We start from the raw sequence: 72,089 nt of genomic DNA, 5'->3' as shown, positions 1-72,089 counted from the left end.
TCAGTATTGGAGTGGAGTAAAGGGAATTACAGAGCTGCGAGAGAGGAGTTGGCCAGAATTCATTGGAAAAGAACACCGGCAGGGTTGATGGCAGAACAACAATGGCTGGAATTTCTGGAAGCAATTCAGAAGGCACAGGGTGTACATCAGAAATAGGAAGAAGTATTCTAAAGGAAAGATGACACAATTGTGGCTAACAGGAGAAGTCAAAGCCAACATTAGAAACAAAGATGCACAGGTTGAGATGCAAGCAAGGCAGCCATTGTTGGGAGTAAGTCAGTAGTGAGAGTAGGAGTGTCAGGCTTTGGCTCAAATGAGGCATCGACTTGAAAGACTCACTGGCTCTGGCTAAGCTTCTGGAAAGGTTCCCTTTTATTTCTATCATGGCTGATCCTTTTTTTTTAAATCTCCTCCTCAACCCCAGTTCCCAGTCTTCTCCCTGTAACCTTTGATGCCATGTCCAATAAAGAACCTATCAATCTCTGCCTTAAATACACCCAATGACCTGGCCTCCACAACGGCATGTGGCAACAAATTCAACACCTTTTGGCTAAATAAACTTCTCTGCATCTGATTTGAAAGGGCACCCCTCTATCCTGAGGCTGTGCCCTCTTGTCCTAGACTCTCCCACCATGGGAAACATCCTTTCCACATCTACTCTGTTTAGGCCTTTCAACATTCGAAAGGTTTCAATGAGATCTCCCCTCGCACCCCCCCCCACCCCCCGCTCAACCTTCTGAATTCCAGCGAGTACAGACCCAGAGCCATCAAATTTTCTTCGTATGATAAACCTTTCATTCCTGGAATCATCGTTGTGAACTGCCTCTGGGCCCTTTCCAATGCCAGCACATCTTTTCTAAGATGAGGGGCCCAAAACTGTTCACAATACTCAAGGTGAGACCTTACCAGTGGCTTAAAGCCTCAGCATCACGTTTCTGCTCCTGCATTTGAGATCTCTTGAAATGAATGCTAACCTGCATTTGCCTTCCTCACCACCAACTCAACCTGCAAGTTAACTTTGGGGAGCTCTGCACAAGGACTCCCAAGTCCATGGGCATCTTAGATTCCTGGATTTTTTCCCTGTTTAGAAAATAGTCCATGCATTTATGTCTACTACCAAAGTGCATCACCATGTATTTTCCAACATTTTATTTCATTTTATTTCAGAATCAGAATCGGATTTATTATAACTGGCATGTGATGTGAAATTTGTTAATTTAGCAGCAGCAACTCAATGCAATACATAATTGGCAAGTTTGCAGACGACACAAAGGTTGGTGGTGTTGTAGATAGTGTACAGGATTGTCAAAGATTGCAGAGAGACATTGATAGGATGCAGAAGTGGGCTGAGAAGTGGCAGATGGAGTTCAACCTGGAGAAGTGTGAGGCGGTATACTTCGAAAGGACAAACTCCAAGGAGAGTACAAAGTAAATGGCAGGATACTTGGTAGCGTGGAAGAGCAGAGGGATCTGGCGGTACATGTACACAGATCCCTGAAAATTGCCTCACAGGTGGATAGGGTAGTTAAGAAAGCTTATGGGATGTTAGCTTTCATAAGTCGAGGGATAGAGTTTAAGAGTCGCGATGTAATGAGGCAGCTCTATAAAACTCTGGTTAGGCCACAATTGGAGTACTGTGTCCAGTTCTGGTCACCTCACTATAGGAAGGATGTGGAAACATTGGAAAGGGTACAGAGGAGATTTACCAGGATGCTGCCTGGTTTAGAGAGTATGCATTATGATCAGAGATTAAGGGAGCTAGGGCTTTACTCTTTGGAGAGAAGGAGGATGACAGGAGAAATGATAGAGGTGTACAAGATAATAAGAGGAATAGATAGAGTGGATAGCCAGCGCCTCTTCCCCAGGACACCACTGCTCAATAGAAGAGGACATGGCTTTAAGCTAAGGGGGGTGGGAAGTTCAAGGGGGATATCAGAGAACCGTAGAACCATACCATAGAAACTACAGCACAGAAACAGGCCCTTTGGCGCTTCTTGGCTGTGCCGAACCACTTTCTGCCTAGTCCCACTGACCTGCACATGGACCATATCCCTCCATACACCTCCCATCCATGTATCTGTCCAACTTATTCTTAAATGTTAAAAAAGAACCCACATTTACCACCTCGTCTGGCAGCTCATTCTATGCTCCCACCACTCTCTGTGTGAAGAAGCCCCCACTAATGTTCCCTTTAAACTTTTCCCCCCTCACCCTTAACCCATGTCCTCTGGTTTTTTTCTCCCCTTGCCTCAGTGGAAAAAGCCTGCTTGCATTCACTCTATCTATACCCATCATAATTTTATATACCTCTATCAAATCTCCCCTCATTCTTCTACGCTCCAGGGAATAAAGTCCTAACCTATTCAACCTTTCTCTGTAACTGAGTTTCTCAAGTCCCAGCAACATCCTTGTAAACCTTCTCTGCACTCTTTCAACCTTATTTATATCCTTCCTGTAATTTGGTGACCAAAACTGAACACAATACTCCAGATTCGGCCTCACCAATGCCTTATACAACCTCAACATAACATTCCAGTTCTTATACTCAATATTTTGATTAATAAAGGCCAATGTACCAAAAGCTCTCTTTACGACCCTACCTACCTGACGACACTTTTAGGGAATTTTGTATCTGTATTCCCAGATCCCTCTGTTCCACTGCACTCCTCAGTGCCTTACCATTAACCCTGTATGTTCTACGTTGGTTTGTCCTTCCAACGTGCAATACCTCACACTTGTCAGTATTAAACTCCATCTGCCATTTTTCAGCCCATTTTTCCAGCTGGTCCAAGTCCCTCTGCAGGCTCTGAAAACCTTCCTCACTGTCTACTACACCTCCAATCTTTGTATCATCAGCAAACTTGCTGATCCAATTTACCACATTATCATCCAGATCATTGATATAGATGACAAATAACAATGGACCCAGCACTGATCCCTGTGGCACACCACTAGTCACAGACCTCCACTCTGAGAAGCAATTCTCTATCACCACTCTCTGGCTTCTTCCATTGAGCCAATGTCTAATCCAATTTACCACCTCTCCATGTATACCTAGCGACTGAATTTTCCTAACTAACCTCCCATGCGGGACCTTGTCAGAGGCCTTACTGAAATCCATGTAGACAATATCCACTGCCTTCCCTTCATCCACTTTCCTGGTAACCTCCTCGAAAAACTCCAACAGATTGGTCAAACATGACCTACCACGCACAAAGCCATGTTGACTCTCCCTAATAAGTCCCTGTCTATCCAAATGCTTGTAGATTCTGTCTCTTAGTACTCCCTCCAATAACTTACCTACTACTGATGTTAAACTCACCGCCCTATAATTTCCCGGATTACTTTTCGATCCTTTTTTAAACAATGGAACAACATGAGCCACTCTCCAATCCTCCGGCACTTCACCCGTAGACAGCGACATTTTAATTATTTCTGCCAGGGCCCCCGCAATTTCAACACTAGTCTCCTTCAAGGTCCGAGGGAACACTCTGTCAGGTCCCGGGGATTTATCCACTTTAATTTTCCTCAAGACAGCAAGCACCTCCTCCTTTTCAATCTGTACAGTTTCCATCTGTCTCACTACTTGATTCCCTCAATTCCATAGATTTCATGCCAGCTTCCTTAGTAAATACAGACGCAAAAAACCTATTTAAGATCTGCCCCATTTCCTTTGGTTCCGCACAAAGCTGACCACTCTGATCTTCAAGAGGACCAATTTTATCCCTTATAATCCTTTTGCTCTTAATATACTTGTAAAAGCTCTTTGGATTATCCTTCACTTTGGCTGCCAAGGCAACCTCATGTCTTCTTTTTGCCCTCCTGATTTCTTTCTTAAGTATTTTCTTGCACTTCTTATACTCCTCAAGCACCTGATTTACCCCCTGTTTCCTATACATTTCATACAACTTTCTCTTCTTCTTTATCAGAGTTGCAATATCCCTTGAGAACCGAGGTTCCTTATTCCTATTCAATTTGCCTTTAATCCTGACAGGAACATACAAACTCTGCACTCTCAAAATTTCCCCTTTGAAGGCTTCCCACCCACCAATCACATCTTTGCCAGAGAACAACCTGTCCCAATCCACGCTTTTTAGATCCTTTCTCATTTCTTCAAATTTGGCCTTCTTCCAGTTCAGAACCTCAACCCTAGGACCAGATCTATCCTTGTCCAATATCAAATTGAAACTAATGGTGTTATGATCACTGGAACCAAAGTGCTCCCCTACACAGACTTCTGTCACTTGCCCTAATTCGATTCCTAACAGGAGATCCAATATTGCATCCCCTCTAGTTGGTCCCTCTATAGAAAACTTTCCTGAACACATTTTACAAACTCTAAACCATCTAGACCCCTAACAGTATGGGAGTCCCAATCAATGTATGGAAAATTAAAATCCCCTACCACCACAACTTTATGTTTCCTGCAGAGGAAGGATTTTTACTCAGAGAGTGGTTGGTGCGTGGAATGCACTGCCTGAGTCAGTGGTGGAGGCAGATACACCAGTGAAGTTTAAGAGACTGCTAGACAGGTATATGGAGGAATTTATGGTGGGGGATTATATGGGAGGCAGGGTTTGAGGGTTGGCACAACATTGTGGGCCAAGGGACCTGTAATGTGCTGTACTATTCTATGTTCTAATCTAGCAGAAAGAAAAAAATAAATAAATAAAAGATAAAAGTGCAAAAACAAAAATACTATATATTCTTACTGTATATTTCTTGCCCGTTCTCCTAATCTGACTGTTCTTCTGCATTCTACCTGTCTTGTCAACACTACCTGTCCCTCCACCAATCTTTGTATCATCTGCAAACTTGGCAACAAAGCCATCTATTCCATTATCTAAATCATTTATATACAGCATAAAAAGAAGTGGTCCCAATACTGACCCCTGCGGAAAATCACTAGTTACTGGCAGCTAACTATAAAAGGATCCCCTTATTCCCACTCACTGCCTCCAAACGATCAGCCAATGCTTTAACCTTGTTAATAACTTCCCAGTAATACCATGGGCTCTTAACTTGGTAAGCAGCCTCATGTGTTCCACATTGGCAAGAACCTTCTGAAAGTCCAAATATGCAACATCCACTGCATCTCCTTTATCTATCCTACTTGTAATCTCTTCAAAGAATTCCAACAGGTTCGTCAGGCAGGATCTTCCCTGAAGGAAACCATGCTGACTTTGTCCTATCTTGTCCTGAGTCGCCAAGTACTCCATCGCCTCAGCCTGAACAATTGACACATCTTCCCAACCACTGAGGTCAGGCCACTGGTCTATAATTTCCTTTCTGCTGTCTTCCTCCTTTCTTCAGGACTTTTCAATTTTCCAGTCCTCTGGCACCATGCCAGTCCTATGATTTTTGAAAGATCATTTCTAATGCCACTACAATCTCAAATGTTACCTCCTTCAGAACCCTAGGGTGCAGTTCATCTAGTCCAGGTGACTTATGTACCTTTAGATCTTTCAGTTTTTTGAGCACCTTCTCTCTTGTAACAGTAACTGCACTTACTTCTCTTCCTTCACACACTACAATATCGGGCATACTGCTAGTGTCTTCCATAGTGAAGTCTGATGCAAAATACTCATTTATTTCATCTGCCATCTCCTTGTCCCCTGTTTTTATTATTTCTCCTGCCTCATTTTCTAGCAGTCCTGTATCCACTCTGATTTCACTTTTATTTTTGACATACTTGAAAAAATTTTACTATCCACTTTGATATTATTTGCTAACTTTTCATCTTTTCCCTTCTAATGATTCTTTTAGTTGCTTGCTGTAGGTTTTTAAGTTTCCCAATCCTCTGTCTTCCCATTAATTTTTGCTTTATTGTATGCCCTTCTTTTGCCTTTACAATAGCTTTGATTCCCTTGTCAGCCGCGGTTGTACTATTTTACCATTTAAGTATTTCTTCATTTTTGGAATACACATGTCCTGCACCTTCCTCATTTTTCCCAGAAACACACATTATTGCTGCTCTGCTGACATCCCTGCCAGCAACTCCTTCCAATTTACTTTGGCCAACTCCTCTCTCATACCACTGTAATTTCCCTTACTCCACTGAAATACTGCTATGTAACTTTACTTTCTCCCTATCGAATTTCCAGTTGAACTCAATCATATTTTGATCACTGGTTCCTAAGGGTTCTTTTACCTTAAGCTCCCTAATCAACTCCGGTTCATTACATAACACCCAATCCAGTATAACTGATCCCCTAGTAGACTCAACAACGAACTGCTCTAAAAAACCATCTCTTTGGCATTCAACAAACTCACTCTCTTAAGATGCATTACCAACCTGATTTTCCCAATCGACCTGCATGTTAAAATTTCCCATAACTAGCATAATATTACTCTTTGACTCGCCTTGTCTATTTCCTGTTGTAAGCTGCAGTTCACCTTGCAAACACTGTTGGGAGGCCTGTATATAACTGCCATCAAAATCCTTTAACCCTTGCAGCTTCTAAACTAATCTCATGAGAGATTTCATCATGCAGGTTGATTTGGTAAATCAGGTTGGAAATGGATGTCAAAAGAGTGAGTTTGTTGAATGCCGACGAGATGGCTTTTTAGAGCAGTTTGTCGTTGAGCCTACAAAGGGATCAGTGATAAAGCATTGTGTGTTATGTAATGAACTGGATGTGATTAGGAAGCTGAATGGCAAAGAACCCTTAAAAAGTAGTGATCACAATATGACTAAGTTCAACTTGAAATTTGATAGGGAGAAAGAGATGTCTAACATAGCAGTATTTCAGTGGAGTAAAGGAAATTACAGTGGTATTAGAGAGGAGTTGGCCAAGGTAAATTGGAAGGAGATGCTGGCAGGGATGACAGCAGAGCAGCAATGGCTTGAGTTTCTGGGAAGGCGCAGGATAGACGTATTACAAAAACAAAGAAATATTCTACTCAAATGGCAAAATAGTACAAATGTGCCTGACAAGGGAAGCCAAAGGTAATGTAAAAGCAAAAGAGGGCATAGAATAAAGCAAAAATTAGTGGGAAGACAAAAGGACTGGGAAACTTTTAAAATCCTACAGAGAGCAACTAAAAGAATCATTAGAATGGAAAAAATGAAATATGAAAGCAAGCTAGCAAATAATATCAAAGTGGATAGTAAAAGTTTTTTTCAAGTATGTTTTTTTAAAAAAAGAGATGAGACTGGACATAGTATTGCTAGAAAATGATACCAGAGAAATAATAACTTCATTCTGTGGTTCTGAAAGAGGTAGCTGTAGAGAATATGGAGGCACTAGTAATGATCTTTCAAAAAAAATCATTGGATTTTGGCATGGTGCCAAAGGACTGGAAATTTGCAAATGTCCTCAATGGAAGGGAAGAAATTGGAGTCAATTGTTAAGGATGAGGTTATGGGGTACTTGGAGACACAGGACAAAATAGGACAAAGTCATCATGGCTTCCTTCAGGGAAAATCTTACCTTACGAACCTGTTGGAATTCTTTGAGGAGATAGCATGTGGGATAGGTAAAAGGATACAGTGGATGTTGTATATTTGGATTTTGACAAGGTGCCACACATGAGGCTGTCTACTAACTTAAGAGGACTTGGCATTACAGGAAAGTTACTGGCATGGTTAGAGCCTTGGCTGATTGGTAGGAGGCAGTGAGTGGGAATTAAAGGATCCTTTTTTAGTTGGTTGCCAGCGACTAATGGTTTACTGCAGGGGTCAGTGTCAGGACCTCTTCTTTTTGAGTTGTATATCAATGATTTAGATGGTGGAATGAATGGTATTATTGCCCAGTTTGCAGATGATACGAAGATTAGTGGAAGGACAGGTAGTGTTGAGGAAACAGGTGGGATGCAGAAGGACAGACAGGTTAGGAGAATGGGCAGGAAAGTGGCAAATGAATGCATATTCAAGCATTTTGTTAATAGAAATAAATGTGCAGACGCTTTTATAAACAGGGAGAAAATCCAAAAATCTGAGCTGCAAAGGAGCTTGGGAGTCCTTGTGCAGAATACCCTGAAGGTTAACTTGCAAGTAGAGCTGGTGGTGAGGAAGGCAAATCCAATGTTTGCATTCATTTCAAGAGGTCTAGAATACAGGAGCGGGGATGCAATGCTGAGGTTTTATAAGGCACTGGGCAGGCATCCCCTTGAGTACTGTAAACAGTTTTGGGATCCTCTAAGAAAAGATGTGCTGATATTGGAGAGCATTCAGAGAAGGTTCACAAGGATGATTCCTGCAATGATGGGTTATCATATGAGGAACGTTTGATAGCTCTGCATCTATACTTACTGGAATGTAGAAGGATAAGAGGGGAATCTCATTGAAACCTATTGAATGTTGAAAGGGTGTTTCCCATAGTGGATAAGAGGGCACAGCCCCAGGATAGAGATGTGTTCATTTCACACAGATGTGGGGAAATTTCTATAGCCAGAGAGTGGTAAATTTGTGGAATTTGTTACCACAGGCAGCTGTAGAGGCCAGGCCACTGGGTGTATTTAAGGCTGAGATTGATATGTTCTTGACTGGACATGGCATCAAAGGTTACGGGAAGAAGGGTGGGATGTGGGACTGAGGAGGGGAGAAAAGGATCAGCCATGATTGAATGGCGGAGCAGACTCACTGGGTCAAATTCTGCTTATGGTCTGATAATAGAGCAAAAACTAGTGGGATGTTAGAGGATTGGGAAACTTAAGCCAACAGAAGACAACTAAAAAGTCATAAAGCAGCTGAAGATGGAATACAAAAGTAAGTTACCCAGCAATATTGAAGAGGATACCAAAAATTTCTTCAGATACCTAAGGTGTAAAAGGGCGATGAAAGTGGATATCAGACCATTGGAAAACGATGCTGGACAGGTAGTAATGGGAGACAAGGAAATGGAGGAAGAATTGAATAGGCACTTTGCATCAGTTTTCGCTGTGGAAGACACTAGCAGTATGGTGGAAGTTCTAGGTGTCAGGGTTCATGAAGTGCGTGAAGTTATCATTACTGGAGATGGTATACACCCCAGAGAGGCGGCTGAAGAGATTGTGGAGATTGAAAGAGGTAGCGGTAGGGATTCTGGAGACATTAATAATGATCATTCAACAATTACTAGATTCTGGAATTGTTCCAGAAGACTGGAAAATTGCAAAGGTTACTCCACTCTTTGTGAAAAAGGAAACACTGATGGTAGTTTGCCTCCCAGGTGCCAGGGTCCGCAATGTTTCTGAATGTGTCCACAATATCCGAAAAAGGGAGGGTGAGCAGTCGGAGGTTATGGTACATATTGGTACCAACAACATAGGTAGAAAAAGGGAGGAAGTCCTGAAAGCAAAATACAAGGAACCAGGAAGGAAGCTGAGAAGCAGGACCCCAAGAGTAGTAATTTAACTCTTTGCTCTCTTTGAGTAGTAATCTCGGGATTGCTGCCTGGGCTATGCAATAATGAGGATAGGAATAGAATGAAGTGGCAGATCAATGTGTGGATGAGGAACTGGAGCTGGGGGAAGGGATTCTGATTTCTGGATCATGGGAACAACTTCTGGAGCAGGTGGGACCTGTACAAAAGGAATGGGTTACACCTGAATCCAAGCGGAACCAATATTCTTGCAGGCAGGTATACTGGAGCTGTTGGGAGTGGTTTAAGCTAATATGGCAGGGGGATGGGAACCAGTATGATAGAGCTGAGGATGACCCAGCAGGTTTACAAGTAGATGTTTGGTGCAACATGAATGTAAGGAAGGACAAGCCAATGATTGGGTACGAATGCAGACAGAACAAATAGTTAAATTGTACCACAGAAGCAAAATTTAAAAGGGTAAAGAATGCAGGTGCAGTATTTAAATGTGCATACATTTGGAATAAGATGGATAAACCTGTGGCGCAATCAGACAGTATGACGTTGTGGGCATCACTGAGTCGTGGCTGAAAGAAGGCCATAGTTGGGAGCTTAATATCAAAGGATATACTTTGTATCAAAAAGACAGGTAGGAAGGTATAGATGGTGGTGTGGCTCTGTTGGTAAGAGATGGAATTACATCTTTCTGTTGAAGTATGAAATGGTATTTTAGGACATCTTCAGCTTGACCCTGCTCAGGAAAAGGCTATCTAAAATCGGGCACTGTGTAATAACCCAGATCTTATTACTGAGCTGAGCGTAATGTGATTGAATTCGGCTATACTTCATAGGGAGTTTGAAGAGATTTGTAATGTCAAAAACTTCAGTGGTTGGAACTTGGAGAGCATTCTGACAGGCTGCATCACTGTCTGGTGTGGAGGGGCTACTGCACAGGACCGAAAGAAGCTACAGCGGGTTGTAAATCTAGTCAGCCCCATCTTGGGTACTAGCCTACAAAGTACCTAGGACATCTTTAGGGAGCAGTGTCTCAGAAAGACAGCGTCCATTACTAACGAGCTCCAGCACCCAGGGCATGATCTTTTCTCAGACAGGAGGTGCAGAAGCCTGAAGGCACACACTCAGTGATTCAGGAACAGCTTCTTCCCCTCTGCCATCCGATTCCTAAATAGACATTGAAGCTTTGGACACTACCTCACTTTTTTAATATACAGTATTTCTGTTTTTTGCATTATTTTTAATCTATTCAATGTTCTGTATTTGATTTACTTATTTATTATTATTTCTTTGTTTTGTGTTTTATTGCTTCTATATTATGTATTGCACTGAACTACTGCTGCTGCTAAGTTAACAAATTTCCCACAGAGTCATATCTGCCAGAAGTGCATACGGCTGGGCGATCTGGAAGACCGTGTAAGGAAGCTGGAGCAGCAGCTGGATGACCTTCGACTCATAAGGGAGAATAAGGCAGTCATAGATGAGAGCTACAGGGAGGTAGTCACACCTAGGCTGTCGGAAGCAGGTCGTTCGGTGACAGTCAGAGGGGGGAAAGCGAAGGTGAGTAGACAGGTAGTGCAGAGCACCCCTGTAGCCATTCCCCCGAATAATTTTACCATCCTGGATATTGTTGGCGGGAACGACCGACCAGGTGTGAGCCACGGTGGCAGGGCCTCCGGCACTGAGTCTGACCCTGTGGTGCAGAAGGGTGGGACGGAGAAGGGGAGAGTTGTCGTCATTGGAGACTCTATAGTCAGGGGAGCAGACAGGAGATTTTGTGGACGTGAGGACACCCGCATGGTTTGTTGCCTCCCGGGTGCCAGGGTCCGGGATATCTCTGACCGGGTGCACGACATCCTGGTATGAGAGGGAAAGCAACCAGAAGTCGTGATACATGTTGGGACCAACGACATAGGCAGGAAGAGGGATGAGGTCCTGAAGTGTGAATTTTGGGAATTAGGCAGAAGGCTGAAGAACAGGACCTCAAGGGTGGCGTTCTCAGGATTGCTGCCAGTGCTATGTGACAGTGATGATAAGAACTGGAGGAGATGGCAGTTGAATGTGTGGCTGAGGAGTTGGTGCAGGGAGCAGGGTTTTAGATTTTTGGATCATTGGGATCTCTTCTGGGGAAGGTGGGACCTGTACAGATCGGATGGGTTGCACCTGAACTCAAGGGGGAGCAATATCCTTGCAGGTAGGTTTGCTAGCATGGTTCGGGAGGGTTTAAACTAATTTGAAAGGGGGATGGGACCCGGAGCGATAGAGCAGTGAAAGAAGTGCATGGAGTAAAGCCAGAACTAACATATAGAGAGGCTTTGAGGAAAAAGAAGCAGAATAAACAGTGTATAGACAGTAAGGTAGAAGGGCTGAAATGTGTGTACCTCAATGCAAGAAGCATCAGGAACAAAGGTGATGAACCAAGAGCTTGGATACATACATGGGATTATGATGTGGTGGCCATTACAGAGACTTGGCTGGCACCAGGGCAGGAATGGATTCTCAACATTCCTAGATTTCAGTGCTTTAAAAGGGATAGAGAGGGGTGAAAAGGGGAGGAGTGGTGGCATTACTGGTCAGGGATACTGTTACAGCTACAGAAAGGGTGGGTAATGTAGCAGAGTCCTCTTTTGAGTCAGTATGGGTGGAAGTCAGGAACAGGAAGGGAGCAGTTACTCTACTTGGGGTGTTCTATAGGCCCCCTGGTAGCAGCAGAGACACAGAGGAGCAGATTGGGAGGCAGGTTTTGGAAAGGCTCAAAAATAACAGTGTTGTTATCATGGGTGACTTTAACATCCTCAATATTGATTGACACCTGATTAGTTCCAAGGGTTTGGACAGGGCAGAGTTTAGGTGTGTCCAGGACAGATTTCTGTTATAGTATGTTGACAGGCCGACTAGGGGGAATGCCATACTTGATCTAGTATTAGGTAACAAACCGGGTCAGTTCACAGATTTCTCAGTGGGTGAGCATCTGGGGAACGCAGACCAATGCTCCCTGGCCTTTACCATTATCATGGAAAAGGATAGAATCAGAGAGGACAGGAAAATTTTTAATTGGGGAAGGGCAAATTATGAGGCTATAAGGCTAGAATTTGCAAGCGTGAATTGGGATGATGTTTTTGCAGGGAAATATACTAAGGACATGTGGTCGATGTTTAGGGATCTCTTGCAGGATGTTGCGGATAAATTTATCCTGGTGAGGAAGATAAAGAATGGTAGGGTGAAGAAACCATGGGTGACAAGTGAGGTGGAAAATCTAGTCAGGTGGAAGAAGGCTGCATACATGAGGTTTAGGAAGCAAGGATCAGATGGGTCTATTGAGGAATACAGGGTAGCAAGAAAAGAGCTTAAGGAGGGGCTGAGAAGAGCAAGAAGGGGGCATGAGAAGGCCTTGGCGAGTAGGATAAAGGAAAACCCCAAGGTATTCTTCAATTATGTGAAGAACAAAAGGATGACAGGAGTGAAGGTAGGACCGATTAGGGATAAAGGTGGGAAGATGTGCCTGGAGGCTGTGGAAGTGAGCGAGGTCCTCAATGAATACTTCTCTTCCGTATTGACCAATGAGAGGGAACTTGATGATGGTGAGGACAATGTTGATGTTCTGGAGCATGTTGATATTAAGGGAGAAGAGGTGTTGGAGTTGTTAAAATACGTTGAGATGGATAAGTCTGCGGGGCCTGATGGAATATTCCCCAGGCTGCTCCACGAGGCGAGGGAAAAGATTGCTGAGCCTCTGGCTAGGATCTTTATGTCCTCATTGTCTACGGGAATGGTACCAGAGGATTGGAGGGAGGTGAATGTTGTCCCCTTGTTCAAAAAAGGTAGTAGGGATAGTCCAGGTAATTATAGACCAGTTAGCCTTGCATCTGTGGTGGGAAAGCTGTTGGAAAAGATTCTTAGAGATGGGATCAATGGGTATTTAGAGAATCATGGTCTGATCAGGGACAGTCAGCATGGCTTTGTGAAGGGCAGATCATGTCTGACAAGCCTGATAGAGGTCTTTTAGGAGGTGACCAGGCATATAGATGAGGGTAGTGCAGTGGATGTGATCTATATGGATTTTAGTAAGGCATTTGACAGGGTTCCACACGGTAGGCTTATTCAGAAAGTCAGAAGGCATGGGAGCCAGGGAAATTTGGCCAGGTGGATTCAGAATTGGCTTGCCTGCAGAAGGCAGATGGTCGTGGTGGAGGGAGTACATTCAGATTAGAGGATTGTGACTAGTGGTGTCCCACAAGGATCTGTTCTGGGACCTCTACTTTTCGTGATTTTTATTAACGACCTGGATGTGGGGGTAGAAGGGTGGGTTGGCAAGTTTGCAGATGACACAGAGGTTGGTGGTGTTGTAGATAGTGCAGAGGATTGTCGAAGATTGCAGAGAGACATTGATAGGATGCAGAAGTGGGCTGAGAAGTGGCAGATGGAGTTCAACCTGGAGAATTGTGAGGTGGTACACTTTGGAAGGACAAACTCCAGGGCAGAGTATAAAGTAATTGGTAGGATACTTGGTAGTGTGGAGGAGCAGAGAGATCTGGGGGTACATGTTCACAGATCCCTGAAAGTTGCCTCGCAGGTAGAAAAGGTAGTTAAGAAAGCTTATGGGGTGTTAGCTTTCATAAGTCGAGGGATAGAGTTTAAGAGTTGCGAGGTAATGATGCAGCTCTGTAAAACTCTGGTTAGGCTACACTTGGAGTACTGTGTCCAGTTCTGGTCGCCTCACTATAGGAAGGATATGGAAGCATTGGCAAGGGTGCAGAGGAGATTTACCAGGATGCTGCCTGGTTTAGAGAGTATGCATTATGATCAGAGATTAAGGGAGGTAGGGCTTTACTCTTTGGAGAGGAGGAGGATGAGAGGAGACATGATAGAGGTATACAAGATATTAAGAGGAATAGATAGAGTGGATAGCCAGTGCCTCTTCCCCAGGGCACCACTGCTCAATACAAGAGGACTTGGCTTTAAGGTAAGGGGTGGGAAGTTCAAGGGGGATATTAGAGGAAGATTTTTTACTCAGAGAGTGGTTGGTGCGTGGAATGCACTGCCTGAGTCAGTGGTGGAGGCAGATACACTAGTGAAGTTTAAGAGACTACTGGACAGATATATGGAGGAATTTAAGGTGGGGACTTATATGGGAGGCAGGGTTTGAGGGTCGGCACAACATTGTGGGCCGAAGGGCCTGTACTGTGCTGTACTATTTATGTTCTATGTTCTGCATGCTGATGGTAATCAATCTGATTCTCAGTATGATTCATACTGCAATTTAAGAGGGAGAAGCATTAGCTGCATGTATCAGTATTGCAGTGGAATAAAGGGAATTACAGAGGCATGAGAGAGGAGCTTGCCCAGGTGGTTTGAAGGAGAATACTGGCAGGAATAATGGCATGACAGAAGTGGCTGAAGTTTCTGGGAATAGTTCACAAGATGCGGTGTAGATACATTGCACTGAAGAAAAAAATTCTCAGATGGCAGGGGTAAGGAACCATGCCTGTCAAGGGAAATTATGGACTGCATAAAAGCCAAGGAAAGGGCATATAAGGTAGCCAAAGTGAGTGGGAAGTTGTATGATTGGGAAGCACTTAAAATCCAACAAAAGGCAACTAAAAAAAGCTGTAAGAAGGAAAGAGAAAAGACGCAATCTGAGGGCAAACTAACCAATAAGATAAACGAGGATACTGAAAGGTTTTTTCAGTGTTATAAGGAGTAATAGGGAGGTGAGAGTTGATATTGAGCCACTGAAAAATGATGTTGGTGAGGTAATAATGGAGAACAAAGAAATGGCAGATGAACCTAATGTGTACTTTGCATCAGTCTTAAATGTGGAAGACACTAGCAGTGTGCCAGAGATCTGTGAGTGTCAGGAAGCAGGAGTGAGTTCCATTGCTTTTACAAAGGAAAAAGTGCTGGGCAAACTCAAAGTTCTTAAGGTGGATAAGTCACCTGGACCAGATGAACTACATTCCAGAGTCCTGAGAGAGGTTGCTGAAGAGATAATATATGCATTGGTCATGATCTTTCAAGAATTAGTTGGTTCTGGCATGGTCCCAGAGAATTGGAAGATTGCAAATGTCATTCCACTCTTTAAGAAGGGAGGAAGGCAAAAGAGAGGAAATTATAGGCCAGTTAGCCAAATGTCAGTGTTTGGGAAAGTGCTGGAGTCTATTATTAAGGATGGGTTTTGGGATACTTAGAAACGTAGAAAACATACAGCCCTTCAGCCCACAATACTGTGCTGAACATGTACTTCCTCAGAAATTACCTCAGGTTACCCAAAGCCCTCTATTTTTCTAAGGTACATGTATCTATTCAGGAGTCTCTTAAAAGACCCTATCATATCTGCCTCCACCACATAGCCGACAGCTTATTCCACGCACTCATCACTCTCTGCAGTTAAAAAAAAACCTACTCCTGACATCTCCTCTGTACATACTTCCCAGCACCTTAAAACTGTGCCCTCTCGTGCTAGCCATTTCAGCCCTGGGAAAAAGCCTCTGACTATCCTCATGATCAATGCCTCTCATCATCTTATACACCTCTATCAGGTCACCTCTCATCCTCTGCCACTTCAAGGAGAAAAGGCCAAGTTCCCTCAACCTATTCTTATAAGGCATGCTCCCCAATCCAGGCAAAATCCTTGTCAATCTCCTCTGCACCCTTTCTATAATTTCCACATCCTTCCTGTAGTGAGGTGACTTGAAATGAACACCTCCAAGTGGGGTCTGATCAGGGTCTTGTAACATTACCTCTCGGCTCTTGAACTCAATCCCACAATTGATGAAGGCCAATGCACTGTATGCCTCCTTAACCACAGAGTCAACCTGCACAGCAGCTTTGAGCGCTATGGACTCGGACCCCAAGTTCCCTCTGATCCTCCACATTGCCTAGAGTCATGCCATTAATACTATACCCTTCCATCATATTTGACCTACCAAAATGAACTATCTCACACTCATCTGGGTTGAACTCCATCTGCCACTTCTCAGCCCAGTTTTGTATCCTATCGATGTCCCGCTGTAACTTCTGACAGCCCTCCACACTATCCACGGCACACCCAACCTTTGTGTCATCGGCAAATTTACTAATCCATCCCTCCACTTCCTCATCAAGGTCATTTATAAATATCACAAAGAGAAGGGGCCCCAGAACAGATCCCTGATGCACACCACTGGTCACCGGCCTCCATGCAGAATATGACCCATCTACAATCACTCTTTGCCTTCTGTGGGCAAGCCAGTTCTGGATCCACAAAGCAATGTCCCCTTGGATCCCATGCCTCCTTACTTTCTCAATAAGTCTTGCATGGGGTAGCTTATCAAATGCCTTGCTGAAATCCATATACACTACATCTACGGCTCTACCTTCATCAATGTGTTTAGTCACATCCTCAGAAAATTCAATCGGGTTCGTAAGGCATGACCTGCCCTTGACAAAGCCATGCTGACTTTTTCCTTATCATATTATGCCTCTCCAAATATTAATAAATCCTGCCTCTCGGGATCTTTTCCATCAACTTACCAATCACTGAAGTAAGACTCACTGGTCTATAATTTCCTGGGCTATCTCTACTCCCTTTCTTGAATAAGGGAACAACATCTGCAATCCTCCAATCCTTCAGAACCTCTCCCGTCCCCATTGATGATGCAAAGATCATCGCCAGAGGCTCAGCAATCTCCTCCCTTGCCTCCCACAGTATCCTGGGGTACATCTCGTCTTGTCACAGTGACTTATCCAACTTGATGCTTTCCGAAAGCTCTTGCACATCCTCTCTCTTAATGTCTAAATGCTCAAGCTTTTCCATCCACTGTGATTCATCCCTACAATCGCCAAGATCCTTTTCCATAGTGAATACTGAAGCAAAGTATTTATTATCTCTGCTGTCTCCTCCGGTTCCATGCATACTTTTCCACTGTCACACTTGATTGGTCCTATTCTCTCACGTCTTATCCTCTTGCTCTTCACATACTTGTAGAATGCCTTGGGGTTTTTCTTTAATCCTGCTCATTAAGCCTTTCTCATGGCCTCTTCCGGCTCTCTTAATTTCATTCTTAAGCTCCTTCCTGCTAGTCTTATAATCTTCTAGATCTCTATCATTACCTAGTTTTTTGAACCTTTTTCTTTTCTTCTTGACTAGATTTTCAACAGCCTTTGTACACCACAGTCCCTGTACCCTACCATCCTTTCCCTGTCTCATTGGAATGTACCTATTCAGAAAACCACATAAATATCCCCTGAACATTCGTCACATTTCTGTCGTACATTTCGCTGAGAACATCTGTTCCCAATTTATACTTCCGTGTTGCTGCTTGATAGCTTCATATGTCTCCTTACTCCAATTAAATGCTTTCCTAACTTGTCTGTTCCTATCCCTTTCCAATGCTATGGTAAAGGAGATAGAATTATTACTGGAGATAAAATTGTGATGTAATAGCTGGAGACTAATGATGAAATAATTGAATTGAATTAAATTTACTTTACTTCTTGCATCCTTCACATACGCGAGGAGTAAGAATCTTTACGTTATGTCTCCGCCTGAATGTGCAATGAACAATTTATAGTAATTTGTAATAAATAGTTTGTACAATGTGGGCACGTGGCCAAGTGGTTAAGGCATTGGACTAGTGACCTGAAGGTCGTGCGTTTGAGCCCCAGCTGAGGGAACGTGTTGTGTCCTTGAGCAAGGCACTTAATCACACATTGCTCTGCGACAACTCTGGTGCCAAGCTGTATGGGTCCTAATGCCATTCCCTTGGACAACATTGGTATCATGGAGAGGGGAGACTTGCGGCATGGGCAACTGCCGGTCTTCCATACAACCTTACCCAGGCCTGCGCCCTGGAGAGTGAAGACTTTCCAGGCGCAGATCCATGGTCTCGCAAGACTAACGGATGCCTTTACTATGTACAACAGGATAGACAATATAACATAGAAATACAATTGTATCAACATGAATTAATCACTCTGATGCCCTGGTGGAAGAAGCTGTCCTGGAGCCTGTTGGTCCTGGCTTTTATGCTGCGGTACCGTTACCCAGATGGTAGCAACTGGAACGATTTGTGGTTGGGGTGACTCAGGTCCCCAATGATCCTTTGAGCCATTTTTATGCACCTGTCTTTGTAAATGTCCTGAATAGTGGGAAGTTCACATCCAGAGATGCGCTGGGCTGTCTGCACCACTCTCTGCAGAACCCTACGATTGAGGGGAGTAGAGTTCCCATACCAGGCAGTGATACAGCCAGTTAGGGTGCTCTCAATTGTGCCCCTGTAGAAAGTCAAAGTTAGCATCATTTCTGTAAAGGGAAATCTTGCCTGACAAATTCTTGGGGAAGTAACAAGCAGGGTGGACAAAGGAGAGGCAGTGGATGTCATTTACTTGGATTTTCAGAAGGCATTTGATAAGGTGCCACACATGTGTCTGCTTCACAAGATAAGATCCTATGGTGTTACAGGAAAGATACTGGTGAGGACAGGGGAATGGCTGACAGGCAAGAGGCAGTGAGTGGGAATAAAAGGGGCCTTTTCTGGTTGGCTGCAGGTGACTAGTGGTGTTTCTTGGGGGGTCAATATTGGGACCGTTACTTTTCACATTGTTTGTCAATGATTTAGATAATGGAATTGATGGCTCCGTGACAAAGTTTGCGAATGATACAGAGATAGGTGGAGGGGTAGGTAGTTCTGAGGAAGCAATGCAATTCCAGCAGAACATAGACAAATTGAAAGAATGGGCAAAAAAGTGACAGATGGAATACCGTGTTGGGAAATGTACGATAATGCATATTGGTAAAAGGAACAACAGTACAGGCTACAGGTGAGGTGCCGGAGGATTGGAGAGTGGCTCATGTTGTTCCGTTGTTTAAAAAAGGATCGAAAAGTAATCCGGGAAATTATAGGCCGGTAAATTTAACGTCGGTAGTAGGTAAGGTATTGGAGGTAGTACTAAGAGACAGAATCTACAAGCATTTGGATAGACAGGGGCTTATTAGGGAGAATCAACATGGTTTTGTGCGTGGCAGGTCATGTTTGATCAATCTATTGGAGTTTCTCGAGGAGGTTACCAGGAAAGTGGATGAAGGGAAGTCAGTGGATATTGTCTACATGGACTTCAGTAAGGCCTTTGACAAGGTCCCGCATGGGAGGTTAGTTAAGAAAATTCAGTTGCTAGGTATACATGGAGAGGTGATAAATTGGATTAGACATTGGCTCAATGGAAGAAGCCAAACAGTGGTAGTAGAGAGTTGCTTCTCGAGTGGAGGCCTGTGACTAGTGGTGTGCCACAGGGATCAGTGCTGGGTCCATCGTTATTTGTCATCTATATCAATGATCTGGATGATAATGTGGTAAATTGGATCAGCAAGTTTGCTGATGATACAAAGATTGGAGGTGTAGTAGACAGTGAGGAAGGTTTTCAGAGCCTGCAGAGGGATTTGGACCAGCTGGAAAAATGGGCTGAAAAATGGCAGATGGAGTTTAATACAGACAAGTGTGAGGTATTGCACGTTGGAAGGACAAACCAAGGTAGAACATACAGTGTTAATGGTAAGGCACTGAGGAGTGCAGTGGAACAGAGGGATCTGGGAATACAGATACAAAATTCCCTAAAAGTGACGTCACAGGTAGATAGGGTCGTAAAGAGAGCTTTTGGTACATTGGCCTTTATTAATCAAAGTATTGAGTATAAGAGCTGGAATGTTATGATGAGGTTGTATAAGGCATTGGTGAGGCCGAATCTAGAGTATTGTGTTCAGTTTTGGTCACCAAATTACAGGAAGGATATAAATAAGGTTGAAAGAGTGCAGAGAAGGTTTACAAGGATGTTGCTGGGACTTGAGAAACTCAGTTACAGAGAAAGGTTGAATAGCTTAGGACTTTATTCCCTGGAGCGTAGAAGCATGAGGGGAGATTTGGTAGAGGTATATAAAATTATGATGGGTATAGATAGAGTGAATGCAAGCAGGCTTTTTCCACTGAGGCAAGGGGAGAAAAAAACCAGAGGACATGGGTTAAGGGTGAGGGGGGAAAGTTTAAAGGGAACTTTAGTGGGGGCTTCTTCACACAGAGAGTGGTGGGAGTATGGAATGAGCTGCCAGACGAGGTGGTAAATGCGGGTTCTTTTTTAACATTTAAGAATAAATTGGACAGATACATGGATGGGAGGTGTATGGAGGGATATGGTCTGTGTGCAGGTCAGTGGGACTAGGCAGAAAATGGTTCGTCACAGCCAAGAAGGGCCAAAAGGCCTGTTTCTGTGCTGTAGTTTTTCTATCGTTTCTATTATCTAAATAGGGAGAAAATTCAAACGTCAGAGGTGCAAAGGGACCCTGGAGTCCTCGTGCAAGACTCCCAGAAGGTTAACTTGCCGACTGAGTCTGTGGTAAAGGTGGGAAATACAATGTTAGCATTTATTTCAAGGGATCAAAGCAAGGAAGTATTGCTGAGCCTTTGTAAGACACAGGTCAGGCTGCACTTGAAGTATTGTCAACAGTTTTGGGCTCCTTATCTCAAAGGATGTGCTGTCATTGCAGAGAGTCCAGACGAGGTTCACGAGGTTGATTCCAGGAATCAAGGGGTTAACAAGTGAGGAGTGTTTAGCTGCTTTGGGCCTGTACTCATTGGAACATAGAAAAGTGCTGGGGAATCTCATTGAAACCTACCGAATGTTGAAAGGACTAGATAAGGTGGATGTGGAGGGGTTGTTTCCTATGGTGGGGGCATCCAAATCTAGAGGGAACAGCCTCAAAATTGAAGGATGACCTTTTAGGACAGAAGTAAGGATTTTTTTTCCCAGAGAGTAGTGAACCTGTGGAATGCTCTGCCACAGACTGCAGTGGAGGGCAAGTCCGTGAGTATATTTAAAGCAGCAGTTGATAGTTTCCTGATTAATCAGGGCATCAAAGAATATGGCAAGAAGGCAGGAGTATGGGTTGAGTGGGATCCAGCATCTGTCATGATGGAACAGCGGAGAAGACTTGATGAGCTGATATGGCCTAATTCTGCTCCTATGTCTTATGGTCTAAGGGTGTTAGGCAGAAGAAAGAAAACTATAGACCAGTTAGTCTGACTTCAGTGGTTGGGAAAATGTTGGACTTGATTATAAAGGATGAGGTCTCGGGGTACCTGGAGGCATATGATAAAAGAGGCCGAAGTCAGCATCGTTTCCTCGAGGGAAAATTTTGCCTGCCATATCTGTTGGAATTCTTTGAAGAAACACCAAGCAGGATAGACGAAGGAGAATTGCCTGATATTGTGAACTTGGATTTTCAGAACGCCTTTGACAAAGTGCCACACATGAGGCTGCTTAACAAGCTATGAGCCCATGGTAATACAGGAAAGATTCTAGCATGGATAAAACAGTGGCTGATTGGCAGAAGGGATAGAATGTGAATAAAGGGAACCTTTTCTGGTTGGCTGCTGGTGACTAGTGGTATTCCACGGGGGATTGTGTTGGGACCGACTCTTTTTATGTTATATGTCAATGATTTGGATGATGGCTTTGTTGCAAAGTTTGCAGACGATATGAAGACAGGTGGAAGGACAGGTAGTTTTGAGGATGTAGGGAGGTTAGGATACAGATTAGGAAAATGGGCAAAGAAATAGCAGATGGAATACAGTTTCAGGAAGTGTGTGGTCATACACTTTTGTGGAAGAAATAAAGGGGTTGACTATTTTCTAAATTGAGAGAAAATGCAAAAAGCAAGGGTTCAAAGTACGAACGAGTCCTTGTGCAGGATTCCCTGAAGGTTAATTTGCAGGGAGAGTCTCTGGTAAGGAAGGCAAATCTGATGTTGACATTATTTTCAAGAGGACCACAATTTAAAAGCAAGGATGTAATGTTGAGACTTTATAAAGTACTGGAGAAGCCTCACTTGGAGTATTGTGAGCAGTTTTGGGTCTTTATCTTGGAAAGTATGCTCAGACACTGGAGAGGGCTTAAAGGAGGTTCATGAAAATGATACAGTCAATAGCTTGGGCTAAGGCCCTTTATCAGAACTGGAAAACAGTTCTGTTGAAGGGTCTCAGCTGAAACATCGACTGTACTCTTTTCCATAGATGCTGCCTGGCCTCCTGAGTTCTTCAAGCACTTTGTGTGTTTTGCTTGGATTTCCAGCATCTGCAGATCATCCGTTGTTCAAAAAAATGATTCCAGGATTCAATAGTTTGTCATACGAAGAGCATTTGATGACTCTGGGCCTGTATTCACTAGAATTCAGAAGAATGAGAAGTGACCTCATTGATATCTATCGAATGGTGAAAGGCCTTGATAGAGTGGATGTGGAGAGGATGTTTCCTGTGGTGGGAGAGTCTAAGACCAGAAGAGACAGCCGCAGAATAGAGGAGTATTGTTTTAGAATGGAGAAGAGGAGGATTTTCTTCAGACAGGGAGTGGTGAATCTGTGGAATTCTTTGCGACAGGCAACTGTAGAGGCCTAGTCTTTATGTATATTTAAGGCAAAGGCTGATAGATTATTAATTGATCAGGGCATGAAGGGTTACAAGGAGAAGGCAAGAGATGGGGGAACCCTCATCGTGGATCAGCCACGATGAAATGGCGGAGCAGACTTGATGGTCAAAATGGCCTAATTCTATTCCTATATCTTATAATATTATCTTATGGTCTTGTACCACGGAAGGAAATGCAGTATTTTAGATTGAAAGAAATGCAGTGAATCATTGTGTCAACTGGAAAGATACTTTTAATCCCTAGATGGTAGGATTGGAAGATGTAAAAGGACAGGAGCTGAATTTCCTGTGGTTGGCCAGCTTTCTCCTTTCCGGACACACTGCTGCCCTCTGGAATCAGTACTGGAGTCAGTAAGTTCACTGGGTAGCATGGTAGTATAACGTTTTACAGCACCAGCACCCCACCTGCAACTCCCATTGCCAGTAAAAAGTTTGTATGCTCTCCCCGTGACTGCATAGATTTCCTCTGGGTGCTCTGGTTCCTCCCTCATTCTAAAGACATCATACGGTGTAAATGGATAGTGCTGCTCCCTGGGCCAAGCCTGATGTTTCTCTAGATAAAATATAAAAGTTCAGCTAATTGTTTTCTCTGTTTGTATCAGACTGTTGGTTCTGTGACCAAGGGCCCATCTCTAATATTAAATCAGATTTTCTCTCTCCACTAACACTGCTAGGTCTTTTAACTACTTCCCACATCTCCAAACTGCATTTCACAGCTGTCTCTAAATACCCTGATCCATCGAACAACCTGTGCCTTTATCAACAGTTTATCATCACCAATCACTAGAAATGGTCCCTTTGTTCCAGCCCTCCTACCCTTCCCCAACCCTTCTATAACCAGCACCTATTTCCCCTCTCTCAGTTTTGACTGGAAATATTATCCATTTCATTTTCCACAGATTATATCTGACCTGTTATTTCTTCTGCATCTTCAGTTTGTTAAACCTTTCCTACATAGATAGATAGATAGATATACTTTATTAATCCTGAGGGAAATTTGGTTTCGTTACAGCCGCACCAACCAAGAATAGAGCGTAAATATAGCAATACAAAAAACCCCAACAATCAAACACCAAAATGCAAACTATGCCAGATGGAAAATAAGTCCAGGATCAGTCTATTGGCTCAAGGTGTCTGACCCTCCATGGGAGGAGCTGCACGTTCGATGGCCACAGGCAGGAACGACCTCCCGTGCCGCCAAGTGTTGTATCACAGTGGAATGTGGCCGAAGTCCAACAGTAAAAAGTTCAATATCCAGTTGCAAACACGTTCCTCGATCGTAATATGACCCAGATTGCACCATCTGTTGTTAGCCAGATCAGTAAGCACCCAACTCCTTTATGCTTACTGCTCTCAGTGCACTTCCTGTCAGCCGGAACGGTATTACCCACCGAACTCCTCTTCTCCAAAAGTCTCTGTTGTCTCAACCCGTTCCTCTTTTCTCGGCTTTCTGATCCCCCTCTGTGTGTTTTCCTCCATATTTCAGCAGGGGTGTCCACCGCTCTGTTCGTTAAACCGGCTGGTATTTGCTGGTCCGTGAAATACATCTGACAACTTATGGCTTTTCATAGAATCTCACCTGTCCACATCTAGGCACTTAAAGCCTTTCATTATCATCTCTGTACCTCTAGAAACATAGAATACCTACAGCACAATACATCCACCTGCTTTCCAATACATCCAGCACATTCCACACTTTCGCAACCTTCTGGGTGATGAAGTATGCTCTCGTTCTCCCCTTGTACATTTCAACTTCCACCCTTAACTGATGATCTCGAACTGAAATCCCACCCAAATTCAGTGGAAAAAGCTCCCATCAGCTACCTTATTTTTTTGCACACTAGCTGATTGCCAAGATGGTTTGGTCTTTCATTGATTCTATTATGGTCATTGGATTTATTGAGTATGCCAACAAGAAAACGAATCTTGGGATTGTATAGGGTGACATATATGTACGTTGATAATAAATTTACTTTGATCTTTATATTCTGCAAAACTTTGTAAACCTCCAGTTAATCTCCCCTCAATCTGCAACATTATTGGAACACAGCACTAATTTATTCAACCTTTCCCAATAACTCACACCATACTCTCAACATCCTGAGTGATTCTCATTCCCCAATCTCACCACCCTCTGATGCTTTGTCCACACCCTCACCATACATCTGAGCGATGTTCATTCCACACTCTCACCACTCTCTGAGCGATGTTCATTCCACACTCTCACCACTCTGAGTGATGTTCACTCCACACTCACCACTCTGAGTGATGTTCAGTCCACACTCACCACTTTGAGTGATGTTCACTCCACACTCTCACCACTCTGAGTGATGTTCACTCCACACTCTCACCACTCTCTGAGTGATGTTCATTCCACACTCTCACCACTCTCTGAGTGATGTTCATTCCACACTCACCACTCTGAGTGATGTTCATTCCACACTCTCACCACTCTCTGAGTGATGTTCATTCCACACTCTCACCACTCTGAGTGATGTTCATTCCACACTCTCACCACTCTCTGAGTGATGTTCATTCCACACTCTCACCACTCTCTGAGTGATGTTCATTCCACACTCTCACCACTCTCTGAGTGATGTTCATTCCACTCTCACCACTCTCTGAGTGATGTTCATTCCACACTCTCGCCACTCTGAGTGATGTTCATTCCATACTCTCGCCACTCTCTGAGTGATGTTCATTCCACACTCTCACCACTCTCTGAGTGATGTTCATTCCACTCTCACCACTCTCTGAGTGATATTCATTCCACTCTCACCACTCTCTGAGTGATGTTCATTCCACACTCACCACTCTCTGAGTGATGTTCATTCCACACTCTCACCACTCTGAGCGATGTTCATTCCACACTCTCACCACTCTCTGAGTGATGTTCATTCCACGCTCTCACCACTCTGAGTGATGTTCACTCCACGCTCTCACCACTCTCTGAGTGATGTTCACTCCACGCTCTCACCACTCTGAGTGATGTTCATTCAACACTCTCACCACTCTGAGCGACGTTCATTCCACACTCTCACCACTCTGAGTGATGTTCACTCCACGCTCTCACCACTCTGAGTGATGTTCATTCAACACTCTCACCACTCTCTGAGTGATGTTCATTCCACACTCTCACCACTCTGAGTGATGTTCACTCCACGCTCTCACCACTCTGAGTGATGTTCATTCAACACTCTCACCACTCTCTGAGTGATGTTCATTCAACACTCTCACCACTCTCTGAGTGATGTTCATTCCACACTCACCACTCTGAGTGATGTTCATTCCACTCTCACCACTCTCTGAGTGATGTTCATTCCACACTCTCACCACTCTGAGTGATGTTCACTCCACGCTCTCACCACTCTCTGAGTGATATTCATTCCACACTCTCACCACTCTCTGAGTGATGTTCATTCCACACTCTCACCACTCTCTGAGTGATGATCATTCTACACTCACCACTCTCTGAGTGATGTTCATTCCACACTCTTACCACTCTCTGAGTGATGTTCATTCCACACTCTCACCACTCTGAGCGATGTTCATTCCACACTCTCACCACTCTCTGACTGATGTTCATTCCACACTCTCACTACTCTGAGTGATGTTCATTCCACACTCTCACTACTCTGAGTGCTGTTCACTCCACACTCTCACCACTCTCTGAGTGATATTCATTCCACACTCACCACTCTGAGTGATGTTCATTCCACGCTCTCACCACTCTCTGACTGATGTTCATTCCACACTCTTACCACTCTCTGAGTGATGTTCATTCCACACTCTTACCACTCTCTGAGTGATGTTCATTCCACACTCTCACCACTCTGAGTGATGTTCATTCCACACTCTCACCACTCTCTGACTGATGTTCATTCCACACTCTCACTACTCTGAGTGATGGTCATTCCACACTCTCACTACTCTGAGTGATGTTCATTCCACACTCTCACCACTCTCTGAGTGATGTTCACTCCACACCGTCACCACTCTCTGAGTGATGTTCATTCCACTCTCACCACTCTCTGAGTGATGTTCATTCCACCCTCTCACCACTCTGAGTGATGTTCACTCCACACTCTCACCACTCTCTGAGTGATGTTCATTCCACACTCACCACTCTCTGAGTGATGTTCATTCCACACTCTCACAACTCTGAGTGATGTTCATTCCACACTCTCACTACTCTGAGTGATGGTCATTCCACACTCTCACTACTCTGAGTGATGTTCATTCCACACTCTCACCACTCTCTGAGTGATGTTCACTCCACACCGTCACCACTCTCTGAGTGATGTTCATTCCACTCTCACCACTCTCTGAGTGATGTTCATTCCACCCTCTCACCACTCTCTGAGTGATGTTCATTCCACTCTCACCACTCTCTGAGTGATGTTCATTCCACGCTCTCACAACTCTGAGTGATGTTCATTCCACGCTCTCACCACTCTCTGACTGATGTTCATTCCACACTCTCACTACTCTGAGTGATATTCATTCCACACTCACCACTCTCTGAGTGATGTTCATTCCATGCTCTCACCACTCTCTGAGTGATGTTCATTCCACACTCTCACTACTCTGAGCAATGTTCATTCCACAGTCTCACCACTCTCTGAGTGATGTTCATTCCACACTCTCACCACTCTGAGTGATGTTCACTCCACACTCTCACCACTCTCTGAGTGATGTTCATTCCACACTCACCACTCTCTGAGTGATGTTCATTCCACGCTCTCACAACTCTGACTGATGTTCATTCCACACTCTCACCACTCTGAGCGATGTTCATTCCACACTCTTACCACTCTCTGAGTGATGTTCATTCCACACTCTCACCACTCTGAGTGATGTTCACTCCACGCTCTCACCACTCTCTGAGTGATGTTCATTCCACACTCTCACCACTCTGAGTGATGTTCATTCCACACTCTCACCACTCTGAGTGATGTTCACTCCACGCTCTCACCACTCTCTGAGTGATGTTCACTCCATGCTCTCACCACTCTGAGTGATGTTCATTCAACACTCTCACCACTCTGAGCGATGTTCATTCCACACTCTCACCACTCTCTGAGTGATGTTCATTCCACACTCTCACCACTCTGAGTGATGTTCACTCCACGCTCTCACCACTCTCTGAGTGATGTTCACTCCACGCTCTCACCACTCTGAGTGATGTTCATTCAACACTCTCACCACTCTCTGAGTGATGTTCATTCCACACTCACCACTCTGAGTGATGTTCATTCCACTCTCACCACTCTCTGAGTGATGTTCATTCCACACTCTCACCACTCTGAGTGATGTTCACTCCACGCTCTCACCACTCTCTGAGTGATATTCATTCCACACTCTCACCACTCTCTGAGTGATGTTCATTCCACACTCTTACCACTCTCTGAGTGATGTTCATTCCACACTCTCACCACTCTGAGCGATGTTCATTCCACACTCTCACCACTCTCTGACTGATGTTCATTCCACACTCTCACTACTCTGAGTGATGGTCATTCCACACTCTCACTACTCTGAGTGATGTTCATTCCACACTCTCACCACTCTCTGAGTGATGTTCACTCCACACCGTCACCACTCTCTGAGTGATGTTCATTCCACTCTCACCACTCTCTGAGTGATGTTATTTCCACCCTCTCACCACTCTCTGAGTGATGTTCATTCCACTCTCACCACTCTCTGAGTGATGTTCATTCCACGCTCTCACAACTCTGAGTGATGTTCATTCCACGCTCTCACCACTCTCTGACTGATGTTCATTCCACACTCTCACTACTCTGAGTGATATTCATTCCACACTCACCACTCTCTGAGTGATGTTCATTCCACTCTCACCACTCTCTGAGTGATGTTCATTCCACGCTCTCACAACTCTGAGTGATGTTCATTCCACGCTCTCACCACTCTCTGACTGATGTTCATTCCACACTCTCACTACTCTGAGTGATATTCATTCCACACTCACCACTCTCTGAGTGATGTTCATTCCATGCTCTCACCACTCTCTGAGTGATGTTCATTCCACACTCTCACTACTCTGAGCAATGTTCATTCCACAGTCTCACCACTCTCTGAGTGATGTTCATTCCACACTCTCACCACTCTGAGTGATGTTCATTCCATGCTCTCACCACTCTCTGAGTGATGTTCATTCCACACTCTCACTACTCTGAGTGATGGTCATTCCACACTCTCACTACTCTGAGTGATGTTCATTCCACACTCTCACCACTCTCTGAGTGATGTTCACTCCACACCGTCACCACTCTCTGAGTGATGTTCATTCCACTCTCACCACTCTCTGAGTGATGTTATTTCCACCCTCTCACCACTCTCTGAGTGATGTTCATTCCACTCTCACCACTCTCTGAGTGATGTTCATTCCACGCTCTCACAACTCTGAGTGATGTTCATTCCACGCTCTCACCACTCTCTGACTGATGTTCATTCCACACTCTCACTACTCTGAGTGATATTCATTCCACACTCACCACTCTCTGAGTGATGTTCATTCCACTCTCACCACTCTCTGACTGATGTTCATTCCACGCTCTCACAACTCTGAGTGATGTTCATTCCACGCTCTCACCACTCTCTGACTGATGTTCATTCCACACTCTCACTACTCTGAGTGATATTCATTCCACACTCACCACTCTCTGAGTGATGTTCATTCCATGCTCTCACCACTCTCTGAGTGATGTTCATTCCACACTCTCACTACTCTGAGCAATGTTCATTCCACAGTCTCACCACTCTCTGAGTGATGTTCATTCCACACTCTCACCACTCTGAGTGATGTTCACTCCACACTCTCACCACTCTCTGAGTGATGTTCATTCCACACTCACCACTCTCTGAGTGATGTTCATTCCACGCTCTCACAACTCTGAGTGATGTTCATTCCACACTCTCACCACTCTGAGCGATGTTCATTCCACACTCTTACCACTCTCTGAGTGATGTTCATTCCACACTCTCACCACTCTGAGTGATGTTCACTCCACGCTCTCACCACTCTCTGAGTGATGTTCACTCCATGCTCTCACCACTCTGAGTGATGTTCATTCAACACTCTCACCACTCTGAGCGATGTTCATTCCACACTCTCACCACTCTCTGAGTGATGTTCATTCCACACTCTCACCACTCTGAGTGATGTTCACTCCACGCTCTCACCACTCTCTGAGTGATGTTCACTCCACGCTCTCACCACTCTGAGTGATGTTCATTCAACACTCTCACCACTCTCTGAGTGATGTTCATTCCACACTCACCACTCTGAGTGATGTTCATTCCACACTCTCACCACTCTCTGAGTGATGTTCATTCCACACTCTCACCACTCTCTGAGTGATGTTCATTCCACATTCTCACCACTCTGAGTGATGTTCACTCCACGCTCTCACCACTCTCTGAGTGATGTTCACTCCGCGCTCTCACCACTCTGAGTGATGTTCATTCAACACTCTCACCACTCTCTGAGTGATGTTCATTCCACACTCTCACTACTCTGAGTGATGTTCATTCCACACTCTCACTACTCTGAGTGATGTTCATTCCACACTCTCACTACTCTGAGTGCTGTTCACTCCACACTCTCACCACTCTCTGAGTGATATTCATTCCACACTCACCACTCTGAGTGATGTTCATTCCACGCTCTCACCACTCTCTGACTGATGTTCATTCCACACTCTCACTACTCTGAGTGATGTTCATTCCACACTCACCACTCTGAGTGATGTTCATTCCACACTGTCACCGCTCTCTGAGCGTGTATGGACCAGATACATATCAAAGTCTACCCTTCATAGTTCTGTCAAATACCCCAATGCAGATGCAGGAAGGGTTTACAAAGAGAAAAATATGCTGTAAGAATGTACAATCTTCCAATCTGTGTGCTAGCCAGAAAGAAAAGTTCTCCCATGTGCAACGCATTATACACTCATGGGAAAACACAACTTGATTTCAATACACAGAGGTATTTCACGTGTTCTGTCCAATCAAGGGAGTACAAAGAAGGTTCACCAGATTGATTCCTGGGATGGCAGGACTTTCATATGATGAAAGATTGGATCAGCTAGACTTATACTCGTTGGAATTTAGAAGACTGAGGGGGGATCTTATTGAAACGTATAAAGTCCTAAAGGGATTGGACAGGCTAGATACAGGAAGATTGTTCCCGATGTTGGCGAAGTCCAGAACGAGGGGTCACAGTTTGAGGATAAAAGGGAAGACTTTTAGGACCGAGATTAGGAAAAACTTCTTCACACAGAGAGTGGTGAATCTGTGGAATTCTCTGCCACAGGAAACAGTTGAGGCCAGTTCATTGGCTATATTTAAGAGGGAGTTAGATATGGCCCTTGTGGCTAAAGGGATCAGGGGGTTAGAGGGAAGGCTAGTACAGGGTTCTGAGTTGGATGATCAGCCATGATCGTACTGAATGGCAATGCAGGGTCAAAGGGCCGAATGGCCTACTCCTGCACCTATTTTCTATGTTTCTATCAAACATTGCCAGGATTGGTAAAGCATAGCTTAACATAAAACATAACACTTCGGAGGCAGTGGTCACGAAATGTTGAATTCAACTTGAAGTTTGATAGGGAGAAAGTAAGGTCTGACATGTAAGTACTTCAGTCGAGTAAAAGAGTTTACAATGGTTTGACAGAGGAGTTACGTAGAAACAGAGAAACATAGAACTCTACAGCGCATTACAGGTCTTTCGGCCCACAATGTTTTGCTGACCATTAACCCACTGTAGAAACTGCCTAGAATTTCCAAACTGTATAGCCCTCTATTTATATAAAGCTCCATGTAGGACCATAGAATGTTACAGCACAGAAACAGGCATTTTGGCCCTTCTTGGCTGTGCCGAACCATTTTTCTGCCTAGTCCCACTGACCTGCACCTGGACCATATCCCTCCATACACCTGTCTTCCATGTACCTGTCCAAGTTTTTCTTAAATATTAAAAGTGAGCCCACATTTACCACTTCATCTGGCAGCTCATTCCACACTCCCACCACTCTGTGTGTGAAGAAGCCCCCCACTAATATTCCATTTAAACTTTTCCCCCTTCACCCTTAACCCACATCCTCTGGTTTTTTTTCTCCCCTTGCCTCTGTGGAAAAAGCCTGCTTGCATTCACTCTATCTATACCCATCATAAATTTATATACCTCTATCAAATCTCCCCTCATTCTTCTACGCTCCAGGGAATAAAGTCCCAACCTATTCAACCTTTCTCTGTAACTGAGTTTCTCAAGTCCTGGCAACATCCTTGTAAACCTTCTCTGCACTCTTTCAACCTTATTTATATCCTTCCTGTAATTTGGTTACCAAAACTGCACACAATACTCCAAATTGGGCCTCACCAATGCCTTATACAACCTCACCATAACATTCCAACTTGTATACTCAATACTTTGATTAATAAAGGCCAATGTACCAAAAGCTCTCTTTACGACCCTATTTACCTGTGGCGCCACTTTTAGGGAATTTTGTATCTATTCCCAGATCCCTCTGTTCTACTGCACTCCTCAGTGCCTTACCATTTACTCTGTTTGTCTACCTTGGTTTGTCCTTTCACGTGGAATACTTCACACTTGTCTGTATTAAACTCCATCTGCCATTTTTCAGCCCATTTTTCCAGCTGGTCCAATCCAAGTCCCTCTGCGGGCTCTGAAGACCTTCCTCACTGTCTACTACACCTCCAATCTTTGTATCATCAGCAAATTTGCTGATCCAATTCACCACATTATCATCCAAATCATTGATATAGATGACAAATAACAATGGACCCAGCACTGATCCCTGTGGCACACCACTAATCACAGGCCTCCACTCTGAGAAGCAATTCTCTACTACCACTCTTTGGCTTCTTTCATTGAGCCAATGTCTAATCCAATTTACCACCTCTCCATGTATACCTAGTGACTGAATTTTCCTAACTAACCTCCCATGCGGGACCTTGTCAAAGGCCTTACTGAAGTCCATGTAGACAACATCCACTGCATCCACTTTCCTGGTAACCTCCTCGAAAAACTCCAGTAGATTGGTCAAACATGACCTACCACGCACAAAGCCATGTTGACTCTCCCTAATAAGTCCCTGTCTATCCAAATACTTGTAGATTCTGTCTCTTAGTACTCCCTCCAATAACTTACCTACTACCGACATCAAATTTACTGGCCTATAATTTCCTGGATTAATTTTAGAGCCTTTTGTAAACAATGGAACAACATGAGCCACTCTCCAATCCTCCGGCACCTCACCTGTAGACAGCGACATTTTAAATATTTCTGTCAGGGCCCCCGCAATTTCAACACTACTCTCCTTCAAGGTCCGAGGGAATACCCTATCAGTTCCTGGGGATTTATCTATTCTGATTTGCCTCAAGATAGCAAGCACCTCCTCCTCCTCAATCTGTATAGGTTCCATGACCTCACTAGTTGTTTGCCTTATTTCCATCGACTCCATGCCAGTTTCCTTAGTAAATACAAACGCAAAAAACCTATTTAAGATCTCCTCCATTTCTTTTGGTTCCATACTTAGCCGACCACTCTGATCTTCAAGAGGACCAATTTTATCCCTTACTATCCTTTTGCTCTTAATCTACCTGTAGAAGCTCTTTGGATTATCCTTCACTTTGACTGCCAAAGCAACCTCATGTCTTTTTTTAGCCCTCCTGATTTCTCTCAAGTATTTTTTTGCACTTTTTATACTCAAGCAGCTTATTTGTTCCCTGTTTCCTATACATATCATACATCTCTCTCTTCTTTATCAGAGTTCCATTATCCCTTGAGAACCAAGGTTTCTTATTCTTATTCACTCTACCTTTAATCCTGACAGGAACATACAAACTCTGCACTCTCAAAATTTCTCCTTTGAAGGCTTCCTTCTTACCAATCACATCCTTGCCAGAGAACAACCTGTCCCAATCCACGCTTTTTAGATCCTTTCTCATTTCTTCAAATTTGGCCTTCTTCCAGCTTAGAACCTCAACCCTAGGACCAGATCTATCTTTATCAATGATCAAGTTGAAACTAATGGTGTTATGATCACTGGAACCAAAGTGCTCCCCTACACACACTTCCATCACTTGTCCTAATTCGTTTCCTAATAGGAGATCTAATATTGCATCCCCTCTAGTTGGTACCTCTATATATTGATTTAGAAAACTTTTTTGAACACATTTTACAAACTTTAGCCCGTCTAGACCTTTAATAGTATGGGAGTCCCAATCAATATGTAGAAAATGAAAATCCCCTACTATCACAACTTTGTTTCCTGCAGTTGTCTGCTATCTCTCTGCAGATTTGCTCCTCCAATTCTTGCTGACTATTGGGTGATCTGTAATACAATTCCACTAATGTGGCCATACCTTTCCTGTTTCTCAGCTCCACCCATAAGGACTCAGTAGACAAGTCCTCTAATCTGTCCTGCCTGAGCACTGCTGTAATATTTTCCCTGACAAGCAATGCCACCCGCCCCCCCCCCCCCCACACCTTTCATTCCTCTGCCTCTATCACATCTGAAACATCGGAACCCTGGAATATTAAGCTGCCAGTCCTGCCCCTCCTATAGCCAAGTTTCACTAATGGCTATAATGTCATAATTCTATGTGTCAATCCACACCCTCAGCTCGTCAGCCTTCCCCACAATACTCCTCGCATTGAAATAGACACACCTCTGAAGATTATTACCACCACACACAACCCTCTGTTTGTGACATTGCATGAACTTTTAACATCATTTATTTTCACCCCCGCTCCACTATCTGCTCTGGCACTCTGGTTCCCATCCCTCTATCTACGAGTCTCTTAAAAAAACCCTATTGTATCCGCCTCTACCACCCTCACTGGCAGTCCATTCTGCACACCAACCACTCTCTGTCCCTCTGACATCTCCCTTGTACCCACTTCCAAATACCTTAAAATTATGCTCCCTCGTGTTAGCCCTGGGAAAAAGCCTCTGGCTATCCACATGATCAATACCTCTCATCATCTTATACACCTTTATCAGGTCACTTCTCATCCTCCGTCGCTCCAAGGAGAAAAGGCCAAGTTCACTCAACCTGTTCTCATAAGGCATGTTCTCCAATCCAGGCAGCATTCTTGTCAATCTCCTCTGCGCTCCATCTATAGTATCAACATCACCGGACCAGAGTTGGCCAAAGTAAATCGGAAGGAGATGCTGGCAGGGATGACAGCAGAGCAGCAATGGCTTGAGTTTCTGGGAAGGTGCAGGATAGATGTATTATAAAAACAAAGAAATACTCAAATGGAAAAATAGTACAACCTTGGCTGACAAGGGAAGTCAAATCAAATGTAAAAGCAAAAGAGACGGCATACGATAAAGCAATAAGTAGGGGGAAGACAGGATTGGGAAACTTTTAAAACCCTACAGAGAGCAACTAAAAGAATCATTAGGAAAAAAAAAGATAAAATATGAAAGCAAGCTAGCAAACAATATCAAAGTGGATAGTAAAAGCTTTTTCAAGTATGTAAAAAATAAAACAGGTGAAAGTGGATACGGGACCACTAGATAATGAGGCTGGAGAAATAATAATGAGATCCAAGGAGATAGCAGATGAACTAAATGAGAATTTTGTGTCAGTCTTCACTGTGGAAGACATTAGCACTGTGCCAGATGTCACAGTGAAGGTGTGATGGAAGAGAAGTGAGTGCAGTTACTATTACAAGGGAGAAGGTACTGAAAAAACTGGAAGACCTAAGGGTACGTAAGTCACCCAGACCAGATGAACTGCACCCTAGGGTTCTGAAAGAGGCGGTGGTAGAGATTGTGGATGCTTTGGTAATGATCTTTCAAAAATCATTGGTTTCTGGAATTTTACTGGTGGACTGGAAAATTGGAAATGTCAGTCCACTCTTTAAAAAAGGAGGAAGGTAGATGAAAGGAAATTATAGACCAGTTAGCAGGACCTCAGTGGTTGGGAAGATGTTGGAGTCAATTGTTAAGGATGAGGTGATGGAGTACTTGGTGACACAGGACAAGATAGGACAAAGTCAGTATGGTTTCCTTCACAGAAAATCCTGCCTGATGAACCGGTTAGAATTCTTTGAGGAGATTACCAGTAGGCTAGACAAGGGAGATGCAGTGGATGTTGTATATTTGGATTTTCAGAAGGCCTTTGACAAGGTGCCACACAAGAGGCTGCTTACCAAGCTAAGAGCCCATGGTATTACAGGAAAGTTACTAACATGGTTAGAACACTGGCTGAATGGTAGGAAGCAGTGAGTGTGAATACTCCTTTTCTGATTGGCTGCCAGTGACTAGTAGTGTTCCACACGGATTAGTGTTGGGACTGCTTTTTATGCTGTATATCAATGATTTAAATGATGAAATAGATGGCTTTGTTGCCAAGCTTGCAGGTGATATGCAGATTGGTGGAGGGGCAGGTAGTATTGAGGAAACAGATAGGCTGCAGATTAGAAGAATTGGCATGAGAGTTGCATATAGAAACATAGAAAATAGGTGCAGGAGTAGGCCATTCGGCCCTTCGAGCCTGCACCGCCATTCAGTACGATCATGGCTGATCATCCAACTCAGAACCCTGTACCTGCCTTCTCTCCATACCCCCTGATCCCTTTAGCCACAAGGGCCATATCTAACTCTCTCTTAAATATAGCCAATGAACTAGCCTCAACTGTTTCCTGTGGCAGAGAATTCCACAGATTCACCACTCTCTGCGTGAAGGAGTTTTTCCTCATCTCGGTCCTAAAAGGCTTCCCCTTTATCCTCAAATTGTGACCCCTCGTTCTGGACTTCCCCAACATCGGGAACAATCTTCCTGCATCTAGCCTGTCCAAACCCTTTAGGATTTTGTACGTTTCAATAAGATCCCCCCTTAATCTTCTAAATTCCAACGAGTATAAGCCTAATCGATCCAGTCTTTCATCATATGAAAGTCCTGCCATCCCAGGAATCAATCTGGTGAACCTTCTTTGTACTCCCTCTATGGCAAGGATGTCTTTCCTCAGATTAGGGGACCAAAACTGCACACAATACTCCAGGTGTGGTCTCACCAAGGCCTTGTACAACTGCAGTAGTACCTCCCTGCTCCTGTACTCGAATCCTCTTGCTATGAATGCCAGCATACCATTCGCCTTTTTCACCGCCTGTTGTACCTGCATGCCCACTTTCAATGACTGGTGTACAATAACACCCAGGTCTCGTTGCACCTCCCCTTTTCCTAATCAGCCACCGTTCAGATAATAATCTGTTTTCTTGCTTTTGCCACCAAAGTGGATAACCTCTCATTTATCCACATTAAATTGCATCTGCCATGAATTTGCCCACTCACCTAGCCTATCCAAGTCACCCTGCATCCTCTTAGCATGCTCCTCACAGCTAACACTGCCGCCCAGCTTCGTGTCATCCGCAAACTTGGAGATGCTGCATTTAATTCCTTCGTCTAAGTCATTAATATATATTGTAAACAACTGGGGTCCCAGCACTGAGCCTTGCGGTACCCCACTAGTCACTGCCTGCCATTCTGAAAAGGTCCCGTTTATTCCCACTCTTTGCTTCCTGTCTGCTAACCAATTCTCTTTCCACATCAATACCTTACCCCCAATACCGTGTGCTGTAAGTTTGCACACTAATCTCCTGTGTGGGACCTTGTCAAAAGCGTTCTGAAAATCCAAATATACCACATCCACTGGTTCTCCCCTATCCACTCTATGATATACAATGTTGGAAAATGCATGCTCATGCACTTAGGTTGTAGAAGTAAACGTGCAGACTATTTTCTAAACAGGGAGAAAATCCAAAAATCTGAGATGCAAAGGGACTTGGGAGTCCTCATGCAGAACACCCTGAAGGTTAACTTGCAGGTTGAGTCGGTGGTGAGGAAGGCAAATGCCGTGTTAGCATTCACTTCAAGAGATCGAAAATACAAAAGCAGGAATGTGATGCTGAGGCTTTATAAGGAACTGGTGAGGCCTCACCTTGAGTATTGTGAACAGTTTTGGGCTCCCCATTTATGAAAATATGTGCTGACATTGGAGAAAGTTCAGAGCAGGTTCAAAAAGATGACTCCTCGAACAAAAGGTTTATCATACGATGAATGTTTGATAGCCCTGGGTCTGTACTGCTGGAATTTACATAGAAACGTAGAAAACCTACAGCACAATACAGGACCTTCAGCCCACAATGCTGTGCCGAACATGTTCTTACTTTAGAAATTACCTAGGGTTGCTCATAGTCCTCTATTTTTCTAAACTCCATGTACCTATCCAAGCGTCTCTTAAAAGACCGTATTATATCCGCCTCCACCACCGTTGCCAGCAGCCCATTCCACGCACTCACCACTCTCTGCGTAAAAAAATTTACCCCTGACATCTCCTCTGTACCTACTTCCAAGCACCTTAAAACTGTGCCCTCTCGTGTTAGCCATTTCAGCCCTGGGAAAAAGCCTCTGACTATCCACACGATCAATGCCTCTCATCATCTTATACACCTCTATCAGGTCACCTCTCATCCTCCGTCACTCCATGGAGCAAAGGCCGAGTTCACTCAACCTATTCTCATAAGGCATGCTCCTCAATCCAGGCAACATCCTTGTAAATCTCCTCTGCACCCTTTCTGTAGTTTCCACATCCTTCCTATAGTGAGACGACCAGAACTGAGCACAGTACTCCGAGTGGGGTCTGACCAGGATTCTATGTAGCTGCAACATTACCTCTCAGCTCTTAAACTCAATTCCACGATTGATGAAGGCCAATGCACCGTATGCCTTCTTAACCACAGAGTCAACCTGTGCAGCAGCTTTGAGTGTCCTTTGGATTTGGACCCCAAGATCTCTCCGATCCTCCACAATAAGAGGATGAGGGGGTATCTCATTGAAACCTTTCGAATATTGAAAGGCCTAGACAGAGAAGATGTGGAAAGGAAGTTTCACATGAACATAGAACATAGAAACCTACAGCACATTACAGGCCCTTCGGCCCACTATGTTGTGCCGACCATGTAACCTACTTTAAAAACTGCCTAGAATTTCCCTAGTGCATAGCGGTCTATTTTTCTAAGCTCCATGTCCCTATCTAAGAGGCTCTTATTGAATCTGCTTCCACCGCTGCCACCGGCAGTGCGTTCCACACATCTGCCGCACTCTCATGGTGGAGGAGTCTTGGACAAGAAGGCACAGCCTCAGGATAGACGGGCATCCATTTAAAGCAGAGGTGCAGAGAAATTTCCTTAGCCAAGGGGTGGTGAATTTGTGGAATTTATTACCATGGGCAGCTGTGGAGGCCAGGTTGCTGGTGTATTTAACGCACAGCTTAATAGGTTCTTGATGGGACACAGCTTCAAAGCTTACAGGGAGAAGGCCAGGGAGTGCAGCTGAGGAGGGGGAGAAAACGATCAGCCATGATTGAATGGAGGAGTAGACTTGATGCACCAAATGGCCTAATTCTGCTCCTATGTCTTATGGTCCTATGGTCTGTAACTTTTGGTGTATTGACTAAACAGGATAACCATCAGGCTCTTGAATCAAAGGGGCTAACTACACTCAACTTCACTCATCACATCACCAAACTGTTTCCACAACCCAGAGACTCACTTTCAAAGACTCCTCATTTGATGTTCTCTATACCTATTGTTGTTCTTTTTCATTTGTATTTGCAGTTTGTTGTCTTTTGCACCTTGGTTTTTTGTCCGTCCTGTTGAATGTGGTCCTTCATTGATTCTATGGTTTTTCTTGGATTTACTGTGTCTGTCCACAAGAAAACGAATCTCAGGGTTGTATATGGTGACATATATGTACTTTGATAATAAATTTATTTTGACCTTTCAACTTTGAGATAACAGTCCTATAGGGAATAAAGTCCTGATGAAGGGTCTCGGCCCAAAATGTCGACTGTTTATTCCCTTCAATAGAAGCTGCCTAATCTGATGAGTTCCTCCAGCATTTTGTACGTGCTGAATATAGAGAATAAAACTCCCTCTGTTTTTGAATGCCCAGTGACACCAAGGAACTGATTTCATGTGGTTGACAAGATCATTAAAATTGCTTCAAGGCTATTGCAGAACAGTGTAAAGTTATGGCTTGGCAGTGCAAAAAGTTGATCAAAACAAAAAACTATGATGAGAAAGTATTTGTGAAGGGCTTGATTGTAGTGCTTCCAGTCACATTATTGATGCTGAATGTGGAAGTTGCCTGTGGAAGTGTTTCTGGAACATTTCACAGTCCGTTGTTCACCCCGCACATCGTCATTCCATTCAAACAGTACTCTCAGTGACCACTTCGTTATGTACGCCTGTAGACCTGCTCATTGACATATATATCTAATCAGCCATCCGAAAAGCATGCATACTTCAGACCAAACTTCAGAATGGGGGATAAATGTGATCTCAGTAACTTTGGCCATGGAATGATTTTGGTGCCAGACTGAGCGATTTGAGTATCCCAGAAACTGCTGATCTCCTGGGATTTTCATGCATAACAGTACCTGGGATTTACAGGGAATCGTGCAGAAAAACAAAAAAAAACATCCAGTGAGTGCTGAAAATGCCTTGTTAATAATGAGAGTGGTCAGACGAGAATGGCCAGACTGGTTTAAGCTGACAGGAAGCCAAAAATAACTCAAATAACCACGTATTACAACAGTTTCTATACCCTAGGTAATTTCTAAAGTAAGTACATGTTTGGCACAACATTGTGGGCCAAAGGGCCTGTATTATGTTGTAGGCTTTCTATGTTTCTACAAAAGTGGTATGCATCTCTGAACACAGAAGATCTGGAACCTGGAAGTGTATGGGTTACGGTTGCAGAAGACCACAAATATACTCTCAATGGCCACTTTATTAGGTCAGAAGGTATCTAGTAAAATGGCCATTGAGTATATTTGCATTAATTATCAAAGAACTCACTGCACACCGTGAGATGATTTTCAGATTCTCTTTGGTCCTGTAAGACAAGTAATTTCTCATTGATAAGTCTAGTTTGTGTTAAGGCACTGATCTGAGGTCAGTTCAATGATTCTACATCCCCTTGGGCTGGCAGAGATAAATCTGTCAGCATTGTTGCTATCGATGGAAGATCATTAACCTGTCTGGATTGTCTTATGGTCTGAAGGTCTCTCAGAATTAAAGGTTAATTTTCTGCACACCATTATATTGAGACACAGACAAAGGAGGGCAATCTGAAATATCGGAACATGCATGAACGAGCCGCAGCAGTTTTCCCTAAGGTAGATTTGACTTTGTAAAATGAGGTTAAACATGTCCGTGGATGTCAACAGAAATAAGGTTGGAAAGATATAAAACAACTCACTGATGCCTAATTTGCAGAGCCACACATTCTAGTCTGAACCTTACGGGAACAATGGAAGACAGTCAGTGTAACTTCAGATTTGTTAAAGCCCGGGAGCACGAGGCGATATAGCTTGCAGCTGTCCCTGTGCTGATTCAGTCTGTGGCTGAAGTAGCCGATCAAACCTTCGCAGATTCTATGGCAGTCTCTCTTGGTCATGACCTTTCCTCACTGAATCTGTGCATATGCAATTTTTTTCTGCCTGATGACTTAATATGACCTGACTTTTAATTTATGCAGAGGGCCTTACTACACTTGAAGGCTTGTCAGATTCAGATTCAGATTTAAATTTATTTATCACATTTACATCGAAACATTCAGTGAAAGCCATCGTTTGTGTCACCCACTCAGCATGCAGTACTCCAGGTCTGGCCTCACCAGTACCTTGTACGTTTGCAGCATAACCTCCCTGAAGCACCTTCAATTACTCCAAAAGACTGAGGTTTGGTAAAAATACTGAAAGGCTTTTATTCGCTGTACAATACATAGAAACATAGAAACATAGAAAATAGGTGCAGGAGTAGGCCATTCTGCCCTTCGAGCCTGCACCGCCATTTATTATGATCATGGCTGATCATCCAACTCAGAACCCCGTCCCAGCCTTCCCTCCATACCCCCTGACCCCCGTAGCCACAAGGGCCATATCTAACTCCCCCTTAAATATAGCCAATGAACTGGCCTCAACTGTTTCCTGTGGCAGAGAATTCCACAGATTCACCACTCTCTGTGTGAAGAAGTTTTTCCTAATCTCGGTCCTAAAAGGCTTCCCCTCTATCCTCAAACTGTGGCCCATCGTTCTGGACTTCCCCAACATCGGGAACAATCTTCCTGCATCTAGCCTGTCCAATCCCTTTAGGATCTTATATGTTTCAATCAGATCCCCCCTCAATCTTCTAAATTCCAATGAGTACAAGCCCAGTTCATCCAGTCTTTCTTCATATGAAAGTCCTGCCATCCCAGGAATCAATCTGGTGAACCTTCTTTGTACTCCCTCTATGGCAAGGATGTCTTTCCTCAGATTAGGGGACCAAAACTGCACACAATACTCCAGGTGTGGTCTCACCAAGGCCTTGTACAACTGCAGTAGTACCTCCCTGCTCCTGTACTCGAATCCTCTCGCTATAAATGCCAGCATACCGTTCGCCTTTTTCACCGCCTGCTGTACCTGCATGCCCACTTTCAATGACTGGTGTATAATGACACCCAGGTCTCGTTGCACCTCCCCTTTTCCTAATCGGCCACCATTCAGATAATAATCTGTTTTCCTATTTTTGCCACCAAAGTGGATAACTTCACATTTATCCACATTAAATTGCATCTGCCATGAATCTGCCCACTCACCCAACCTATCCAAGTCACCCTGCATCCTCTTAGCATGCTCCTCACAGCTAACACTGCCACCCAGCTTCGTGTCATCCGCAAACTTGGAGATGCTGCATTTAATTCCCTCATCCAAGTCATTAATATATATTGTAAACAACTGGGGTCCCAGCACTGAGCCTTGCGGTACCCCACTAGTCACCGCCTGCCATTCTGAAAAGGTCCCGTTTATTCCCACTCTTTGCTTCCTGTCTGCTAACCAATTCTCTATCCACATCAATACCTTACCCCCAATACCGTGTGCTTTAAGTTTGCACACTAATCTCCTGTGTGGGACCTTGTCAAAAGCCTTTTGAAAATCCAAATATACCACATCCACTGGTTCTCCCCTATCCACTCTACTAGTTACATCCTCAAAAAATTCTATGAGATTCGTCAGACATGATTTTCCTTTCACAAATCCATGCTGACTTTGTCAGATCATTTCACCGCTTTCCAAATGTGCTGTTATCACATCCTTGATAACTGAGTCCAGCAGTTTCCCCACCACCGACGTTAGGCTAACTGGTCTATAATTCCCCGGTTTCTCTCTCCCTCCTTTTTTAAATAGTGAAGTTACATTAGCCACCCTCCAATCCTCAGGAACTAGTCCAGAATCTAACGAGTTTTGAAAAATTATCACTAATGCATCCACTATTTCTTGGGCTACTTCCTTAAGCACTCTGGGATGCAGACCATCTGGCCCTGGGGATTTATCTGCCTTCAATCCCTTCAATTTACCTAACACCACTTCCCTACTAACATGCATTTCGCTCAGTTCCTCCATCTCACTGGACCCTCTGTCCCCTATTATTTCTGGAAGGTTATTTATGTCCTCCTTAGTGAAGACAGAACCAAAGTAATTATTCAATTGGTCTGCCATGTCCTTGCTCACCATAATCAATTCACCTGTTTCTGTCTGTAGGGGACCTACATTTGTCTTAACCAATCTTTTTCTTTTCACATATCTATAAAAGCTTTTACAGTCAGTTTTTATGTTCCCTGCCAGTTTTCTCTCATAATCTTTCTTCCCCTTCCTAATTAAGCCCTTTGTCCTCCTCTGCTGAACTCTGAATTTCTCCCAGTCCTCAGGTGAGCCACTTTTTCTGGCTAATTTGTATGCTTCTTCTTTGGAATTGATACTATCCCTAATTTCCCTTGTCAGCCATGGGTGCACTACCTTCCTTGATTTATTCTTTTGCTAAACTGGGATGAACAATTGTTGTAGTTCATCCATGCGATCTTTAAATGCTTGCCATTGCATATCCACCGTCAATCCTTTAAGTGTCATTTGCCAGTCTATCTTAGCTAAAGATAGACCTCCACAGTGAGTGTCTGCCCCCGGACTGAGGGGGAGGGGCAAGGCGAACGCCTTTATACAGGATTCTGTGGGAGGAGCCACAGGGGCAGTCAGCAGAGGGGTGTGTCCAGACAGGTAACCGAGTTACAACATATATACATGGTTTACCACACTCCCTGCTCTTAAATTCAATCCCTCTAGTGATGAAGGCCAATGTTCCATTTGCCTTCTTGATAGCCTGCTGCACCGCAAACCAACCTTTTGTGATTCATGCAAAAGCTCTCCCAAGTCCCTCTGCACAGCAGCGTGTCTGCAATTTTTACCATTTAAATGATAATCTGCTCTTTCATTTTTCCTTCCAAAGTGGATGAGCTCACATTTACCAACATTGTACTCATCTCAATCTGCCAGACCTTTGCCCACTCACTTAAACTATTTACTGTATACCTCTCTGCAGACTCGCTGTATCTTCCGAACATTTTGCTTTTCCACTCAATTTAGTATCATCAGCAAACTTAGATACACTACACAAGGTCCCCTCTTGCAGATCGTTAATGTATATTGTGAGCAGTTGTGGGCCCAGCACTAACCCCTGCAGCACACCGCTCACCACTGATTGCCAACCAGAGTAACACACGTGTATCCCAACTCTCTGCTTTGTATTAGTTAACCAATCCTCTATCCATGCTAATACATCACCCCAACTCTACGCATGGTTATCTTATGGATAATTTTTTTATGTGGCACCTTATCAAATGCCTTCTGGAAATCCAATAAATAACACCCATCTGTTCCCCTCTATCCACTGCACTTGTTATATCTTCAAAAAACTCCAGTAAGTTTGCCAAACAGGATCCGCATTTGCTGAATCCATGCTGTGTCTGCCTGATGGATCCATTTCTTTCCAGATGCCTCACTATTTCTTCTTCAATGATAGTTTCAAGCATTTTCCCAGCTACAGATGTTAAACTAACTGGTCTATAGTTACCTGCCTTTCGCCTACATCGTTTTTTGAACAGTGGCGTGACATTCGCCATCTTCCAATCCACCAGGACCTGCCCAGAGTCCAGAGAATTTTGGTAAATCATCACCAAAGCCTCTACTATAACTTCTGCCATTTCTTTCAGTACCCTGGGATGCATTCCATCAGGACCAGAGGATTGTCTATCTTCAGAAAAAAAGATTCTGTAGATGTTGGAAATCCAGAGCAACACAGACAAAATACTGGCGGAACCCAGCATGTCAGGTAGAATCTATGAAAGGAATAAACAGTGGATGTTTCAGGCCAAGACACTTCATAAATCCTGATATGAAGTCTCGGCCTGAAACATCGATTGTTTATTCCTTTCCGTGGATGCTGCCTCACCTACTGAGTTCCTCCGGCATTTTTTTAATGTTACCCTGGAACTGAATGTGTCACCCACCTGGAAAGATACAGAGAAAACAGAGACATAAAGTAGGATGTGTTTGAAAATCTCTGGCTAACCTCGAACAGCTACATATTCAATAGCCTGTCTCCATGGAAACACAGGCCAAAAGCTGCACCGTTCTTACTTATCCCAGAGCACTCCTTCATTGGCTGGCTCCCAGCATTGATTAACTATTTTGTATCTGTCTAACAGACCCTTGAGTGACAAGATGTTGTCAGAGATTTAATTTGCTTGGTGTTTCTCTTCACAACATAAGGAAATTGAGAAAGGTCAACAAGAACAGGACTCATTAATTGGATTTCACACAAAACCACTCTTTCATTATTAATTACACAAAGAGCCCTGTGTGTCTCTTTGCTAATGAGCACCCTGCACAGAGACCATTGACAGCCTACTGAGAGGTCTGCTCTCACGCTGTGACATCACTGGGATCCTGTTGTCCCAAATTCATTTGATTCAAAGTAAAGCCATGTATTACTGCAGGTTCTGAGAATTTCCCATCCACTGCCCCATTGGTAAATTATATAACTACGGCATTGTGGTATATTAAATATACTATAACTGATGGTATATCACGGTAGCGCAGTGGTTAGCACAATGATATTACAGCTTGGGGCATCAGAATTCAGAATTCAATTCCAGTATCATTTATAAGCATTTTGCCAGTTCTTCCCATGCACGTGCCGGTTTCCTGCGGGTGCTCCACTTTCTTCCCACAGTCCAAAGAACCCATTAGTAGGTTAGCTGGTCATTGTAAATTGTCCTGTTATTAGGTTTAGACTTAATTAGGTGAGTTGCTGGGTGGCACATCTTGAAGTGTTTTCTTGTGGGCATACACAGTAAATTCAAGAAATGTAACATAATCAATGAAAGACTGCACCCATCTGGACAGACAAACAAGCAAATTGCAAGAGACAATAAAATGAAAATACAAAAAAAAGAAAAAAGAATAAATGAATAAGCAATAAATCTTAAGAATATGAAATGAAGAGTCCTTGAAAGTAAGTCCATAGGTTGTGGAACAGTTCAATGATGAGGTGAGTGAAGTTATCCGCTTTGGAGCCTGATGACTGAAGTGTAATAACTGTTCTTGAACCTGGTGGTGTGAGTCCTGAGGCTCTTGTACCTTCTTCCTGATGGCAGCAGTGAGAAGAGAGCATGGTCTGGCTGGTTGTGGTGGTGGTAAGGGGGCAGCTGGGAGGTGTTCTTGGTGACAGATGCTGCTTTCCTGTGACAACCACTTTATTACGTAAATTCGTACATATCCTCATGAATGGCTCCAACCAACTGTGAAATTTCTTGTCCTGTCCATCTTTTTTTATGACTGAAAAACGCAACTGAACTTTAGGAACACAAATATGAAAGTTTACCATAAGACCATAAGACATAGGAGCAGAATTAGGCCATTCAGCCCATCGTGTCTGCTTCACTGTTCCATCATGGCTGATCCTGGATCCCACTCAACACCATACAACTGCCTTCTCACCATGTCTTTGATAATGTGGTTGATCAGGAAACGATCAACTTCCACCTTAAATATACACATGGACTTGGCCTCCACCACAGTCTGTGGCAGAGCATTCCACATATTTACTACTCTGGCTAAAACAATTCCTCCTTACCTCCGTTCTAAAGGGCCGCCCCTCAATTTTGAGGCTGTGCCCTCTCATTGTAGATACCCCCACCAGAGGAAACATCCTCTCCACATCCACCCTATCTAGTCCTTTCAACATTCGGTAGGTTTCAGAACATAGAACATAGAAGAGTACAGCAGTATCGTATAGTAGCAAATCTAGTAGAGTAGGTTTCAGAACACAGAACAGAGAAATCTACAGCGCACTACAGGCCCTTCGGCCCACAATGTTGTGCTGACCATGTAACCTACTCTAGAAACTGCCAGAGTTTCCTGACCTCATAGCCCTCTATTTTTCTAAGCTCCACCTATCTAAGACTCTCTTAAAAGACCCTATTGTATCCACCTCTACCACTGATGCTGGCAGTGCATTCCATGCCCGGATTGGAGAGGGACTGGGGAGCATGCCTTATAAGAATAGGTTGAGTGAACTCAGCCTTTTCTCCTTGGAGCAGCAGAGGATGACAGGTGACTTGATAGAGGTGTACAAGATGATGAGAGGCATTGGTTGTGTGGATAGTCAGAGGCTTTTTCCCAGGGCTGAATTGGCTAGCTTGGAAGTTCATCTGCCTAAGGAGATGTCAGGGGTAAGTTTTCTACGCAGAGTGGTGAGTGCGTGGAATGGGCTGCCGGCAACGGTGGTGGAGGCAGATATGATAGGGTTTAAGAAACTCCTGGATAGGTACATGGAGCTTAGAAAAATAGAGGGCTATGGGTCACCCTAGGTAATTTTTAAAGTAAGAACATGTTCAACACAACTTTGTGGGCTGAAGGGCCTATATTGTGCTGTAGGTTTTCTATGTTTCTGTATTTCTATTGTGGAGGGATTCATAATGATCTTTTAGCAATCAGTAGATTCTGGAGGAATGGAAAATTGCAAATGTCACTCCATTCTTCAAGAAGGGAGAGAAGTAGAAGAAAGGAAACTATACACGAACAGGAGAAAATCTGCGGATGCTGGAAATCTGAACAACACACAGAAATTGCTGGAGGGACCCAGCAGGCCAGGCAGCATCTGGCCTGAAATGTCAACTGTCATCTTTTCCACTGATGCTGCCTGGCCTGCTGAGTTCCTCCAGTATTTTGTGTGTATTGAAAGAAAACTATGGACCATTTAGCCTTACTTCAGTCATTGGATAATGTTGGAGTATGTTATTAAGGATGAGGTTTCAGGGTACTTGGCGGCACATGATAAAATAGGCCAAAGTCAGCATCGTTTTCTAAAGCAGAAATCTTGCCTGACAAATCTCAAATTTTTTGGGGAGGTAACAGGCAGGATAGTGAAAGGAGAGTCATTGGATGTTGTGCACTTGGATTTACAGAAGGCTTTTAACAAAACATGAGGCTGCTTAAAAAAATAAGAACCCCCTGGTATTCTAGGAAAGGTGCTAGAATTGATAGAAAATTGGTCAAGTAGCAGGGGACAAAGTGTTGGAATGAAGGGAGCCTTTTCTGGTTGGCTACCAGTGACTAGTGATGTGCCACAAAGGTTGGTGTTGGGTCACTTAATTTTTAAATTATAAAAGACCATAAGATACAGGAGCAAGATTAGGCCATTTGGCCCAACAAACCTGCTCTGCCACTCATCATGGCTGATCCATTTTCTCCCTTAGCCCCAACCTCCTGCTTTCTCTTCATATCTCTTCATGCCCTGACCATTCAAGAATCTATCAGCCTCTGCCTTAAATACACATAATGACTTGGCATGCACAGCCACCTGTGGCAAAGAATTCCATAGATTAACCATGCTCTGGCTAAAAAAACTCCTCCTCATCTCCATTTTAAAAAGACGCCCCTCTGTTCTGAGGCTGTATCTTCTAGTCCTGGACTCTCCCACCATAAGAAACAGCATCTCCCATCCACTCTATTGAGGTCTTTCAATGTTCAAAGGGTTTCAATTAGGTCACCCCTCATCCTTCTTATTCCAGCGAGGAGAGCCATCAAACGCTCTTCATATGAAAAGCCACTCAATCCTGGAATCATTTTCGTGAACCTCATTTGGACCCTCTCCAGCGTCAGCAGATCCGTTCTAAGATAAGGGGCCCAAACCTGCTCACAATACTCCGAGTGAGGCCTCACTAGTGCTTTATAAAGCCTCAGCTTTACATCCTTGTTTTTATACTCTAGTCCTCTTGAAATGAATGCTAACATCACATCTGCCTTCCTTACCACTAACTCAGTCTGCAAATTAATCTTTTGGGAATCCTACACAAGGACTCCCAAGTGCCAATGCGCTTCAGATTTTTGAATTTTGTCTCCATTTAGAAAATGGTCTACCTTTTGATTTCTTCTATCAAAGCGCATGACCATACACTTCCCAACGATGTCATTCATCTGCCACCCCTTTGTCCATTCTCCTAATCTAAGTCTTCTGTAGCTTCTCTACTCCCTCAAAACTATCTGCTCCTCCACCTAACTTTGCATCATCCACAAACTTTGCAACAAAGCCATAAGTGCCAAATCCAAGTAATTGATATATAGCATTATATAATTTGGCAACAAAGCCATCTTATTTAATCATCCAAATCATTGATCTACAGCTTAAAAAAGAAGCAATTCCAATGCAGACGCCTGTGGAACACCACTAGTTACCAGCAACCAATGAGAAAAGGGTCATTTTATTCCACTCTTTGCCTCCTGCCAATCAGCCACTGCTTTATCCATGCTCGTATCTTTCATTTAATATCATGGGCGCTTAACCTGTTAAGTAGTCTCATGTGTGGCACCTTGTCAAAGGCCTTCTGAGCATCCGAGTACAGAACATCCATTGATTCACCTTTGTCTACCTTGCTTGTTATTTCTTCAAAGAATTCCGACAAATTTGTCTGGCAAGATTTTCCCTTGAGGAAACTATGCTGACTATTTCATGCAAGTACCCTGAAACCACATCCTTAACAATTGATGCCATCACCTTCCCAACCACTGAGATCAGACTAACTGGCCTATAATTTCCTTTCTTCTACCTGCCTCTCTCATTTCTTGAAGGGTGGAATGACATTTGCAATGTTTAAGTCTTCTGGAACCATTCCAGAATCTAGTGATTTTTGAAATATCATTACTAATGTTTCCACAATCTCCTCAGCCATCTCTTTCAGAACCCTGGGTGTGCACCATGTTGTTCAGGTGACTCATCTCTCACCACCATTGTGGCCTTGAATGTAACAGAATTGATCGTGTAGGTAGCCAGAGGCTTTTTACCAGGGCTGAAATGGCTAACACGAGGGGGCATTGTTTTAAGGTGCTTGGAAGTAGGTACGAGGGGAATGCCAGAGGTAAGTTTTTCACACAGAGTGGTGGGTGTGTGGAATGCATTGCCAGCGAAGGTGGTAGAAGTAGATACAACAGAGTCTTTTAAGAGCCTCTTAGATAGGTACCTGGAGCTTAGAAAATTAGAGAGCTATGAGGTAGGGGAATTCTAGGCAGTTTCCAGAGTAGGTCACATGGTTAGCATGTAATGTGCCGTAGATTTCTCTGTTCTATGTTCTAGAAACTCTATGAGGTTGGTTAGACACTGCCAACCACACACACAGCCATGCTGACTATCCTTAATCAGTCCATGTCTATCCAAATACTCATATATCCAGTCCCTTAGAATATTCCCACAGCTAATGTCGGGCTCACCAGCCTATAATTTCTTTGAACACACATCAAAGTTGCTGGCAGCAACTTTGATGTGTGTTGCTTGAATTTCCAGCATCTGCAGAATTCCTGTTGTTATAATTTCTTGGTTTATTTTTAGAGCCCTTCTTAAACAGCAGAACAACATTGGCTATGCTCCAATCCTCTGGCAACCCATCTGTTGCTAAGGATGAGTATCTCTGCTCAGGCCCTGGCAACCTTTGTAGGGTCTGAGGGAACACCTTGTCAGGACCAAGGGGTTTATTCACCCTAATTTGCCTCATGACAGCAAACACCTCCTCCTCTGTGATCTGTATAGAGTTCATGAAGTTAGATTAGATTATTAGATTATGAGGACACTCAGTCCTCGTTTATTGTCATTTAGAAATGCATGCATTAAAAAATGATACAATGTTCCTTAAGAATAATGTCACAAGAAACACAGGACAAACCAAGACTAAAACTGACAAAACCACATAATTATAACATATAGTTACAATAGTGCAAAGCAATACATAATTTGATAAGAGCAGACCATGGGCATGGAAAAAGAAGTCTCAAAGTCCCGATAGCCTCAATATCTCATGCAGACGGTAGAAGGGAGGAACTCTCCCTGCCATGAACCTCCAGCACTGCAAACTTGCCGATGCAGCACCATTGGAAGCACCCAACCGCAGCGGACTCAGAATCCGGCCGAAAACTTCGAGTGTCCGACCAGCCCTTCAACACCGAGCACCATTCTCTGCCGAGAGCTTCGACCCCACCCCGGCTGCTGAGCAACAGGCAAAGCCGAGGACTCGGGGCCTTCCCCTCCAGAGATTTCGGATCACACAGCAGCAGCAGCAGCAAAGCAGGCATTTCAAAAGTTTCACCAGATGTTCCTCCGTGCTCTCACGTCCGTCTCCATCAAATCAGGATTGTGCATGGCACCCTACTTGACAGATAACAGACATCACCACCAGAGTGGCCGCTGCGAGTTGCGTCGCACCACCATCTTCTCTTCTCCCCTTATGCCGTTTTGATGCTGTTTTGCCTTACTTCTATACACTATATGTCTGTCTTCTGAGTAAAGAAAGATGCAAATAAATCATTTACAATCTTCCCCATATCTTGGCTCCACACAATGATTATCATTCTGACTTCTAGAAGATCACTTTTGTCCTTTGCAATAATTTTACGCTTAATGTATCTGTAGAATCATTTAGGATTCTCATTCGCTTTATCTGTTAAAGCAACCTCATGCCTTCTTTGTAACAGGGTGGCAAATGACACAGCATCCACACAGACTGGGGTTTGCAGTGGGAATGAGCCATCTCAATCTCACGAGTTTGGCGAGACTTGAGAGTGCCTTCCCGAGAGTTACGCAGCCAGGGGAAGCAGAGTGTTTCATTTGCATATTTACTTTGAAACTAATAACATTGTGATCACTGGATGCAAAATGTTCACCTACCCAAACTTCTGTAACCTGCCCTGTCTCATTCCCTAATAGCAGATCAAGGGTTGCACACTCTCTCATTGGGACTGATTAAGAAAATTTTCCTGAACACATTTGACAAATTCTATCCCATTGTAATGTATTGTGTGAGTATTCGTAGCGTCAGAGTGCGTATGACATCCGGACGTGGAAAAGGTTTAAAAATAGAAGTCTGGTGAATAAACGAGGTTGTTCAATCTACAGCGGTGTCCGAGTCACATCAATATCACATGGTGTCAGAAGTGGGATCAAGTAGTGGAGGTGCTACACAGAATGGAACAGATGGGAGTCATAACAAGACAAATAGAACCGACCGACTGGGTGAATAGTATGGTGACAGTGGTCACAGAAAAAAAGACGAGGATTTGCATGGATCCACAAGATCTAAGCCTCCCGGACGTCTACATCTGCACCAAGTGCATCGAGATGCAGCTCCTAAGGGACCGCGTTACGGAACTGGAGCTGCAGCTCGATGACCTTCGTCTGGTCAGGGAGAGTGAGGAGTTGATAGAGAGGAGTTATAGGCAGGTGGTCACACCGGGGCCACAGGAGGCAGACAAGTGGGTCACAGTTAGGAGGGGGAAGGGGAAGAGTCAGGTAATAGAGAGTACCCTGGTGGCTGTGCCCCTTAACAATAGGTACTCCTGTTTGAGTACTGTTGGGGGGAACAGCTTACCCGGGGGAAGCGACAGTGGCCGTGCCTCCGGCACAGAGTCTGGCCCTGTAGCTCAGAAGGATAGGGAAAGGAAGAGGAGGGCAGTTGTGATAGGGGACTCAATAGTAAGGGGGTCAGATAGGCGATTCTGTGGACGCAGTCCAGAGACCCGGATGGTAGTTTGCCTCCCTGGTGCCAGGGTCCGGGATATTTCTGATCGTGTTCAAGATATCCTGAAGTGGGAGGGTGAGGAGCCAGAGGTCGTGGTACATATAGGTACCAATGACATAGGTAGGAAAAGGGAAGAGGTCCTGAAAGGACAATATAGGGAGCTAGGAAGGGAGTTGAGAAAAAGGATCGCAAAGGTAGTGATCTCAGGATTACTGCCTGTGCCACGCGACAGTGAGAGTAGGAATGCGATGAGGTGGAGGATAAATACGTGGCTGAGGGATTGGAGCAGGGGGCAGGGATTCAAGTTTTTGGATCATTGGGACCTCTTTTGGTGCAGGCGTGACCTGTACAAAAAGGACGGGTTACAGTTGAATCCTAGGGGAACCAATATCCTGGCAGGGAGATTAGCGAGGGCTACTGAGGTGACTTTAAACTAGAATGGTTGGGGGGTGGGAATCAAATTAAAGAGGCTAGGCGTGAGGAGGTTAGTTCACAATAGGGGGATGGGAACCAGTGCAGAGAGACAGAGGGGTGTAAAGTGAGGGTAGAAGCAAAAAGTAGTAAGGAGAAAGGTAAAAGTGGCAGGCCGACAAATCCAGGGCAAGCATCAAAAAGGGCTACTTTTCAACATAATTGTATAAGGGCTAAGAGAGTTGTAAAAGAGCGCCTGAAGGCTTTGTGTGTCAATGCAAGGAGTATTTGTAACAAGGTGGATGAATTGAAAGTGCAGATTGTTATTAATGATTATGATATAGTTGGGATCATAGAGACATGGCTCCAGGGTGACCAAGGATGGGAGCTCAACATTCAGGGATAATCAATATTCAGAAGGGATAGACATGAAGGAAAAGGAGGTGGGGTGGCATTGCTGGTTAAAGATGAGATTAACGTAATAGAAAGGAAGGACATAAGCCGGGAAGATGTGGAATCGATATGGGTAGAGCTGCAGAACACCAAGGGGCAGAAAGCGCTGGTGAGAGTTGTGTACAGGCCACCTAACAGTAGTAGTGAGGTCGGAGATGGTATTAAACACGAAATTAGAAATGTATGCAATAAAGGAACAGCAGTTATAATGGGTGACTTCAATCTACATGTAGATTGGGTGAACCAAATTGGTAAAGGTGCTGAGGAAGAGGATTTCTTGGAATGTATGCGGGATGATTTTTTGAACCAACATGTCGAGGAACCAACTAGAGAGCAGGCTATTCTGGACTGGGTTTTGAGCAATGAGGAAGGGTTAATTAGCAATCTTGTCGTGAGAGGCCCCTTGGGTAAGAGTGACCATAATATGGTGGAATTCTTCATTAAGATGGAGTGACATAGTTAATTCAGAAACAAAGGTTCTGAACTTAAAGAGGGATAACTTTGAAGGTATGAGACGTGAATTAGCTAAGATAGACTGGCAAATGACACTTAAAAGATTGACGGTGGATATGCAATGGCAATCATTTAAGGATTGCATGGATGAACTACAACAATTCTTCATCCCAGTTTGGCAAAAGAATAAATCAAGGAAGGTAGTGCACCCGTGGCTGACAAGAGAAATTAGGGATAGTATCAATTCCAAAGAAGAAGCATACAAATTAGCCAGAAAAAGTGGCTCACCTGAGGACTGGGAGAAATTCAGAGTTCAGCAGAGGAGGGCAAAGGGCTTAATTAGGAAGGGGAAAAAAGATTATGAGAGAAAACTGGCAGGGAACATAAAAACTGACTGTAAAAGCTTTTATAGATCTGTGAAAAGGAAAAGACTGGTAAAGACAAATGTAGGTCCCCTACAGACAGAAACAGGTGTATTGATTATGGGGAGCAAGGACATGGCAGACCAATTGAATAATTACTTTGGTTCTGTCTTCACTAAGGAGGACATAAATAATCTTCCAGAAATAGTAGGGGACAGAGGGTCCAGTGAGATGGAGGAACTGAGCGAAATACATGTTAGTAGGGAAGTGGTGTTGGGTAAATTGAAGGGATTAAAGGCAGATAAATCCCCAGGGCCAGATGGTCTGCATCCCAGAGTGCTTAAGGAAGTAGCCCAAGAAATAGTGGATGCATTAGTGATAATTTTTCAAAACTCGTTAGATTCCGGACTAGTTCCTGAGGATTGGAGGGTGGCTAATGTAACCCCACTTTTTAAAAAAGGAGGGAGAGAGAAACCGGGGAATTATAGACTGGTTAGCCTAACGTCGGTGGTGGGGAAACTGCTGGAGTCAGTTATCAAAGATGTGATAACAGCACATTTGGAAAGCGGTGAAATCATCGGACAAAGTCAGCATGGATCTGTGAAAGGAAAATCATGTCTGACGAATCTCATAGAATTTTTTGAGGATGTAACTAGTAGAGTGGATAGGGTAGAACCAGTGGATGTGGTATATTTGGATTTTCAAAAGGCTTTTGACAAGGTCCCACACAGGAGATTAGTGTGCAAACTTAAAGCACATGGTATTGGGGGTAAGGTATTGATGTGGATAGAGAATTGGTTAGCAGACAGGAAGCAAAGAGTGGGAATAAACGGGACCTTTTCAGAATGGCAGGCAGTGACTAGTGGGGTACCACAAGGCTCAGTGCTGGGACCCCAGTTGTTTACAATATATATTAATGACTTGGATGAGGGAATTAAATGCAGTATCTCCAAGTTTGCGGATGACACGAAGCTGGGCGGCAGTGTTAGCTGTGAGGAGGATGCTAAGAGGATGCAGGGTGACTTGGATAGGTTGGGTGAGTGGGCAAATTCATGGCAGATGCAATTTAATGTGGATAAATGTGAAGTTATCCACTTTGGTGGCAAAAATAGGAAAACAGATTATTATCTGAATGGTGGCTGATTAGGAAAAGGGGAGGTGCAACGAGACCTGGGTGTCATTATACACCAGTCATTGAAAGTGGGCATGCAGGTACAGCAGGCAGTGAAAAAGGCAAATGGTATGCTGGCATTTATAGCGAGAGGAATCGAGTACAGGAACACGGAGGTACTACTGCAGTTGTACAAGGCCTTGGTGAGATCACACCTGGAGTATTGTGTGCAGTTTTGGTCCCCTAATCTGAAGAAAGACATCCTTGCCATAGAGGGAGTACAAAGAAGGTTCACCAGATTGATTCCTGGGATGGCAGGACTTCCATATGAAGAAAGACTGGATGAACTGGGCTTGTACTCGTTGGAATTTAGAAGATTGAGGGGGGATCTGATTGAAACGTATAAAATCCTAAAGGGATTGGACAGGCTAGATGCAGGAAGATTGTTCCCGATGTTGGGGAAGTCCAGAACGAGGGGTCACAGTTTGAGGATAAAGGGGAAGCCTTTTAGGACCGAGATTAGGAAAAACTTCTTCACACAGAGAGTGGTGAATCTGTGGAATTCTCTGCCACAGGAAACAGTTGAGGCTAGTTCATTGGCTATATTTAAGAAGGAGTTAGATATGGCCCTTGTGGCCACGGGGATCAGTGGGTATGGAGGGAAGGCTGGTGCAGGGTTCTGAGTTGGATGATCAGCCATGATCATAATAAATGGCGGTGCAGGCTCGAAGGGCCGAATGGCCTACTCCTGCACCTATTTTCTATATTTCTATGTTTCTATCTCAACCAAGCCATCAAAAGAGAGCACGATCCGGCTCCACTGCTCACAGTTGAAGGGGTTGTCTCCCGCATGCCTAATGCAAAATACTTTTCAGTATTAGACGTAAATCAAGGTTTCTGGCAGATCAAGCTGGATGAAGAAAGTTCCAAATTATGCACTTTCAACACACCCATAGGGAGATATCGTTTCCTGCGTCTACCCTTTGGAATTTCTTCTGCATCAGAGGTATTCCAGAGATTCGTGGCACAAATGATTGAAGACCTGGACAGGGTGGTCAACATCATTGATGATTTGCTGATATGAGGTGACACAATTGAAGAACATGATCAGAGACTGGGGAAGCTCCTGGAGAGAGCACATGAGTACAACCTAAAACTGAACAAAAGTAAATGTAAGATCAGAACTACAGAGATCAAATACATAGGTCACGTGCTCAGTGCTGATGGGCTAAAACCAGATGATGAAAAGGTCAGAGCTGTGGTACAGCTACCACCACCCAGAGACAAGCAAGAACTATTGAGGTTCATGGGCATGATACAGTATCTTGCCAAATTCATTCCCAACTTATCAGAGGTCAGCGCACCACTCCGAAAGCTACTAGAGAGCAACACTGAATGGCATTGGGAAGACGAACAAAAGAAAAGTTTTGACACATTGAAGCAGTTGGTTAACAATGCACCAGCACTCAAGTTCTATGATGTCAATAAACCAGTGACGATGTCTGTGGATGCCAGTTCGGAGGGAATAGGAGCTGTTATACTGCAGGATGGGAGGCCTGTGGCGTATGGATCACGAGCACTTACGGACTGTCAACGCCGATATACTCAAATCGAGAAGGAATTACTCACCATAGTTTATGGGTGTGAGAAGTTCCACCAATATGTATATGGCAAAGAAATCCAGATTGAGAGTGATCACAAACCACTTGAGAGCATCTTCAAAAAGCCACTCCACCAAGCTCCTATGAGGCTGCAAAGGATGCTTTTCAGGGTACAGAGGTACACTCTCACAGTCACCTATAAGCCAGGAAAAGAACTGTACATCGCTGATGCTTTGAGCCATGCTTACCTCAAAGAGCAAAAGGAAGAGTTGCTAGGAAGAGAGCTGGAGGTCAACTGGGTTACACCTCAGCTACCCATCTCTGAGGAGAAGTTGAACATGTTCAGGAAAGTGACTGCAGATGATCCTGAAATGCAAATGCTAAGAGACATTACAATGAATGGATGGCCAGCAGAAAGAAAAGATGTTCCAAAGGAAATGCAGAAATACTGGACATTTAAAGAGGAAATCAGCTATGCATCAGGACTAATGTTCAAAACGGCAAAACTCATCGTACCAAACCAAATGAGACAGGAAATGCTGAACAGAATTCATGAGTCACACCTGGGGAGAGTGAAATGTAAAGAAAGAGCAAGGGACATTCTCTATTGGCCAGGCATGTCAACTCAGATAGAGGACATTGTGTCTCAGTGTGCTGCCTGTAATGAAAACAAAAACAGCAATCCAAGAGAGCCTCTGCTTCCCCACCCACTACCAGGAAGACCATGGGAGAAAATTGGCACAGATCTCTTTCACTACAATGGTACAGAATATCTGCTTTGTGTGGACTACTATTCAAAATATCTGGAGATCACCAAGTTAAGTGACACGTCCAGTCGAGGTGTCATTACCGCAATGAAGTCGACATTCACAAGACATGGTATTCCAGATATTGTCGTTAGTGACAATGGTCCACAATATGCCAGTGGTGAGTTCAGAGGGTTCTCAGAAAGCTGGGAATTTCAACATGTTACTTCCAGTCCAGGGCACGCTCAGTCTAATGGACAAGCAGAGTGAACTGTATAAACTGTCAAGAACATGCTCAAGAAGGCACATAGCAGCAACGGTGACCCGTACATTGCTCTGCTTGAATACTGCAACACACCGATTGAGGGTGTGGGGTTCTCTCCTGCGCAGCTGTTGATGGGACGTCGTCTGAAGTCCAAACTGCCAACATCCACAACTCTACTGACTCCTGAAGGTAATGCTCAAGTACATGACAAGCAAAAGTACAAGCAAATAAAGCAAAAGAGTTACTATGACAGACATACAAGACAGTTACCAGATCTACATACAGGTGAAAATGTCAGAATACAGAGAGGGGACACTTGGTAACCAGCTGTGGTTGTGAACAGACATCAGCAACCAAGATCCTTCATAGTTCGCACGCCGGATGGAAGAGTCTACAGGAGGAACGGGAAGCATCTGCTGAAGACAGGTGAGAGGGAGTTTCCACGTACAGATGCACAGGACATTTCCACATGTACAGGCATGGAAACAAACGACACCAAGAGTGATGCAGACCGCAAAGACACAGAGGTCCCTCGAGAGACTAACACTGATGAGGGACAAGCACAGTCACAGTTGTATCACACACGGTCTGGGAGACAAGTCAAACTTCCAGCTAGATACAGAGACTAGACCTACATACAGTCTCACACAGTTTGAGGCATAGTCACACACGTCATAAGTTCCAAGGTGTGAAATAAAAGGTTTATTAGTCTATGTTAGTAAAAGAAAATACACTGCTGTTAGTATTGTAAAATACAATGCAGAATACAGTACAAGAAGGTAAGTTTTTTTTAGTTTATGTCATGGTTGTTGCACTGTGAGAAGGGCATACCTAGAGGCATTGTTTTGGTAATTCACAGTTTTGTAAAAAGAATCTTGAGAAGGGGCATGTAATGCATTGTGTGAGTATTCGTAGCGTCAGAGTGCATATGATGTCAGGACGTGGAAAATGTTTAAAAATAGAAGTCTGGTGAATAAATGAGGTTGTTAAATCTACAGCGGTGTCCAAGTCACATCAATATTACAGTATGCGAGTCCCAATCAATATGTGGAAAGTTAAAATTACCTAAAATAACAGTTTTTTTTTGCAACAATCTCTAATCCTGTCACCCACGGTTCCTTCACCCTACCATTCTTTATCTTCCTCACCGGGACAAATTTATCCCTAACATCGTGCAAGAGATCTCTAAACATCAACCATATGTCCATAGTACATTTCCCTGCAAAAACATCATCCCAATTCACACCCACAAGTTCTAGCCTTATAGCCTCATAATTTGCCCTTCCCCAATTAAAAATTTTCCTGTCCTCCATGATAATGCTAAAGGCCAGGGAGCGGTGGTCATTGTCCCCAGATGCTCACCAACTGAGAGATCTGTGACCTAACCCTGTTCGTTACCTAGTACTAGATCTAGTATGGCATTCCCCCTAGTCGGCCTGTCAACATACTGTGACAGGAATCAGAATCAGAGCTAGAATCAGAATCCTTTATTATCGCCAAGCATGTGGACACATACAGGGAATTTGATGCCAGTTTCCCTGAGCTCTCACTGTACAGAATCAAAAAGCAAACAAAACAATAGTGCAAATAATCGTGAACTACATACAGTGAGGTATACCTGTGTATGTACAGGTGGACTTGGTTTATAATAGACTAAAATTCAGGTGTTCATAAGATTGATGGCATACGGAAAGAAACTGTTCTTGTACCTATTTGTCCTGGCATACAGTGATCTAAAGCGCCTACCAGAAGGAAGGAGTTGGAACAGGTGATGTCCAGGGTGTGATGGGCCTACAATGATGCTGCTTGCTCGCTTCCTGACTCTAGGTGCATATAAGTCCTGGATCGAGGGCAGCTTCACGCCAATAATCTTTTCCACCGCCCTGACGGTTCTTTGGAGTCGATTCTTGTCCTGGACATCCATCCTGGACACACTTAACAAACTCTACCCCATCTAAACCATTGGAACTAATCAGGTGCCAATCAATATCAGGGAAGTTTCCTTGGCTTTTATGCAGTCCTCAAGTTCCTTTGTCAGATACGATTGCCTACCCCTGATTTCAGTGTAGGAAAGGAAACTACAGTGGTATGAGAGAGGAGCTGGCCAAAGTAAATTGGAAGGAGATGCTGGCAGGGATGATAGCAGAGCAGTAATAGCTTGAGTGTCTGGGAAAAATTAGGAAAATGCAGGATAGATGTATTCCGAAAATAAAGAAATACTCAAATGGCAACATAGTCAACCATGGCTGTCAAGGGAAATCAAAGCGAAAGAAACTGCAAACAGCAAAGCAAACATTTGCAGGAAGAGAGACTATTGAGAAGCCTTTAAAAACCTGCAGAAAGCAACTAAAAGTCCTTAGGAGGGAAAGATGAGGTATGAAAGCAAACTAGCAAACAATATCAAGGTGGATAGACAAAGTTATTTTGAGTATATATAAAAATTAAAGAGAGATGAGAGTGGATATAGGACCCCTAGAAATGAGGCTGGAGAAATAATGATAGGAGAAAAGGAAATGGCAAATGAACTAAATGAGTATTTTGCATCAGTGTTCACCATGGAAGACACTAGCAGTGTGCCAGGTGTTGAAGGTTGTGAAGGAAGAGAAGTGAGTGCAGTTACATAGAACATAGAATAGTAGAGCACATAACAGGCCCTTCGGCCCACAATGTTGTGCCGACCCTCAAACCCTGCCTCCCATATAACCCCCCACCTTAGATTCCTCCTTATACCTGTCTAGTAGTCTCTTAAACTTCACTAGTGTATCTGCCTCCACCACTGACTCAGGCAGTGCATTCCACGCACGAACCACTCTCTGAGTAAAAAACCTTCCTCTAATATCCCCCTTGAACTTCCCACCCCTTACCTTAAAGCCATGTCCTCTTGTATTGAGCAGTGGTGCCCTGGGGAAGAGGCGCTGGCTATCCACTCTATCTATTCCTCTTATTATCTTGTACACTTCTATCATGTCTCCTCTCATCCTCCTTCTCTCCAAAGAGTAAAGCCCTAGCTCCCTTAATCACTGATCATAATGCATACTCTCTAAACCAGGCAGCATCCTGGTAAATCTCCTCTGTACCCTTTCCAATGCTTCCACATCCTTCCTATAGTGAGGTGACCAGAACTGGACACAGTACTCCAAGTGTGGCCTAACCGGAGTTTTATAGAGCTGCATCATTACATCGCAACTCTTAAACTCTATCCCTCGACTTATGAAAGCTAACACCCCATAAGCTTTCTTAACTACCCTATCCACCTGTGAGGCAACTTTCAGGGATCTGTAGACATGTACCCCCAGATCTCTCTGCTCCTCCACACTACCAAGTATCCTGCCATTTACTTTGTACTCTGCCTTGGAGTTTGTTCTTCCAAAGTGTACCACCTCGCACTTCTCCAGGTTGAATTCCATCTGCCAATTCTCAGCCCACTTCTGCATCTTATCAATGTCTCTCTGCAATCTTTGACAATCCTCTACACTATCTACAACACCACCAACCTTTGTGTCGTCTGCAAACTTGCCAACCCTCTCTTCTACTCCCACATCCAGGTAGAGGTCACTGAAAGTAGAGGTCCCAGAACGGATCCTTGTGGGACACCACTAGTATCAACCCTCAAATCTGAATGTACTCCCTCCACCACAGCCCTCTGTCTTCTGCAGGCAAGCCAATTCTGAATCCACCTGGCCAAACTTCCCTGGATCCCATGCCTTCTGACTTTCTGAATAAGCCTACCGTGTGGAACCTTGTCAAATGCTTTACTAAACTCCATGTAGATCACATCCACTACACTACCCTCATCTATATGCCTGGTCACCTCCTCAAAGAACTCTATCAGGCTTGTTAGACAAGATCTGCCCTTCATAATGCCATGTTGACTGTCCCTGATCAGACCATGAAATCTAAGAATCTTTTCCAACAGCTTTCCCACCACAGATGTAAGGCTCACTGGTCTACAATTACCCGGACTATCCCTATTACCTTTTTTGAACAAGGGGACAACATTCACCTCCCTCCAATCCTCCAGTACTATTCCCGTGGACAACGAGGACATAAAGATCCTAGCCAGAGGCACAGCAATCTCTTCTCTCACCTTGTGGAGCAGCCTGGGGAATTCATCAGGCCCCAGGGACTTATCCGTCCTAATGTATTTTAACAACTCCAACACCTCCTCTCCCTTAATATCAACATGCTCCAGAACATCAACCTCACTCATATTGTCCTCACTGCCATTAAGTTCCGTCTTATTGGTGAATACCGAAGAGAAGTATTCATTGAGGACCTTGCTCACTTCCACAGCCTCCAGGCACATCTTCCCACCTTTATCTCTAATCAGTCCTACCTTCACTCCTGTCATCCTTTTGTTCTTCACATAATTGAAGAATGTCTTGGGGTTTTCCTTTACCCTACTCGCCAAGGCCTTCTCATGCCCCCTTCTTGCTCTTCTCAGCCCCTTCTTAAGCTCCTTTCTTGCTTCCCTATATTCCTCAATAGACCCATCTGATCCTTGCTTCCTAAACTTGATGTATGCTGCCTTCTTCCTCCTGACTAGATTTTCCACCTCACTTGTCACCCTTGGTTTCTTCAACCTACCATTCTTTATCTTCCTCACTGGGACAAACTAGTCCCTAACATCCTGCAAGAGATCTATAAATATCGACCATATGTGCATAGTACATTTTCCTGCAAAAACATCATCCCAATTCACACCCACAAGTTCTAGCCTTATAGCTTCATAGTTTGCCCTTCCCCAATTAAAAATTTTCCTGTCCTCTTTGATTCTATCCTTTTCCATGATAATGCTAAAGGCCAGGGAGCAGTGGTCACTGTCCCCCAGATGCTCACTCACTAAGAGATCTGTGACCTGACCTGGTCCGTTACCTAATACTAGATCTAGTATGGCATTCCCCCTAGTCGGCCTGTCAACATACTGTGACAGGAATCTGTCCTAGCCACACTTAACAAACTCTGCCCCATCTAAACCCTTGGTACTAATCAGGTGGCAATCAATATTAGGGAAGTTAAAGTCACCCATGATAACAACCCTGTTATTTTTGCACCTTTCCAAAATCTGCCTCCCAATCTGCTCCTCTGTATCTCTGCTGCTAGCAGGGGGCCTATAGAATACCCCCAGTAGAGTAACTGCTCCCTACCTGTTCCTGACTTCCACCCATACTGACTCAAAAGAGGATCCTGCTACATTACCCACCCTTTCTGTAGCTGTAATAGTATCCCTGACCAGTAATGCCACCCCTCCTCCCCTTTTTCCACCCTCTCTATCCCTCTTAAAGCACTGAAATCCAGGAATATTGAGAATCCATTCCTGCCCTGGTGCCAGCCAAGTCTCTGTAATGGCCACTACATCATAATTCCATGTATGTATCCAAGCTCTCAGTTCATCACCTTTGTTCCTGATGCTTCTTACATTGAGGTACACACACTTTTGCCCTTCTACCTTAATACCTTTACACCGTTTATTCTGCTTCTCTTTCCTCAAAGCCTCTCTATATGTTAGATCTGGCTTTTCTCCATGCACTTTTTCACTGCTTTGTCACTCCGTGTCCCAACCCCCTTGCAAATTAGTTTAAACCCTCCCGAACCATGCTAGCAAACCTACCTGCAAAGATATTGCTGCCCCTCGAGTTCAGGTGCAACCCATCCAATCTGTACAGGTCCTACCTTCCCCAGAAGAGATCCCAATGATCCAAAAATCTAAAACCCTGCTCCCTCCACCAACTCCTCAGCCACGCATTCAACTGCCATCTCCTCCAATTCTTACAATCACTGTCACGTAGCACTGGCAGCAATCCTAAGAACACCACCCCTGAGGTCCTGTTCTTCAGCCTTCTGCCTAGTTCCCGAAACTCACACTTCAGGACCTCATCCGTCTTCCTGCCTATGTCGTTGGTCCCAACATGTATCACGACTTCTGGTTGCTTTCCCTCTCGTACCAGGATGTCGTGCACCCGGTCAGAGACATCCCGGACCCTGGCACCCGGGAGGCAACAAACCATACGGGTGTCCTTCTCACGTCCACAAAATCTCCTGTCAGCTCCCCTGACTATAGAGTCTCCAATGACGACAGGCAGGGGCCCTGGCAGAAATATTTAAAATGTCGCTGTCTACAGGTGAGGTGCCGGAGGATTGGAGAATGGTTCATGTTGTTCCGTTGTTTAAAAAAGGATTGAAAAGTAATCCGGGAAATTATAGGCCGGTAAGTTTAACGTCAGTAGTAGCTAAGTTATTGAAGGGAGTACTAAGAGACAGAATCTACAAGCATTTGGATAGACAGGGACTTATTAGGGAGAGTCAACATGGCTTTGTGTGTGGCAGGTCATGTTTGACCAATCTATTGGAGTTTTTCGAGGAGGTTACCAGGAAAGTGGATGAAGGGAAGGCAGTGGATATTGTCTACATGGACTTCAGTAAGGCCTTTGACAAGGTCCTGCATGGGAGGTTAGTTAGGAAAATTCAGTCGCTAGGTATACATGGAGAGGTGGTAAATTGGATCAGACATTGGCTCAATGGAAGAAGCCAAAGAGCGGTAGTAGAGAATTGCTTCTCCGAGTGGAGGCCTGTGACTAGTGGTGTGCCACAGGGATCAGTGCTGGGTCCATTGTTATTTGTCATCTATATCAATGATCTGGATGATAATGTGGTAAATTGGATCAGCAAATTTGCTGATGATACAAAGATTGGAGGTGTAGTAGACAGCAAGGAAGATTTTCAGAGCCTGCAGAGGGACTTGGACCAGCTGGAAAAATGGGCTGAAAAATGGCAGATGGAGTTTAATACAGACAAGTGTGAGGTATTCCACGTTGAAAGGACAAACCAAGGTAGAACATACAGGGTTAATGGTAAGGCACTGAGGAGTGTAGTGGAACAGAGGGATCTGGGAATACAGATACAAAATTCCCTAAAAGTGGCGTCACAGGTAGATAGGGTTGTAAAGAGAGCTTTTGGTACATTGACCTTTATTAATCGAAGTATTGAGTATAAGAGCTGGAATGTTATGATGAGGTTGTATAAGACATTGGTGAGGCCGAATCTGGAGTATTGTGTTCAGTTTTGGTCACCAAATTACAGGAAGGATATAAATAAGGTTGAAAGGGTACAGAGAAGGTTTACAAGGTTGTTGCCGGGACTTGAGAAACTCAGTTACAGAGAAAGGTTGAATAGGTTAGGACTTTATTCCCTGGAGCGTAGAAGAATGAGGGGAGATTTGATAGAGGTATATAAAATTATGACGGGTATAGATAGAGTGAATGCAAGCAGGCTTTTTCCACTGAGGCAAGGGGAGAAAAAAACCAGAGGACATGGGTTAAGGGTGAGGGGGGAAAAGTTTAAAGGGAACATTAGGGGGAGCTTCTTCACACAGAGAGTGGTGGGAGTATGGAATGAGCTGCCAGACGAGGTGGTAAATGCAGGTTCTTTTTTAACATTTAAGAATAAATTGGACAGATACATGGATGGGAGGTGTATGGAGGGATATGGTCCGTGTGCAGGTCAGTGGGACTAGGCAGAAAATGGTTCGGCACAGCTAAGAAGGGCCAAAAGGCCTGTTTCTGTGCTGTAGTTTCTATGGTTCTATGGTTCTCTCCTCTTCTCCGTCCCACCCTTCTGCACCACGGCGTCAGACACAGTTCCGGAGGCCCTGCCACCATGGCTCACATCTGGTCAGTCGTCCCTGCCAACAGTATCCAGGACAGTAAACTTATTATTCAGGGGAGTGGCTACAGGGGTGCTCTGCACTACCTGTCTGCTCACCTTCGCTTTCCCCCCTCTGACTGTCACCCAACAACCTGCTTCCGGCAGCCTAGGTGTGACTACCTCCCATAATTACTTGCATGATTACGGTATTGGCTGATTGGTAGGAGGCAGCAAGGGGGAATAATAGGACCCTTTTCTGGTTGGCTGCCAGTGACTAGTGGTGTTCCGCATGGGCCAGTGCTGGGACCACTTCTTTTTATTGCTGCCTATCAATGATTTAGATGATGGAATAGGTGGCTTTGTTGCCAAGTCTTCAGATGATATGAAGATTGGTGGAGGAGAAGGTAGTGTTGAGGAAACAGGAAAGTTGAAGAAGTATTTAGACAGATTAGGGAAACGGGCAGAAAGTGGCAAATGTAATACATGGTTGAAATATACAAAATCATGCACTTTGGTAGAAGAAATTAATGTGCAGACTATTCTCTCAACAGGGAGAAAATCCAAAACTCTGAGATGCAAAGCATTTGGAAGTTCTTGTGCAAAACAACCTAAAGGTTAACCTGCAGGTTGAGTCCGTGGTGAGAAAGGCAAATGCAATGTTAGCATTCATTTCAAGTGGTCCAGAGTACGTATAGAGTGGGGACGTGATGTTGAGACTTTATAAGGTACTGGTGACGCCTCATCTTGTGTTTTGTGAACAGTGTTGGGCTCCTTATCTTAGAAAAGATGTGCTTATATTGTAGAGGGTTCAGAGGAGTTTCACAAGGATGATTCTAGGAATGAAAGGGTTATCATATGAGGAACATTTGATAGCTCTGGGTCTGTACTCACTGGAGTTTAGAAGGGGGAAACCTCACTGAAGCATTTTGAATGTTGAAAGGCCTGGTCAGAGTAGATGTGGAAAGGATGTTTCCCATGGTGGGGGAGTCTAGGACAAGAGGGCACAGTCTCAGGATAGAGGGGCACCCATTTAAAACAGAGATGTGGAGACATTTCTTTCGCATGAGGGTGGTGAATTTGTAACCACAGACAGCTATGGAGGCCAGGCCATTGGGTGTATTTAAAGTGGAGATTGATAGGTTCTTCTTTGGACATGGCATCAAAGGTTACGGGAGAAGGCTGGGATATGGGGCTGAGGAGGGGAGAAAAGGATCAGCCATGATTGAATGGCAGAGCAGACTCGATGGGCCAAATGGCCTCATTCTGCTCCCATGTCTTATGGTCTTATGGCCTATGGTTAACTGGTTTCAGCAAATTTGTGGATGACACCAAGATAAAGGGTGTAGTGGACAGCGAGGAAGGCTATCGTGGCCTGCAGAGAGATCTGCATTAGCTGGAAGAATAGGCTGAAAAATAGCAGATGGAACAGTGAATAGTCGGGCACTAAAGAGTGTGGTGGAACAAAGGGATCTGGGAATACAGATTTGTAATTCACTGAAAGTGGCGTCACATGTAGATAGTGTGGTAAAGTAAACTTTTGTCACATTGGCCTTCATAAATCAATGTACTGAGTACAGGAGACAGGATGTTATGTTGAAGTTGTATAAGATGCTGGTGAGACCCGATTTGAAATACAGTATTGTGTGCACCTGCTTACAGGAAAAACGTATACAAGGTTGAAAGAGTGCAGAGAAAATTTACAAGAATGTTGCTGCGCCTGGAGGACCTGAGTTAAAAGAAAAGGTTGAATAGGTTAGGACTGTATTCTTTAGAAACCAGAAGATTGAGAGGAGATTTGATTCAGAATTATGAGGGGTATCAATCGGGTAAATGCAAGCAGGCTTTTCCCAGTGAGGTTGGGTGGGACTACAAGCGGAGATCACGAATTAAGTGGAACATGAGGGGAAAGCTCTTCACTCAGAGGATTGTGAGAATGGATAGGTACATGGATAGTCAGGATATGGAGGCCGTAGGCAGTTTAAATGGTTTCGGCATGTGGAAGGGCCGAAGGCCTGTATCTGTGCCGTACTTCTATATGACCCTCTGACTAATGAATACACTGCCACCACCCAGTCTTGTCACTAGGCCTGTCAGCTGTTTACTGTTTACCTGTGCTGTACACCACATGCATTTTTGATTAAATTTAACAGTTATGATAATATCTTGTTTTATGCACTGTGTGATATATGTTTTGTGGGTGTACTGTGTTCCGGAGCAGTGTTGTTTCATTTAGTTGTGATTATGTACAGTCAGATGATAATAAATTGGAACCTGAATTTGTTGGAGAGTTTACCAGGGAAGATGTAGTTAATTTTCTTTGTGACAATGAGATTTGACCTTAGAACTGAAACTTCTCAGGCAGGGGTCAGTCACAAGAAGTCGTGCTACATTTAAATCACTGGCAGATTGACTCTTGGCTAAGGTTTAACTTTAAGCACAAGAGATTCTCGTGATCCAACACACACCCTAATGCTGGAGGAACTCAGCAGTTCAAGCAGTATCTATGGAAATGAACAAGCAGTCAGTGTTTCTGCTGAGACCCTTCTTCAAGACTGGAAAGGAAGGAGGAAGAAGCCAGTATGAAAAGATGGGGGAGGAGAAAGAGGACACACAAGAAGGTGATAGGTGAAGCCAGATGGGAGTTGTGGATGAAGTGAGAAACTGGGTGGTGGTATGTGGAAAGGTTAAAGGGCTGGAGAAGAAAGCATCTAATAGGAGAGGAGGGTGGACCACAAGAGAAAGAGAAGGAGGGGCATCAGGGAGAGGTGATAGGCAGGTGAGGAGAAGAGGTAAGAGGCTACAGTGGGGAATAGAAGTCAAGTTTATTGTCATTTAACTATATCCATGCATATAACATATATAACCATGTAATGTATATAGAAACAAGTCAATGTTTCTCCGAAACAAAGAAGAGGGAAGAAGGACGGAAAAATTACTGGAAAGAGGAAGGTCTAATTTTAAAGATTCAAAGTACATTTATTAATAAAGTATGTACGCAGTATACAACCCTGAGATTTGTCTTCCCCACAGACACCCACGAAATGAAGAAAAACCATGGAACCCCAAAGAAAAACATCAACCCTACCTCCACACACGCTTAAAAAAGAACAAAGCACACTAATGGCAATGATAAAAAACAACGAGCAAAAACACAGAATATAAAACAAAAAATCAAAACAATCCGGTTTAGATCAGTGTTCATTATTTGCGGGCCACCCCAATTCAAAATTGGCCAAAATAGCAACAAAAAAAGAGACCAGAAACTAGAAATACATCAAATCGGAACTACGGAGTCCAATCCGCAAACTGCATTGCTCCAGCACCATCCTCCGACAGCACTGAGGGAGAGAGAGATCATTCCCACCCAGGGACCTTCCCTCGGGAGCAGCGTGCGAGAGGGAGAGAGACCACCACACTGATGCACCTTTCTCCAGCAGCAACAAGTGAGAGGTTGGCAGACAGCACTGAACACCAGTTTGCCTCAATAATTTCAATCTTCCTCAGTGCTTTAATTGTGAGATTGGCGAGAAATGTAGTTGATTGTGGGTTTTGACTCGTCTCCAGGCTTCTTGGCCTCGAGGCTGCACAGTTCACTCAAAACCTCACCAAACAGCCTCAGAGACAGCAGAGGGCCTGATTGCTCAATTGGCCTGAAAACACACCACCAAAATGTAGCTCACAGGCGCTGAACAGTAAATCACAGGCTCCAACAGTTTCAGAACCACATTTGAAAGAAAAAGAGGACGTAAAAGAAGTGAAAGAAGTAGTTTTGTGAACTATCTGGAGGATGTCGATCTTGGTTGTTCGTTAGTGCCGTCTTCTTCCGGAATTATGAGAGGAAAAAAGAGAAAGGGAGGGGTATCCAAGGGTACTTTGCAATTATTGTAATCTCCCAACTTCAAGTTAAGCTGCTTAATTACAGAATGAGGACTTCTGTTCATTTGCCATTTACTTAAAAAAAATCCCTTGTCACATCTTCTACAGTTGACGATACTTCCATTACCAATCATAGTAACTCAGCAGTCAAATGAAGAACGCAGTCCTGCATTTTCTCTCTTCAGTAGATGTTCACCATGAGAAAGGTACAGTAATACTCCCCACAAATTGATCAGGGCTGCAGTAACTAACATATGGGCTGGAAGTGGGAGCGTGCAAAGTGGGAAGTGGGAGGCCTCGGGAAGTATGTGAATGCCAGCAGGGTGTGTCTGGAACTGCGCTAATGTTACAGGGAGTCATCACGAAGTGCATTAATCTATAGGGTCTGAATCAGGTTTATTATCACGTTGTGAAAATGTCTCTCTTTATTTTGACAGGAGAATGTGTTAATATTAATTGGGTGCCATGTTATCATTAACAGAATATCTATTGAAATAAGTTAATGCTAACAGAGAGGTTCTCTGGAAGCATTTTAATATTATCAGAGTTTGTAAATTTTCATCAGACACTATCCATAAGTAAGGTTAAAACTTATTCTGCTGACTTGAAAGTTGTCAGAATCAGGTTTATTATCCCCGGCATGTGTTGTGAGATTTGTTAACTTAGCAGCAGCAGTTCAATGCAATACAAAGCAATGCAAAGTTGTGGTCCCAGATGTGATATTTTCCAAGTCTCTCATCATTGAGGGAATGTGTTGACTATAGAAAATAGAATATAGAATAGTACAGAACATTACAGGCCCTTCGGCCCACAATGTTGTGCCGACCATCAAACCCTGCCTCCCATATAAGCCCCAACCTTAAATTCCTCCATATACCTGTCTAGTAGTCTCTTAAACTTCACTAGTGTATCTGCCTCCACCACTGACTCAGGCAGTGCATTCCATGCACCAGCCACTCTCTGAGTAAAAAACCTTCCTCTAATATCCCCCTTGAACTTCCCACCCCTTACCTTAAAGCCATGTCCTCTTGTATTGAGCAGTGGTGCCCTGGGGAAGAGGCGCTGGCTATCCACTCTATCTATTCCTCTTAATATCTTGTACAACTCTATCATGTCTCCTCTCATCCTCCTTCTCTCCAAAGAGTAAAGCCCTAGCTCCCTTAATCTCTGATCGTAATGCATGCTCTCTAAACTAGGCAACATCCTGGCAAATCTACTCTGTACCCTTTCCAATGCTTCCACATCCTTCCTATAGTGAGGTGACCAGAACTGGACACAGTACTCTAAGTGTGGCCTAACCAGAGTTTTATAGAGCTGCATCATTACATCGCGACTCTTAAACTCTATCCCTCGGCTTATGAAAGCTAACACCCCATAAGCTTTCTTAACTACCCTATCCACCTGTGAGGCAACTTTCAGGGATCTGTGGACATGTACCCCCAGATCCCTCTGCTCCTCCACACTACCAAGTATCCTACCATTTACTTTGTACTCTGCCTTGGAGATTGTCCTTCCAAAGTGTACCACCTCACACTTCTCCTATTGACTATTGTGGAACTCACTGACTGCAATAAAACAAACTTTGCCTCTGTCATTATCTCCCATCCTATGTGTGATTGGATGCTGCCCATGAGCTAATAGATTAATGGGATTGTTAATTGTAAAAACAACATACAGTATATATAATGTGCTATAAGGTTTCACTGCTGATGTAATGGACTCTCTGTAATGTTTCAATGCTAATGCAATGGCTTCTCTGTAGCAACAGTGTTTGGGTTATGACTAGAGATAATGGGGACTCTGGAATGTGTGCTGTCCAATGACAGGCACGTTGTTTCTTTCTTGTGGGTCTGAGAGAAGCAATTCGCAGTCTTTTGCCAGCAGACATGAAGAGAGAGGACACGCGTGGAGAGAGTTGGTAGACAGCTGGGTGGAGTGGACTTGGAGCGAGGGTCCGAGGGTCGGCGATGCGCGGAGGGGTCGATGGGGAACAAATGGATGGAACCGTGAGCTCCAACATGCGTATTAGACTGTTTCATGAGAAGGGACCCTTTTCCCTTTTTTGTTTCCTTGCTAATCCTATAGTCAAATTCAGAATTATAAGGCTCAGTTGTTTAATTGCATATTGTGCACTGTTTGTTATTTTGTAGTACTGATTTGTAACGGGGGACACCACGCAGCATCCACCCAAACAAGATTTCTCAAGTTTGGCTGGGCCGGAGGCTGTCTTCCCCTAGATTAAGCCGCCAGCCGAACCTGAGGGTTACATATAAATTTACAGAGGTTTTTTGAGGTATTACATTCAGTAACAGGACCCCTCAGCAATTGTTTCTCACATGGCCCTGTCACTGAGAAGTAACTACATCACATGCACTGCTTAATCAAACCTGAATTTGATTAAGCAGTGTATATAC

This window comes from Mobula birostris, chromosome 1, assembly GCF_030028105.1.
Source record: "Mobula birostris isolate sMobBir1 chromosome 1, sMobBir1.hap1, whole genome shotgun sequence".
Taxonomy (NCBI): Eukaryota; Metazoa; Chordata; class Chondrichthyes; order Myliobatiformes; family Myliobatidae; genus Mobula; species Mobula birostris.
Note: the sequence above shows the minus strand (reverse complement) of the source record.